Genomic DNA, 72,089 nt, shown 5'->3' on the forward strand with positions numbered 1-72,089 from the left:
GGTGAGAGATTCTGTTGTAGGCCCTGGAGAGATGTCCCCTTCTCTCTGTTCTCTATCTTCTATATGTAGAGAGAAACCGACTTCCAATTGTCCCGTTGGTTCCTCCTCTCTCTAAAGATTTCTTTCCTTCCCGGTCTCGGCTCTTTCCTTCTTTCCTTTCCCGCTCTCTCTCTCTCTACGATTTCTCTTACTCAAAGGATATGGACGAGAGAAAGAAATAGAGAAAGAATTCTCCACTAATCTGGGCGCTTGGGCTGTTTAAAGGACAATGATCAAGTACATCGCAGGAGGATGAGGAGTTTTGCGACGTAGTTTCAGATGGGTCCATGTGGTCGGGAATGCTCACAACCGTTCGATCTGTCCAGCGCGACCGAAAGAACCCGGTATACACCCTTGTTTCCTGAAACTGTCCCGTACTTTATCCGGACCATCAGATCTGATCCCATCTCTTGCGCCACGTGTCTCTAGACGGTATTTGCTTCACTTTAGTCAACTAGCTTTGACCCAAACTTTGACTTAGTCTATTTTGCTTGTCCGGACTCCGATTTGACCTCCGTTTTCATCCACGGGCTCGTCTTGGACTACACTTTCATCCGAGTATCAAAAATAGACCAAACTACTAGAGCACCATCACCACTAAATGACCAAAATGCCCTCAAGTGTGCCTTTCTCCCAATTTTATCTGTTTTCCGCGCTCAATTCTGTAGAAGACACCTGGATAAGAGAAACAAGTAATTCATCAGAGTAACGGCTCGAATTGGATTAACTAGCCCAAGTTAAGAGATTCATATGAGACATTTACATGTCTCATCATCATCTACACCACCTGGAAATTTCTGACCTACATGTTTAAAATGAATGCCCAAGTACTAGTAAGTAAAGTAAAAGAGCAACAGTTGGACTTGTGTTATGAATTGAAGATGACGCGGTAGTAACGATAGATGAAGAACAATTTGCATGATTTGTAACAGTAACTCGTACTTCAATAAGGTGAATATGTTTCGCCAAACAATAATAAAATATTGATTGTAAATGTAAATCAGAATCTACCTTCATAACTTGGTTGTTTATTTCCCAACTCAATCCAAAAAGTGATGGAGTCAAATCATTCCATTATTTGCATAAGAACTCTTTCAATTGGATTATAGTACTATCACTTTCAATCTTCGAACAAGCAAAATTACCCACATGTTGAAATAATTCGAGAACGGTCGGAACCATCAAACTATAACAAAGAAACAAATCAATATAATAAAGAACAACCAACTATTTACAAATCATTGCAAAGCAATGCAAACAATTTGCAATGTCTTGTAAACCACTTCCTAACTCTTGCAAACATAATTAATCTTATAGAACATAATCTAAAAAAACCAAAATCAAATTGTATTTTCAAATAAATTATTATGAATAACTCTATATTATTATTCATAACTCATAATCTATTGTGAAAAATATTTCTTATATTTTGTTGATGAATGAAAATAAACAACTAAGAAGAGATTATACCTTGAAACAATAGATTTTCCTTCCATTATTGTCTATGAGTTCAATAAAGAACAAAACAATATTAAACCCTAGAAAAATCGTCCAATAGTTGATAAAAATGTACTTTCTCTCTCTAGAATTCTTCCCGATAAACTAATTGAAAACCATAAAAATCAACTTCAAACACCAAATCCAAAGATTCAAAAAGCAAAACTTAAAGTAAATTGCTGATTTGATAGAGAAAATCGATCGAAACCCTCGCCCAACCAGCAACTCGTTAAAACTCTCTGACCTTAGAACTAGGAAATCCCAAATCTTAGGTTAAGTTGTAAATGTCCATAAAGACAAAGGTTAATTAAGGTATAAAAAGTGAGGGCCTTCTAAAATTGTCCTTCAAGTCTATTTCTAAAGTTTTATGGTGCCTAGAAAAAGAAAACTTTAATTTGTCTTTTTAACAAAAAAAAAGGTAGGAAATTGGGTCGGAATTTCGTGTAGCTAATTTTCAAGGACTCAGATTTCCAACTCCCAAAATGAGGCTCTGATCGCTATCCCTGAGGTGGAAGAAATCCGCACGGCTATCTTCTCTCTTAAACCGGGATCCGCTCCTAGTCCTGATGGTTATCCTCCCCTCTTCTACCAGGCCAATTAGGACACTGTCAAGGAAGACATAATTCATATGGTTTCTCTCTTCTTTAGAGATGCTACTCTGCCTGAGATGTCTAATCACACTCACATCTGTCTTCTTCCCAAAACCAAAACCCCTCAATCTCCCGCAGATTATAGACCCATAAGTCTGCTCAATACCACTTATAAGATCATCACCAAATTTCTTGCCAATAGGCTCAAGCCTATCTTGACTGGTATCATTTCCCTCTTCCAGGCGGCGTATGTTCCAGGTCGGCAAATTACGGACAACATCATCATTAGCCAAGAGCTTATTCACTCCTATAAGAAAACTAAGGGAGCGGAGAGCTATTTTGGTCTTAAACTCGATATGTCCAAGGCTTTTAACCGTATAGAATAGAACTATCTGGAGAGCGTCATGAAGATGATTGGTTTTACCCCGGATTGGATTAAGCTCATAAATACTTGCCTCACTACCAGCTCCATGGTTGTTCTCATTAATGGGCGCCCTGGCTTAAACTTCGATGTTAGTCGTGGGATCAGACAAGGTGACCCGCTCTCTCCATTCCTATTCGCGATAGCCATGGAAGGTCTCAGTCGGTTGTTAGAGAAAAAAATAGCAATTGCCCCTTCATCGGCTTTCCTATTCCTAATTATGATCTCGATCACTATCAATCATCTTCTTTTCGCGGATGACTGTATCATCTTCGGGCAAAAATTCTCTTGACAACATCTACAATCTTAAGCTTATTCTGAAGGAGTTCAGCGATGCTTCTGCGCAGATGATCAACTACTCTAAATCCAACATATTCTTCTCTAAGAACTCGCACCCAAAGTTTAAACGGATGATCATCCGGGAGCTCAAAGTTCACTATTCTTCTGCGGGTGTCAAATACCTTGACACCAATCTCTTCATCGACCGGAACAAGAAGCAAGCTTTCCAACCTCTTCTAACTCAAATCAAAAACAAACTTGCCAAATGGCAAACTCATCTCCTTTCTCAAGCTGGTCGCTCGGTAGTCCTTTCTACTATCGCAGCGGTCGTTCCTCGATACCAAATGCCGTGTTTTGCCATCCCAAAAGGCATTTGCACTAGCATTGAGTGCCTCCAAAGGACTTTCTGGTGGGGAAAATCCAAAACCTTCCACACTATCAACTGGTCGGCCATCTGTAAGCCTCGTAAACTTGGAGGCCTGAGTTTTCGTCTTCCCCTTCTTGACAACCAGGCTTTTCTCAACAAGATTAAATGGCGCATTATCAACAACCCTCAAGCCATCTGGGTTCAAGTGCTTAAAGGAAAGTACTTCCTCAAGTCTCATAAACCCACTCCTCCTAAAGCTAACCACTCCTGGCCCTGGAAATCCATCACCAAACAGCTCACTCAGATGGAGGGGCTGGTCTTCTAGGATATCAACAAAGGTGAGAAAATTAATATTTGGCAGGACTTCTGGATCCCCAATCACCCCCCACCGATTACTAACCAAAGCGGGTCGAACCTGGAATGGGTAGCTCAACTCATAACTAACAATTCCTAGAATATAAATGCTATAAATAACTGTTTTAACAGTGACGTGTGCAGCTCAATCCTGAGTATTAATCTACAGGGCAACCAAGAGGATAAGCCGACATGGACGCTAACTAAATCAGGTAACTTTTCTATTAAATATATGTACAATTTTCTGAGAACTGGAAGTGCTAACCCTATGCAGGATCAAAACGATTGATTTTTTATTTGGAACATGAATACGATACCTCGTATAAAACTATTTCTATGGAAATGTTGTACGAATAGTTTACTAGTTAAGGATAAAATCAGAAAGTTTATTGGAAACTCTTACTCCTGTATAAATTGTAATGAAAACGAAACATTGGATCCTGTGATGCTTTATTGTACTTTCGCGAAAGCGATATGGTTCCACTTTCAGGTTAGAACGGATCAAATAACCACGACAAACCACTAGATACAACAATGGAAACATTTAGACGAGGAACTCACTAATCTGTACGCCAAAATTCTTTGGTTCATATGGAAAGCTAGATGCGAAAACTGTTTTTCTACAAACAAATAAAATCCGAGACAAATGATAGACATGATCAATAATACCTGCTAGTCCTCGAGCAAACAAAACAAAATAAAAGCCTAACTCACTTTCGGAGGCATCCCGGTTGCATTTAGCGTATGCAACAAGCCTTTAAACCTATAGGTTACCCCTAGAGGACGAGTTCTGTCTCGTGAGTCCATAGATGATACCCACAAACATCGAGTCTCATGAGACACAAGGGTCCAACATCCAAATCATAGATAAACATAGTTCACATAGTAAAGGGTTTAAGCATATCAACACATAATGAATCAAGTAAATAAGTTCTTGTAAAAGCTAAAGGCCCCTTCACAAATGATCTTACCCTAAAGTGCTAGTGTCATACCATAATGAGCAACATCTATGTTCCGAAGTCACAAAACCTTGATTCCTAAGTTAGTACATTTCGCCTCGACTTCGGCCTCACGGACATACACTCCAAATATGAAATCACTCAAGAATGGTTCGCTCGTATGTGTGAGTGTGATCACTAACATGAACTCAACACATAAAAAGGGGTGAGGACAACATTTTGGAACGAATGATCTTCGGAAAGGAATTAGCCACTAAATAGAGTGGGGAAGCTCACTCGCCCTTCTCACCCATTCTACCCTCAAAGAATGCCTTCTAAAGGTTAACGGATACTAGAAATGGATGATGATGGTGGATTCCCGAGAATGTCGAACTCTTCATGATAGAACCTCTTAAGCATTTCCACATTCGTTTCTTGCTTCGAATACTTATTCATGAACATACACACAAACACACATATATACAATCACATCACTCACACAAAAAAGCTAACATGCTCAAACATAACATGAACAACTTTATTCATCATTCATTTTTTTTTCTTTTTGTCTTTATTTCTTTCTTTCTTTTCACTTTTTCACTTTTTTTTTCTCTTTTTTTTTCATAACACAAAATCACATAAAACAAACATAACTCACACAATACTATATTTTTGCAATCAACTTTTTCCATTTCATACTTGCTTTGACATTCTTTATTCTTTTCTTCTCATGTCTTCATTCTCGGGATATAAGATGATGGATGATGATAGAGTATCCGCCTTCCTCTAGTTGACACTCTTATTGGGTTTCATGGACTACAAGGGCAAGGTTAATTCGCTATCCTAATGTCACTCCTAGTGGCTAAGAGAGTTGAGCACACGAGATCAAATGAGCTCTTTTGATAGTTACGAGGTTGAGTAGCTCTTCATTCTACTCGGAGTTAGCGCGGAAGAGTACACTCGAAGGACAATTTAAACTTTGAGCTCTCACATGGGTTAAGTCTCCACTAATGACTACTCTAGGTGTCTTAGAGATGTTTCTTCTTCACTAAGATGTTACTCTCATAGTATAACACAAACACTCAAAGACTCGACTTTCATGCAAAGACCATTAGCAATCACAAAACTCATCAACTCGACATATATGCATCAACATGTTTAAAACTATCACTACAAACACATGCAAATCTACTCAAAATGTTAAAAAAAAATTTCAAATTTTGCCTAATTTGAACCCTTTTGTCTTTGAAACCCATGGTCATGCATTGGTTATGGTCATATCCCGCATCCCCAAACTTAAAACTAACATTGTCCTCAATGTTCTAAGCATACACTCACCAAAAGATAAAGAGGCACATCAATTTAAAGAGAAGAGTGGAAAGATATTACCATAACCGAAGGAGATAAAGGATGATACTACCAAGACTCGTGTATAAAGAGGTTCCAAGTTGATGCCAAGCTCGCGCCATCCCCAAACTTGGAACAAACCACGCCTTAGAAGTAAAACATATAAGAAATGCTCCTAAAATATCCAAAACATAATGAGAATGAAGCACATAAAAGACATGACCATATAAAGTCTACCACTCACGCGGGTATACACGATTGCATTGAGCTATGCAATTAGCCTTTGATTCTCTTGTTTTCACACAAGAGCACGAGTTATGTCTCGCGGAGGGTTTACAGAGATGATATCCACAAACATCAAAGGCCACCTTAGTCGGCCTAACGATCATAAAGTAAAAGACTAAAGGTTTGGGGGTCAACCCAAAGAAAGCTATATACAAATGGTAAAAGTCTCACAAGAATATTAAACGAAAGAAGTGCAAGTGAGACTAAAAGCGAAAAGATACCATCCCCAAACTTAGTGGATGCACGGTCCACTAAGTACGCATAAATGCTAGGGGCGACGACTAAAAATTCGTCAAAAGAATCGACATACAAATGAAGGGCCAGGAAGTCAGTCGAAGGTAAAAAGTCAAACTCATGCTTAGTGGATATAACATCCACTAAGTCCCTAGACATGCTAGGGAAGACGTCCGAAGTGTCCCAAAAAGGGTCAACAACCGAGTCTGAGATCACGTGGAAGGTCGAACTAGACTCTAAGGGTAAGGCAATAGGCTCGGGAACCAAGTCAAGGTCCATAAGTTCCTTAGGTAAATAATCCAACAAGCTATCCGTTATCTCTTCAACTACTATGTTATCGACATCCTTAAAGGCATCGGGAGCCTCAAAGTTAGGCATAACACCTTCCATTCTACATAACCCATCCAAATAATCACAAGTGTTAAAGATTGGAATGTTCAACATTGTGTGATTCCCAAGTTTGCTCGTAGAGCTATCATCCTCAACATCAAAATCTAATGTAGTCGAATCATGGTGAGATAACAATGGTCGAGGGAGTGAGCAATAAGGGTTATCGGACAATTCATGCTCTAAGGGTCTGTCAAGAGCTTCTTCGACATTTAACTTAAGACTAGAGTTAGGTGTATTACCCTCACCATCATTCATAGTCTCTTCTTGAGTTTGGGGTGCGCAAACCCCTTCCTCGTCGACGATAGGCTCTGACTCAAGTCTATCAACAATTTTGAGAAGCCGTTCCGTGATCTCTTGTTATATCTCGATTAAATCTAGTTGGTAGAATTACTGAAACCCCCGACTTTTGATAATGCGTTTACTGAAACCCCCGACTTTTATTAGTAATTACTGAAACCCCCGACTTCCGTTAGACTTAACGGTCATATGCCGTTAGAGGACTTTCATATGCTGTTAGATAATGCGAAATGACCAAAAGGCATTTACTAAAACCAGACTTTTTGAGGGTTCAGAAAAATTGGGGCGCCTTCGACACAAAATCGGGGCGCTTTCAACATAACCTTCTTCTCTCCCACAAAGCCAGAAAACGAACCAGGTAATTCTCTCTCTCTCTAACGAAACTCCATCAAACCAGCCTCTCTCTCCAAGGAAACTCGACAAATAGAACCAGGTATTCTCACTCTTTCCATTCAAACTACCCATATGTAAAGGTAAAATTGTGGAGGTAATATTTTTTTGGTTACCCATGAATGGATGGTGGGAATTTTTGCTCCGTAAGATGAATAAATTGTGTAATATTTTTAGGTTATCAATGAATGGATGGTGGGAATTTTTGGGACTCAGGAGAAATAAATATTCATATATGACATTGGGAGGGAATTGTGGATTTAGGGTTTAACTTGCAATTAGGGTTTTGAATCAAACCTTTTGGATGTTTCAGTCAAAAGACTCAAAAAAGTGATGCCCTAGGATCCCACCACCCTATCTACATCTACATTGTTCACAATAAAACTTGCAAATAATGTATACTGTTTTCAAATTTGATGGTGAAAGTTGAAAAATTGATTTGATTTGCTGTAAAAATTGTACCTGGATGACTTGAAATTGTAATTTGAATACACATTTGATTTTGGGTTTCTCACTCTTCCATCTTGATGATTTAAACATCTTGTTCTACAACATCAATTCAACATTCTTCTCACCTTTGAAACAATTTCAAATCTATCAATACAAGAAACCCCCAAAGTTAAGATCTAATTGTTCACCTCATTAAATTCCTAGTACAAAATATGGGCAAAATCCCAATTTCTAAAAAAAACAGATTTGTAATTGGGTAAACCAAGATTGTTTTTTCTTTGTAACAGCTTCTTTGTTTGGTGAAGATGAGTGAAGCTAATAAAATTAGAGAAACAAAATTGAAGGTAGAATGAGAAACTTCTCATGCAATAAAAGCACTAAAATCCATATCTAGATGTGTATGGATGGTATAAAGTTGTATTAAATGTCTTTTGGTAGTTTGCTTGGTAATAGAGCAACAAGTGTCTGTGTTTTTTTTATAAATGACATTAATGCCCCTTCACCCAAAATTATATTTTTCTTGGGCAACAGTATCTCATTGAAATTTTAAGAATTTAGAATATTATAGTACAAAATTGACTTGATTTGATTGATATTTATTTGATTTGTATGAAATTGACTTGGGTTGTATGATGAAATTGACTTAATTTGTATGAAATTGACTCGGTTTGATTAAAATTTACTTGCTTTCTGTGAAATTGGCTTGATTTGTATGAAATTTACTTGATTTTCTTGATATAATTTCAGACATAGCTTCACGACGACATTATAAGCTCGATAAGCAAAATGTAAGATTGTGATGTAAGTTTATTCATGTGAGAGGGTGTTTATTAACATAGTTGTCTAACAGGAATCCAATTGGGGGTAAGGGTACTCATAAACGAATGGTTGAAACACCTCCACCACTACCAAGTAATCGATTTTGTTCATCTTATCCAATTTCATTATAGTTTTGTTTTATGAGATTGTTTTATTAGATTGTTTGAAAATGATTGTCTTTATCTTGTAATAGGTGAGACTACTACTTTCAGCGACACTACGTTAACAATTGATGACTGTATTGTAGATGATCCTTTTGATCCTATTCCGGTATTTTTTGAAGCTCAAATAGATCCGATAACTGGCAATGTAATGGGATTAGATGATATTTGTCTAGATGAGGAAGATGAAGATAGTTTTTGGAAGCACAATCGATTTTTGGGTGAGGAAGATGAACCAGAACCTGATGTGGATGAGGGAGATGAACCAGAAACTGATGTTGAGTCTGAAGAGGCTATGGAGAACGAGAATCCTCCAACCCAACAACCTCCACCGCATTTTGATCAAGCACAAGAAGATGAAGAGTTTGGCCACTTTGTTCAGGACACAGAGGTGTTGGAAGACTTCGAAATGGAATTCACCGATGAAAGTCATGTTCCCCTTGCATTTAAAAAAGGTATGGTTTTCTCATCTATTGGCGTATTTAGAAAGATAGCTAAAAAATATGCCATCTTAAATAAATTTGAAATGAGACATCCAAGGAATGAAGGTGATAGGATAATGTGTGTTTGTATCGGAAAACCCAAACCTAATCATGAAGTTCATGAAGATAATGATGTAAATCGTTGTCCATGGCATATGTATGCGTCTCCAGTTCGTGGTACAAAAACAATAAAAGTCAGGAGGGTACATGATGTGCATACATGCGGAAAGAGGGTTGGTAAGAAGAATAGTAGTGCCTCTTATGTATTTTGTGCAGATGTCGTAGAAAAACATGCAAGGGAGAACCCGTCTGGGTTTAATTCAGAAGATGTCCAAAATTATGTATGGAAGCATTACAAAGTCAAAATTGATTACATGAAAGGTTATAGAGCTTGGTGTCTTCTTAAAGATAGGATATACGGGAGTTTTGAAGAGTCATTTGCTTTCGTACCGTTGTTGTGTGAAAAAATTCTAGAAACAAATCTTGGTAGTGTTGCACAATATGGTATAGATATGGTAACTAGGCAGTTCGTGTATTATTGCGTGTCATACCAATTTTCACTCAATGGATTCAGGAACTCTTGTAGACCTATAATAGGTCTAGACGGATGTTTTCTGAAAGGTAGGTATGGTGGGACTTCGTTGGTAGCCACCGCATTAGATGCAATGGGGGGTCTGTAACCGTTGGCAATTATGGTTTGTGATGCAGAGAATGAAGGCAACTGGACCATTTTTCTTGAAATACTGAAGCCGCATTTGATGTTGAAGGGAAAAAAATTACATTTATGAGTGATAGAGGAAAAGGTCTTGTAGCAGCAGTAGAGAGAGTGTTTCCCGAGGCTTGTTCAAGATTTTGCTTAAGACACTTGTTTGCAAATTTTAGGAAGTATTTTAAAGATTCTTCCGTGCAGAGCCTTATGTGGAGGGCAGGAGTAGGTCACAAAGAGGTAAACTTCGAAAAGTACATTACCAAGATTCGAGAATTGAACGAAAAAGCATATGACTATTTGATGAAGGAATCGAAGTATACATGGGCTCGAGCATTTTATGACAAAGATTCTGAGTCTGAGCATGCAACAAATGGTATGAGCGAGTCTTTTAATAATTGGGTGAAACTTTTGAGGGACAAACCAATATGTGTGTTATTCATCAAACATAACCAAATGCTTAGGGTTATGCATACAAATAGGAGAGAAAAGAGTAAGTACTGGAGAGATAATTTGTTGGTCCCGAGGATGCAAAAAGAAGTGGAGTTAATGGAATCTTCAGTTGGCATGTACACTGTTGATTGGGCTAACTTGAATGAGTCAGAAGTTAAATTGACTAACTCTGAAAAGTGTTGGACAGCCAATGTAGTCGACATGACTTGCACTTGTGGTCAGTGGCAACTAAGAAAGTTTGTTTGTGTTCACGGTGTATGTGCTGCAATGGATCTGGGTGGTGCAGTATACGAAAAGTATGGTTTCCTACTTACTTATTTATACTTATGTTTATCTTTTATGCTTATTTTATATCTCATATTTGTTTATCATTTATGTAGCATGTGTAGTGCTCTATATAGATGTGGGGCATACAAAGATTCATATGAAGGAAGTGTACATCCAATTGGTGATTCTACTGAGTGGGTAAAGGTATAGTTTAATTTTTAATGTGGTTTTTTAATATCTAATTTGTTGTTTTCAATGACTTTTGTTTTATGTGGGGACCCTTTTATGTGAATGAATGCCTTATATTGTGGTGTTTATTACGTTGTGCCACTATATTTTCTTCCTTTGTAAAGAGATTAGGGATTCTAGTTTCTTATTCTATCCTATTTTGAACATGCAGCCTACCAATGAAACAGTCAATGCACCTCCATTGAAGAGGCAGCCGGGTAGACCAAAGGTGAATAGATATAAGTCTGCTGGAGAACCTAATCGAGCGTCAACAAGCAAACTTAGAAAGTGTTCAAGATGCAAAGAGACTGGTCATAATGTCAGGAGTTGTAAAGGGGGTGCTGTTGGAAGTAACTCAAAAAAGAGTACAACTGCCGTAGTAGGGAATCCTTCACAAGTTGGAGAGTCTGCAACTCCAACTTCATCAGCACATCATACTTTACAATCACGGGAAACAGGTAATCCTAGAGGAACAACACGACCCCGTTCTCTTAATGAATTAGCAGCATTACGTGTAGCAGCAGCAGTATCACGAGCATCAGGTAACACATCATTGTCTAAAACAACTGACAAGGATAAAGGTAAGGCAAAAGCGTCCAGCCATGACGCTTAAGTGTGTTAAACAGACTATAACAGGAGACAGAGGGTTCAACAACTTTACATTTAACTTTTAGTTTTTGTGGAATTGATGGTAGTTTTTGTTGAATGGGTGTTAGTTTTTTATCAGATGGATGTTAGTTTTTAATGAAATTGATGTTACTTTAATAGTCGGAATGGTATGCTGAGGTTGGTGATGAAATATCTTCTTTTTTAATTGAGTCCTTTGACTCCATTCTCTAGCCGTTGCATGGTCATCATTCTTATGGACACTGAAATCTACTAATAGTTGAAATCTACTTTGTATTGAAATCTAGGTTCAAAAAACAATTAGTTTCGGCTTTTGAGTTATTCAATTCCAGGTTTAAGACTAATAGTTCCATCCCTTGTCTTTTACTTAATTTTTCATGTTGTCACTTCCGACACACGCAGGTCCGTGAAGACGAATTCGACTATATGTTGTCTGATATTCTGAAGGAAAATAATGTGAACAACAAGGGTGGTGCCGTGGTGGACAATGCATAGATTTTTATAAACATTAAATTCCATGTCCTAGCTGGTTATGGGGATCACCTCTTTTCACTCTACTTTTATAATTACTAAACATCTCTTCTATCAGTTTTTTTTTTTTTTATAATTACTAAACATTAAATTACAATCAAAATGACCATATAGATAATCCTTTAGGTATTTACAAAAAAGTGTTAATGTATGGATATAGAAACTGAAGCTTATTCTGGTCATTATCTTCGTAATACAATTATGTGACTCTTGCTCGCATAAATCTTATTAACATAACTTATCTCCTTTTTAAAAACTTATCATTTTCCTTGAACCTACAGGCAAAAATATTTTATTATGATTCTATTACTCTTATTACAAAACCATGCAAATAAACTCACATAGCTGCAGCAAAAGTGGCAAAAAGTGGGGGTTTTATGTCATCTTAGCCCTCCATATTGATATTGTCTATTCATTTCAAAAGTCGGGGGTTTCAGTAATCTCAATTAGTAAAGGTGGGGGTTTTAGTAAGGGGACAAGTCTGTTAGAAAAGTCGGGGGTTTTAGTAAACACATCATCAAAAGTCGGGGGTTTTAGTAAGAGGACAAGAAAGTAATATTGAAAATATGACCGTTAAGTCTAACGGAAGTCGGGGGTTTCAGTAATTACTAATAAAAGTCGGGGGTTTCAGTAAACGCATTATCAAAAGTCGGGGGTTTCAGTAATTCTCCCAATCTAGTTTGGTACTCTAAAATTGCTTGAAGAGTGTCTTCAGACATCTCCTCGTAATAAGGCACATGAGTATAACTAGACGAAGACTCTCGTGGAACACGGATCATGGGACAATACTCGGTCAAATGGTTTAAGCTCGCACAAATAGCACAAACCGGGCTAATGGTCTCCATGGTCCTTTCTTCACTACCTTCATGTAGATACCTAGACTCGACACTTTGAGTGGAATCATCGAGTCGGAAATTGTCATCACTTAATGAACTGTTCATATATGCTTGTCGATAGTCACAAAGACTTCGACGTGGTCGATCAATACAAATAGAACCACGGTCCTCATCAAATGACAAATTCATACATGAAGGTGTGGTCATCCCAAATTCTTGTCGATAGTCTCGAAGACTCTTACGGGGTTGATTACCCTCATGCTCATAATCCCTAGAACCATGTCCATGGCGAGTCTGACCGACTCCATACATCCGTCGATATTCACCCATGGTCATCCTAGGTCGGTCAGACTCAACTCGCCTATTCCTATCACTAGTCGTAACATTCCTATATAAATTTGAGTAGTCCTGATGACTTGTAGATGGTCGACTAGTGTTGGAAAGGGTTCGCATAAGGTCATTCTCATCAAATGACCAACTTGCCATGCTCTCACAATGTTCAAGGATAGTAACACACAATCACAAAATGGGGGCTAACACTTAAAGAACTAAACAATCACACACAAGTAAAAAGGATGAGATAGAATGCGATACTATCGAGTGCTCCTCTCGTTTCGTTAGCCTTTCTTCTTAAGCTTCTCGATTCCTTCCTTTTCCTTCGCCTTTATGTCACTTTTGGCTCTTTTCTTGAAACGGTACCTAAAAAGATAAAAAGATAAGAAACTACAAAAACAAATAAAGAAAAAAAAAATGTCTAAGTAAGCAAACAACACTAAACTAATGAACAAAACAACAAACGATATCCTAACTACTAAACCTATCCCCGGCAGCGGCGCCAAAAACTTGATGCACCCGAAAAGGTTGCACACCCAAGCGGAGGTATCAAGTAGTAATCCGGCAAAGCCGGGATCGATCCAAGGATAGGAAGGTAGTTTGGATATCGAAGGGTTTTATCCCTCGGTCTAGATATTAAAAGTTAACTTAGACCAAAAAGGAGAGAAACAAGGATAAATGGGGGGGTATGATAGAATAAGCAATAAAGAAAACAAATAAACCAATTAAACAATATATGTAAACGGGCGAGAGAGATTCGAGAGAAGTGTCGGAGGAAACAAGAGTCGGGAGGCAACAAGAGTCGGGAGATAAATAAGTGAGAGAGGTGTCGAACAGGGAATCCATAATGATAAATCTACAACTATGTATGGTCCGATCTAATGTTCCTAAGTATAATCGATGTTCGACTCCTAAGGTGATGTCCATAAGCACTACGTATATCCGGAGATCATACTTAGTCAAACAAACGTCATAATCAGTTAATCCCGAGTCAACGAAAGTGTTGTCTAGTCGCCTAACTATGTGAAGTGCATGACAAGACACATGAAATTATGACTTAGACTACGATCGATATAGAATACTTCGTTTCGTCTATTAACTATGCGAAGTGCTTGACAAGACACATGAAAATACGATCAAAACGATAATCGAAATAAATGAATATCAATTTATAATCAAAACATCAAATCATATTAAACATAATCACGAATTCATCACATTTCATCTCATATAATCGACACACTAAAGTTAGCTAAACATGGTGATTGAATAAAAAATGGAAAGGAAATGATGAGAGAATCCCCCTTTTTCGATGTGGTTCGAGGCTAAAATCGTCGGAAAATATGAGTCTTTAAGGTGCAGCCGATCTCCCCTTAGCAAATTCTGGGTTCCCCATAGTGACCACCATCATCTTCTCCATTTAGAACACAACCTCCATTAAAGCAACCCTAGCTTTCTCTCTCTAGAAAGTTGTAGCCCAAAATCAAATCAAATCACATGGGAAGCTAGCCAAGGACATGAGAAGTAAAAGCCCCATGGTTTCGGATAAAGAAGGTTGCCGGGAAAATCAGAAAATCCGGCCAAGTTTCCGGCCAAAAATGCATAAAATCCGGCCAACACAAGCTTCTCCCGAGCCGGTAGCTGCTGTCCCGAGCATGTCCGACCTGCAGCCGCGTCCCATGAACAGTCCGAGCTACAGCCGCACGTTCCCGAGCTTGGAACATTGGACCCGAGCTGCTGCCGAGTTCCGGACAGCTGCTGTTCCGGGCGTGCTGTGAATCCCGAGCGGCAGCTTCCTTGCGTCCCAAGCTGCTGCTGCCGGCTGGTGCTGTGGATCCCGAGCAGCTCCCATGTAGTCCGTGAAGTGTGCGCGTCCCTTAGCCTCCCGTGCATCCTTCCCGAGCAGTTGCCGGCCAAGGCTAGGCCGGCCCTAGTGTTGGCCGGCCTATCTTGGCCGCCCACCTCCTTCTTCTCTCCTTTTCTCTCTCTAGCAACTCTTTGAAAATTGAAACCCTAGATCTCCAAGAGCCCTCAAACCCTAGCCTCTTTTTCTCTCTCTTCCTTCTTGCCAAGCTAGAAGATGATGAATAGTTCCTAAACTACTAAAACCCTAGAGTCCATTGACTTAGTCAATCCATTTAGACTTTGTTGACTCTAATCCATAAAGAGAGGGTGCTCATATAATTTCTCCTTGTCATTCTTCTTTGGGCTTGTGTGGGCTTTGGGTTTGGTTTAGAAACCAAGAGAGTGCCTCCATCCTTGTCTCTACATCTTCAAATTCTCACAAAGGACTAGAATACCCTCGGACTTCTTTCTTTCATATCTTCCCCGTCCGAACTCCGAATTGAATACCGTTTTCACCGTCGGACTCGTCATTGACTATACTTGTCATTTGATTTGCTTGAAGTCTTTTTATCTCATTTTCGGCACATGAAATGATAGTGATGATTCGCTCTCTTTATTCCAAATTACATGTTCAACTCCAAAATAGGTACCTAACATGAAAAACACATAAAATTATTATTGATAACACTCGAAAAGGACTAATTAGTCTAAGTTAGGCTCTCCAAATGTGACATTTTCGTGTCACATCAATACCTCAACCACGCCACTAAAGATGGGACTCATTATTACTAATAAAGGCAGGGTAAAAACTAAGCAACAAACATCGAGACCTCCATCGACACCATTCCTTAAGATGAACGTCGACGCCTCACTTTCCACAATCATTGAACCGGCCGGGATAGGATGCATCATTCGTGATGACGAATCAAACTTCATCATAGCAGCAACAACCACAGTTAGATGTCAGAATGCGGAAGAAAGCGAAAGCATGGCTATCCTCTCCAATATATTATGAGAAATATAGTTGAACATATCACATGTACATATAGAGAGTGACAATCGAGCATTAATACTTTTCATCAATGGAAAAAGTGTTGGACTTCACTAGCAATCCAAAAATATTATGCATCAAGTGATGAACCTCAAAGACTAATTCTCAAGCACAATCTTCACCTTTGTTCCTAGAGAATGCAATGCTCAGGCAGATGCTCTTGCTAAATGGGGTCGTAGATACGGGCACAGGAAAATTTGGAATGTTGTACCTTCTTTTATTTTCGCAGTAAGACTTTGTATGCCGTGTTTTTTAATGTTAGTTCCTTTCATCAAAAAAGATTACGCTCGTGCCCCACACCCTCGTATCCTACATTATAACAATTGTAGAATACACGTTCCCTCTCCCCTTTTCACGTGACAATCATCGATTTCTGTCTAAATTTTTGTGTATCATTTCTTCCGGTTCACCTTATTTGTTACTGCAAGTGCCAGCCATCCCTCTACCCGCCTTTTCACGCCTAACGCACCATTAACGACCAGATTTACATCAAATTAATCTTATAAACCCTAATTGATCTCAAGTCGATGAAACTTCCTCTATCTTCAGGTGAAGTACAAATTGAATCTCTTACCCAAATTTCTGTTTCAGATCAGTTATAGAAAGTTGAAGTTTTCTAGTGTTCGTTCTCAGATCCTTCTTCGTAACCTTCTATTTCAGTTTCTTTTACAGATATTCTTCCAAAGTAGTGATATTCACATGGAGGACGCTTACGCTAGATCGGTTACAGAGGTAGATCTCATTCTATATACCTTCCAAATCGTACTTTATGTTTTTATCAGCGACAAGCTGAATCCAATTTTTGATTCTCAAATTTTGGAATTTCTTATGTCTTGTTTGATTGGTAGGTTTTAGAATTTTTTGGAGTTGATCCAACGAAAGGTCTAAGTGATTCTCAGGTATGACATTTTTCAAGCCTTTTGATCTCATTTGAAGTGAACTTCATTCCAACAGTCAATAGCTGTTACTCAGTTTTTTTTTATTGATTTGTGGTTCTTATTATGTAGGTTAAGGAAAATGCAAGATTATATGGAAGTAACGGTACAGTTTTTTTTTCTTTCATACTCAGTGCTTTCTTATTTCATTTGAACTTTGATGTTCTCTGCATGTTAAGCTCACTGTTATAAAACTATTAAAAGTGTTTGAGCTAGTGGAAATATGGAAATACATTATAAATCTCAAATTTTATAAAGGAGCTTTCTGTTAGATTTGTGGTCATCCAACTCAAAACCAGTTGGCAATGAGCGGAGTGGACCTAGTCATTATATTCTTGGTTGCTAGATAGCCCTTCTCCCATCTGGGACTATTCTCACAACTCAGCCTCATTAAACTTTTAAAGTACCACTACGTGAAGGCTCAAAAGCCGTCTTTCACCAAAAAATTGCTATTTAGCTCATTGGACGTATAATGCCATTGCTAGTTGGCAAAACCTATTTTGTACGTGTTTTTAGGCTTTTAGTCTAGGCCTTAGTGACAATGGGTGAAGGAAGTTAATTCCCCCAGCTATAGTGTGGAGCATTTTGAAGGATCGGAACAATAAGATTTTGAAGGACGCTAATGCGAACTCTAGGCTAGATGTGGATGATGTTAAAGCTGTAATTTTTGGTTGGGCCAGAAGACTACCATTATATAGTTTCTTTTCGTCTTAATATTAATTCAAAGTTTCAAAAAAAAAATGGGTGAAGGAAGTTAGGAAGGCATGATGTCAAGTTGGGGAGGAGGAAGAATACTGCCGTATATTGTTTTGGATAGCAAATTTGTAAGATAAGCTGTAACAAGCTTGTCTTTGTCACTACAATTGCAGATTAGATATTAGAATTCTTAAATATTAAACAATGACAATGCTTATGTGTTTTTCATAGACTTCTAGCGTGCTAGTTTTCTTCTAACAAGATTCAACAATTAAAAAGCACTTGTTTATTTTTCTAAGAAGAATCTATACTGACTGAAAGAAACTGTGCAAAGGAAGGCTACTGAATGAGGATAGCCGATAAAGAAACAACATTTCTCAAAGAACCATAAAATTAGAACTTAGTAATCAAAGCTTCCCAATCAATAGTAAAATCAAGACGAGACGCTTCAGAAGCCCAATTCATCTTCTCAAACCAAAGCTCACTTGTTATCTTTAAGTTATGTAATATTTTGAACTTGGATCTGATTCGTTTTTTTTCCTTTTCTCTTGTGCACGCTTCTCAAATCTCAATACCTGCAGTACTGCCACAAGAGAGAAGTAAGTGATTGCTAATTCCCTTCTTTGAGATATTGTTTGATTTTTCTGTTGTGTTTGGGAGAATTGCTTTACAAAAACCTAAAAGTGTACTTGGGAATTGGGATTATTGGTTGTTCGGCCAATGAAAGTCCCAAATTGCTGTGTGCTCTGCATAAAATCTGTTTCCATGTAATTTTTCATTTCCTTTATGAGACTGAACTGGTATTACCTTTTTTAGTTTAATGAAAACAACGTTAAAAAAGGAAAGCCAAGATATAGGTGTACTGCATCAGAATTTATGCCTTGGTTTTGTTGTTTTTTCCTCTCTTTTTATTTAACTCGTAGGTAGCAGAAGGGTAGAAGTGACCGAAGCATTCAAATCCTTTAACTTTATTGTGAAAAAATAATTCGCTATGCCGAATACAAACAAATTCAAAAAATATACTATTACTAGAATCAAATGCTTCGTTCAAAAAAAAAAAGACTCAAATGCCATTATAAATTTATACTACATTAAAATATATGAAATTGAAGCTACACCTTTTTACCACCTCGAGGCACCGCCTTGAATTGTCAGAGCAAACCGCATTGAGGCGGAAAAGCACTCTTTAAAACATTGAATCAAAACATGAATTGAGCTGGGCTTTTGTAGATCAGTTTCATATATTTTAGTGTAGATCAATTTCATATATCCTCCTTCCATTAGCGATTCTCTATCTCTCTCTCTCTCCCCCTCCCATTGTTCTTTATCCATCCATCTTTTTGTGTAAGCAAGCACCTTCATATGAAAAATAGTTTTGTTTATATTTGATGGTTGCACTGAGAAATTGGTCTAAATCTAAGTCTTTTTGTCACTAATAATAGAACACTTGCCCCCTGCCCCAACCCATCCTAGTAGTCTCTATAGGTAATGTTGTGCTTGTGTTAAGAAGGCAATCCTTCGTTTTACTGCAGGTACTCCCTTTTGGAAGCTGGTTTTGAAGCAGTTTGATGATTTGCTTGTTAAAATACTGATAGCTGCTGCAGTTATTTCATTTGTATTGGCTCTAATTGATGGAGAGACAGGCCTAACAGCATTCTTGGAACCTTCTGTAAGAAAACAAAACTGCTGTCTTTTCTTGTTTTATGAAGTTGCTTCGCTTTACAAATGTTACTTTAATTGTCTCGTATAAACTGTATAAAATTAGAAACAGAAAATGAAAGTTAATTCTCTCGCCTGGAAACTGACGTGCACATAAATGCTGCACATATCAATCACTTAATCTGGGTTTTGACATATGGACAGGTCATCTTGCTGATACTGGCAGCAAATGCGGCAGTTGGAGTAATTACGGAGACAAATGCTGAAAAAGCTCTCGAGGCAAGTCCTTATGTTCTCACATAAGTGAACTTGTATATCCCCAGTTGTGGCTAGACATGCTTCACTTCTTTGTTCGTGCAATTCTTATATTAACATGAACATGCTTGTAATGTTCAATAACTGCTTATTCTGTAGTTTTTTTTTTGAATAATTTGAATTAATATAAACGAAAAGGGAGAAACAAACAAGGAAAAGAAAAGCAAAAAAGCAAAGACAAGCCAATTTACATCAAGACGTCCTCCCACTTAGAGATAAAATTGAAACAAGACTTATCCCTAGCCCAAGCTATTTGCCTACTCCAATGAAATAGGATAACAAGTATATCTTCCAGTTCTAAACTAGATCGGCCAAGAGACTCTTTGAAGGTCTGATCATCCTGTCCAAAGGTCCCTCTTGATCCTATTCACAAACAAGCCATTCCATTATTCCAAGGCCTGAGAAATAGACCTTGGACTGCACCACTTACTACCGCAAGAAGAGATGAAGGACCAAAGGGGAGACGCTCTTGGGCAATGAAGGAGCAAATGATCCACCGATCCACCCTCCTCTTTGCAGCGGATGCATCTGTTAGGCCAAAGCATTCCTCTCTTCTGAAGCTGATCGATTGTTGGAAGTTTTCCCAGAACAGCAGCCCAAACCACGAAACTAACTCTAGGAGGCACTTTAGGCGACCACAGCGAGATGAACTTGAAGGAGTAGGTAGAGGGAGCCTGACCCTTAATTCTAGCGTAACACTGGTTAACCGACAAGTGTGCCATAGCCCAAAAAACTTCATGAACTCACCTATCTTTGAGAGGTGTGACTCCATTCTAGCTTTGCTACTAATTAGCTCATGATCTTCCGTTTTATATCTTTTCCTTTAAGGCTCAAAAACAGGAAGATCCTAGAACTAAGACAGGTACCTAGTAACTTCTCTTTTCATATCAGATATTATTACGAGTTACTTTAGGTCCATGAAAGAAAGATAACAGACTTCTCACTCAGAAATTGTCAACCAATTTCTTTATCTATTTGACAATATTCATATCAGCACATATATTACAAACACATGCATAATGATTGTTTGCTGTTTGGATGTTGGCTTATTTAACTGCTGATTAAGAGCTTTGAGCATTTTTATGTAAATAGCAGAGAAAACATGCAATTTTCAGAAAGGATGATCTTTCTCTCCTTTTCGTTCCTAAGAGATCTTATAAACCTTTTGATTTAGCATGCTATATTTCTGTATCTTAGTGTGGTTGACATCATTGTAGGAGCTACGAGCATATCAAGCTGATGTCGCAACCGTGCTAAGAAATGGTAAGCATACTTCCCTTATGTTTGAAAGATGTAGTTTGAAGTTTCTGAGTAGCAGTGATTCTAAATTGTGTATGAAACATGTGTCTTGATCTTTGGGATTGAGGTGCTGCATTTTCTTCCTTCGCGGAGCATAAAAGTATTTTGACTGACATTAGAAACTTAGATCAATGACCAGGGTTTAGAACCTAAAATATGAAGTCTAACTTCATCGGATGCCCAAGGAAGAAAGTCACTAGAAGCACTTGTTCTTTGTCTTGCCGTATAGCGTGTCATCTCTGCGATGCCTTTGTTGATACGCAATAAACTGCAGACAGGAGTAGTAGTGCTCAAACTGATTATGATCTAAGTTGAGTTGATATTGTTATTCATTTTATACAGAAGATTTCTCGGTACTAACGTAACATTTTCTGTTGCTTCACCTGTACCAAATTAGCTTTATGCTGGTAATTATCTAAGCTGCTCGGTGGATAATGTAAGCAGATCCAGAGTAGCTTTTTTAGAATAGAAAATAGGAACTTGGTATTACTCCAATCACCGTCAGCACCTTGATTTCTTGAAATAATACCAAGGGAAAGACTTGAGAGATCTTACACTAGAACATAAACTTCACTATACAGGCTAGACAGTTCCCCTTTTTGTAGTAGCTCATTTACACCCCTTTTCCTTTCTTAGGCAGCTACTAGACACTTCTTCATAACTCTAATACATTTCCTAGACAACTCATTAGTACTTGGTATTTAATACTATTTGACTAATTGGTTTTTCTAGACACTTGAATTAAAACTCATTTTAGAACTAATAATTTTTTTTTGAAACCTTGAATTAATTTTTATTGCAAAAGATGAAAAGTGGACTAGAGGGGACTATGTTACATCATCATAGCCTCCCAATTCAAAAGAAAATCATTATATGATTTCGCCTTAGCCCATTCGATAATCCTGCTCTAGTGCAACAATAGACCTTTTACATCTTCTACTCCTAGAGTACTATTTGGGTTTGAGTCTTTAAAGATCTTACCGCTTCTATTGTTCCATAGGCTCCAAATGGACAGATGATTGCCATGGGTACAATAACTTTTGTCTTCCCCTGGGGACTTTAAGATTTAACTATTGATGTATTGCTCGGTCCACTGAGAATGGTGTGAACCACTGATTTTTTTCGGCTTGCATGAAGTAATTCCATAATGCTCTGGCCACCTAGCAATGTAGAAATAGGCGTTCTGTTGTCTTTTCCTTTTCTTTGCATAGGATGAACCGGCTGGCAGACTGAAGCCCTTACCCCTTGAGCATCTTTGTTGTAGGAATTTTGTTAAGACACGTTACTCAGACGGTGAAGCTTACCGTAGGGGGGCATTGGTTTCTTCCAAATTACTATTTGAGACTGAATGACTAATTGACTACCCGTTAGTTGGGTCCTTTCAACCTCCGGTAACACTGCTTCGCCATAAGGTCTTCCTTCTCTTCTCCTCTTGCTTCCAAACATTGAAGTCTTCTTCATTCATGCTTTTGTCTTCCAAAATATCTGGGATTTATGTGAGGATGGGGATTTCCCAATCGCTGATCTTCCTTCTCAATTAAATAGTCCAAGTCCCATGTTTCAGGCATGGAGTTGTATTCCTGATGGTGGCTCTAAGCTCCAAACGTCGGTAATGGGGACTAGTCGGCAAACTGTGGCGTAGCTACCAGGCGAATGTCATTGGGACCAGTCGGATTTCATCGATTAGTATCCATAATTTATGCTTTAAAGTTACATTGAGTAAATAATTTAAAACAAAATAATAATACGATAATATCATTCAATGGTGCGATTCAACAAGAATTCCTTTTCTTTGGATGTACCTTGAAAATATAAACACACATAAGTATTAAAGAAATATTTAACTTATTAATTTAGTAAGTAAAAGTAAGATTATTAATTAAAATGTAACTTACATGATCAAATACAGAGTGGTGGCTAAGTGGTAGATGGCTGGAAATTTGACTCTCGAGCTACAAGTGTGACACCATTTGTCTTGCCAAAACTAAATGTGTCGCCCATCCCTAAGTTTCCATTTTGTCAGCCTATTAAGGCTTTCAATTTTATTCAGACTTTCTCCCCAAACCTCGCATCCATAAGGGATATTAAATACCATGTTCGACCAACCTCCCTTATCCTCCTCATACTTTTCAGCAATAATCTTGTACTGCAGGTCTGTTTTGCCCTTGTGAATCTCTATATTTATTTTGACAACAATGTTTGGGATTTTGTAATCTCCACTTCACCCTTCCTAAGATCGTGACGTATAATGTTCCAGGCCGCCCAGTGAATTCTCTGCTTATCTTCCTTATCATCCCATAAGAAGTCGCATATCTTTTTGTTTATAAAATTGTGGATACCCCTTGGACTCGATTGAAGACATAGAAAGTAAAGTGCAGAGGCAGAGAGCACCGCCTTGATCAGAGTAAGCTTTGCCCCTCTCAAAAGAGTTGTAGCCTTCCATGATGATAACTTTTGGTTTCAATGAATGGATCATAGTGCTTTGTTCCTGTAACCTTCTCTTAGCCTAGGTAATTGGTTTGGAGCTTTTCCATTTAAAAACTGAAACGCTCTATGTCATCTTAAATGTTCAATTGCTTTTGCTAGTTCGCTACCAGGTAAGTTTAAGATTTGTTGTAGTCCACCTTTTGTCCTGATGCGATCTTATACTAGACGAGTATGTCCTTCAGCTTCCTTAGTTGGATTGGATTTTCCCCCACGAAGAAAAGAATGTCATCTGCATATTGCAAGTGGTTGACTGGAGTGTCATTTGGCTTGCTTTCAATCCCTTGACCCACTCCTTCTCATCTGCCTGTTTCATACAAAGTTTAAGAACTTCAGTCATCAGAAGGAAAAGCAGAGGGGACAAGGGCCCCACCTGTCTATTCTCTGAAATGGTCTGACAGAAATATTGTTTATGAGAACGGAGAATGATGCTGAGGATATGCAGCCACACACCCATGACCTCCATTTGTACCCAAAGCCCATCTTCTCTACTATTTGGTACAACAATCCCAACTTACCCTGTCATAAGCTTTCTCCAAGTCGGTTTTGACAAATAAACCTGTTTCTCCTTCCTACTTGAACAATCAACTCATTGGCTATTCAGACTCTATGGAGGATCTGTCTGCCCCCTACGGAAGCTCCTTGGAAGGGGGATAGAACTAGGGAGTAATACGATGAATGCTTGATTCACTCTCTAGTCTATCGAGGTTGTAGCTAGGAATTCCTCCACCATGCCCATAAAGTCTCGTTTGATGATATACCGATATCTTTTTGAAAAATAAGATTGGAAATCCGTCTAGTCGAGGTGCTTTATCCTTGGCAAGCCCTTCTATTGGCCTTAAAACCTCCTCCTTTAAGTATCCCATCTCTAGGAAGGTGGAGGTTCCAGTTGCCTGTTACATGTTTTTGATTCCTAATGCTAACACTAGCCTAGATGTGGACGATGTAAAAGCTGTAATCTATGGGTGGGCTAGATGCCTACCCAAGTACAATCAACCTTCTTTCATAGATATAGTTAGAAATTGGGAGGCGTGGATGTCGCGAGAGATCCATTAGCCGCCCCCCGCCGCTTGTATAGTTCTTTTTCTCAATATTAACTCAAAGTTTCAAAAAAAAAAATGTTTTCAATTCCTAGACGCTACTGATTCGGTTCTTCGCGTAGTTCGATGAAGTACTTGATAGCTATTCGCTGGATATCTTCTTCTTCTTCGAGGCTTGGCCATCTTTCAATATTGTGCTAATCTTGTTTGTTCTTGCTCTGCATTTGATTATCTTATTGCAAGTAGGCCGAGTTTCTATTTCCTGCTTCCAACCATTGCATTCTAGATTTTGTGTCGAAGACTAATTTCCTCCAGGTTTAGCATCATTTTTAATTCTAGTTTCTTCTCTTTCGTTGCTAAGAAGTCTGGTGGGTCTAGTGGATTTTATTTCTCCTCCTTGTCCTGTTTGCTTATTTAATCTTGTATTGATCTGATCTTCTAATTAAAAGTCGAAACAACGAAATTTTTCTCTTGTTTATCCTTTAATTGTTGAAGCTTGCACCCGAGTCTCCTCTTATTTGGACCTTCTAGATTCGTCTCTTCCACCATTCTTTGGTTTTATCCTTGAACGCCGCATAGGTCAAGAATTTTGAAAGTTGTCTACGAAACACTTAAGACTTCAGATTATTAAAACCAAGTAAAAGAGAAGTATGATATGTTATCTCTATATAAGTTTGGACGATTTCCAAATAATGAACGCCTTTCACGCATCAAGGCATACTCAAGGCACCGCTCGCATCTTAGGAGCCTACCACCTTTCACTTAAGAGTTTATACTATGGTAGTAAAGTAGAAAAACTTGTTATGCCATGTTTTTACATAACTGATGTCATTTTCTTTACGAATTTCTTTTTTCGTATTTTACGCCTCAAGGCAAGCCTTGAGGCACCGCCTCGCCTTGTGGGAGCAAACTGCCATGAGGCGTAAAAATGTATTTTAAAACCCTGCCATGGCGTACCTTAGATTGTTGAGATTTAGTGTGTCCTCATCTTTCTATTTTTCTCTCCTTTTCTCCTGTCTTTCGACAGAGAGGGTAAGAAGTTCCCTAAGCTCGTTATACCATCCTTGGGAAGGTTTACAGTCTAACCCTATAATATCTCTTCTCGGAGATTTGTAAATCGTCCTCCTTGGAGAACGACCAGTAGAAATTTTGACCTAGGTCAAGCGGAGGTCAGATTTGATTCTGACCGGATCTCAGGACAATTTTGTTCACGGTGTCAGTCCTTCTCTCTGCTAAGGTTAAAAGGGGAGCTAAATGCTGATTTCAGAACTAAGAAACACTCATATTAATTGATTTGCATCACTGTAACAACTGTAAGCAGTTACTGTATCTGTCGATTTTTTTTTTTTTTTATTTTGTTTTATTGTTGTCACATGGAATTATCCATGCAGGTTGCTTCTCAATCCTACCTGCAACAGACCTTGTACCTGGGGATATAGTTGAAGTTGGAGGTATGCTACTCACTATAGATTAAGAGTCTTCATTTAGTGCTCCTGCTAAATTACTGCATTAGATGATCTTGATTGACATTTTTTGCGGTTTATCTTTTTGTGGAATAGTTGGATGTAAAATACCTGCTGATATGAGAATGACAGACATGCTAAGCAATCAACTTCGTGTTGATCAAGCAATCCTTACAGGTATCTTATTTCTTATTATATACCTGCATTGAAATAGTTTGCTTTCTGTAACTCTGTAAGTGTCAGTTAGGAGATTATTATTCAGTTATTGATTTTGAAATTTCATGTGCAAGACAATCTGTGGGTGCCTGCGTGGTTACTGTTTTTTTAATTTTCTGATGCGAAATAATCCATTTTTCTGTTAGTGGCTGATCTTAATACGGATAACGTGTATTTCAACTGTTTCCTTGCAAGTCAATTTCAATTTTAGAAAGCTGATATTAGAGGTTGGGATTCAATAGGTTGAACTGCTTTATCAATACAGAGATTGAGGAGTTTGAACTTCGAGTTGACTATGGTTGGTTTTGATAAAATGGGTTTAAGACGTATTTAGTATTGCTGGATCCCCTGGGAGGGTCGGCTAGGTTTGGTCTTCACTATCAGTTTTGTTCTCAGCAACTAACTATAAACACCGAGTTTTTTTACCTATTAATATCTTAAGCTCCTCCGGAGAATCTGGAAATAAGTTTACAGATTGCTTTCAGCTTGTAACTATGACTTCACGAGCATTACATCATAATATATTAACATGATCATGGAATCATGCTCAATTTTGTGTGTTGAACATGTGTTGGGGGTGCATGTGCTTGCATAACAGACTTGCCCTTATGCAATCAGATGCTGACAAGTAACTAAAACTGAAAATCTGGTGGACCATACTTGAAGGGGATGACTAAGCCAAAACTACTAATTGTTTGTCTCTCGAAGCAGCTTTAGATGAAATTCAGAATGACCAAAACTTGGATCACAGCCATCGGGAAATAAATAATAGGTCTTTAATGAAGAACTTAACAAAATTTAGTTAAAGTGTTAAACTATATACCATCAAAGGTAAATGCATCCATCATCATCAGGAAGGAAATGTAGGGATGGGATACGGTATCTGCCGGTAGGTTTTAAACCATTACTGGGTCGTGGGTCGCAGAGCTTCAGTTGAAGTCATATCCATTCTTTGGATATATAAAATATAATATATATAATGTATATTTAACATATATATATATTTAGTGTATATATAGTAATGCATACATATCACTACTCCTGTATGTAGTTCTGTCTTTATGTGTTTGCTTTGTATCTCCGAAAATTTGGGAAATGTGTGCAGTTTATCACTCTTTATATTGTTACTTAAGACCTCACTAAGGTCATTCATTTGTTGGTCCTCTCTTTGGTGACACCATAACTGAATTACATCTAATTGTTTAATATTAGGTGAGAGCTGCTCTGTGGCAAAAGATCTTGAATCGACCATAGCAACAAAAGCAGTATACCAGGATAAGAAAAACATTCTATTTTCGGTAAATATTGAAGAACACTTGTAGATATGTATTATGTTATATTATGTACCCTGGAGATGAAAAACAAATATGTCAGAGGCAGCATTGTGTTAATTTCCATTTTACACTCCGCACATGGCTGCTTGAAAAGAAATTCCAAGGGGAGGAGAGAAAAAAGATATATCGAGGGGAGGAGCAGAATAGCTGCACTCCGGTATAAGTTGGAAATATTTGCTGATGGGGTTTTACTTTCGTGAAATTGGATTGAACTGCGGACTAGATTTAACCATTTTACAAGAAATGGGATTTCCTGCTAAACCATGGGTGCTGCAGACTCTAAAAGTACACAAACATGCTATCTTTACGAGGGTAGCAACTATTTTCGAAAATTCTGTAGCTACAATTATTTTCTTAATCACATAGCCATGCCTTAATCTTAATCAAGTTGATTAGGTCCTACTATATATTGGGATAATTCCTTTAGTATCTTACAGTAGGTTATGAGCTTGTCAATAGTAACCTCTAGATGCAGACTTTCAAGTTCTACAATCTTTAATTGAATCTTTTTCATTTACCTTATCACCATTTTCTGTAATGCATATATTCCACCTTCTGCTAACTGCCAGGGTACAGTAGTAGTTGCTGGTAGAGCGAGAGCTGTTGTTGTTGGAGTTGGCTCGAACACAGCAATGGGTGGCATACGTGATGCAATGTTGAGAACTGAAGATGTAAGAACAATACTACTTCCATGTGCCTACGTTGCGTCTATTTTCTTTTGTTTTCCTGCTAACTTGTCAATTGTTCTGTCATTCGGTGTTTCGTAATGACTCCAACTCAGTTTCACCTCATGGAAACTAGTACTACTCCAAGATATCGAATGACTCTTTCTACAGTTTTTTCCTGAATTAGGATATTTATACGAACAATTAGACAAGACATTTACTCTGCATGAAAAGTAATATATATTCATTCAAATTTTCAAAAAAGTAATATATGTTTGATGATTATCTTCCTTCAACTGTATATGGGATAAGCTGTTTCTCAAATTTCATCAAGATTAATCTTAGTATATAATTTTCTTTAATGCAGGAAGCGACCCCATTGAAAAAGAAGCTTGACGAATTTGGTACTTTTCTGGCAAAGGTGATTCTCCTTGTCTACCTTGATATTTTTAAGTTCATGCTAAACTATGCTAAATCGTAATATCTCTGCGTTTCTTGTGAGTCTTTGGTAACTGAAATCTATAAAAGGCGCATAAGATGCACATCGAGACATACACCTTAAGGCAAAATAAAGTTGTACGCATCGGCGTCAGAACTTACGTCTCCGTGCAGTAGTAACTTTCTTTGTTTTTCTTTAACTTCTAGAGGTAGTCGTCCAAAGGGTAGAAGTGACCAAAAGCATTCATATCCTGTAACTTTAGTATTAAAGAATTAATTTTCTGTAGTACTACAAACAAATTCAATAAAATATACTGTTCTTTAATGCCTCGAGGCACCGCCTCGCATTGTCAAAGAAAACCGCATCGAGGCGTAAACACCCTTTTTTGAACTTGCAAATGGTTGGTTGGACTTTGGAGTGGGAGGCAAATGGTATACCATACATTTCATTGTCAATTTGGAGTCAGTTGGAGAACCTGACAATTTTGTACAAACTATGTTTGAAGGAACAAAAAACGGCCCACTTCGTGAAGTCCGCACTTGGTACTATGCATTCGTGGAGTCAATCATATTTACTTTTTCTCAAGAAGTGGTTGTAATGATAGCTTATCTCTAAAAGATACAGCATTTTCACTTGTCAGCTCCCAAGTGTAATGCGAGCACTTTACACATACTCTTATTTTGCTTTTATTAACATATACACGTATAGTTCGAAAACTGATTAATAACTTCAGTATTTACTTTTTCTCGTACTAGAAGGATTTATCGTGCTATCTTTCAGGTCATTGCTGGAATTTGTGTCCTTGTATGGATTGTAAACATCGGGCATTTCCGTGATCCTGCTCACGGTGGCTTCATGCGTGGTGCAATTCATTACTTTAAGGTATTCTGTTGCTGATCACATTTTGTCTTGCTAATGCTTTTCTATAAGGCTTGTTTAGCATTTCTTCCATTAGTTTCTTTGACATACTTTAGCTCCGTATCATTCCGGAGTGAACCCAGACAGAGTCACCCTTTGTGATTGAACAAGAGAAAGAGTATTATCTTAATATTTGAAATATAAACAAAACTGAGAAGCTAAAACAAAAAGCTAAAGTGTCACAATTTACCAATATAGCCTCCCAATTTAGAGGGGCCTGTACGATACCATCAGCTTCGAATTCCTCTTATCCTAAAAGTAGATTACCGTAAGAATCACCGCTTTATATTTTCAATGTCTACCCTTTCCCTGAAGATCTTTCTATAGGCCTCTTGTAAATCCCTATCTAACAGGGGTTCAAATTCCAAAGCTTTTAGCCGTCCTTTGGGGTACGAATACACCTCACTGTTCTTTTTTGTTTTTGAATATAAGTGAGTTGATTTTCACTTCCAATTTTGAAACAAGAGCACGCATAAATGGTTTTATTTAAGTATACTTTTTCATCTTAATACAACAACTTCGAGTCAAGATCTTTTAAGTTCAACTGTTACGGACACTAAATCGCACCTACACATAGAAATGCAAGATTTCATACAAAATCGTTCATATTTCGACATAATTAATATAAGTCTAAATTATAGCAGAAAATGATGGAAGAGAGATGAGAAAAAACGGGGCAAATGAAACCCCCCGAGATGAACATGAAATTTTTGAATAAAAACATTACCATTATAACATTATTATTTGCTGTTTTCTTCTTCTTCTCATGTTTATTTCCAAATCTTCTTCTAGTAGTAGTGAGAGTTTAGAGAGAGAGAGAACTGAGTTTGAGATAAAACAAGAGATAGAAAATCTGACGCTCTTGTTGTCTCTTAATCTCTCTAAATCTAGATTCACGCTCTCTCTCTTTCTTAAATGAAAGCCTCTAAGAGCATCTTCAGTGTTAAACTAAAAAAAAGAAGTCTAATTTTCGTATGTGTTAAGTCTTAGTTGAGATTCTCTTTCCTAGATGCCACTACTAAGATCCTCAATTCAAAAGACATCTCCAGTCAAACACTCTAAAAACTCAAAAACTACCTAGGTGGCATCTCCTAGATGGGTAGTTTTCTTTTTAATATAGAAAATGTTAATGTGGACAATTGAGGTCCTCAAGAGGAATCTCAAATATTGAGTTTCATCTTGGGACATCTTAAAATTAAATGCTCCCGCATCATCTTAAGACCTAAACTGAGTTTTGCATTGGAGATAGTTTTTCTTAAAACTCAAAAAATCCTAGTTGGCACTTACAGTTTTCATATCGACTCTTAATAAGTTAACTCTTTCTCTCTCTATTTTGAGAAAGTGGAGGAATCCTCTGTGCACCCAATATGCAGTTGCAGTCAAAACATTCATTAGCTACGATGATAAAATTGGGCAGTTGTCTTTGGCAAAGGTTGAACGTTGAAGTATAAATTTTAATATTTGAATCTGATAATGCATTTGGTTGAAATATTCTAACATTTTCTACTCAGCGCTTGAGAAAAGCTTCTAGTTTTCATTTCCATTACTCATCAATCATCATTAGAGAAAAGTAGCATGTTTCTTATGCTTCAGTATTGTTTAGTAATCTTGTATCAAAGAATTGCATCATATTCATATCACTTGCAACCGTATATAGTTCCTAAATGTGTAGCTATTTCCACACTGACCGAAGTTCCATTTCCAAGATAGTAGTAATATAGACCAAATTTGAAGTTTAATACCTTGCTCAAAACTTACCGATGCAAAGCAGAAATTGGTTTTTATTTCAACTTCTCATTTCCTTTCTAATCTGTGAATGTCCATGTTTACCAACTGGACCTTTATATTTGTTTAGAACATATATGTGTGTATGCACGTGTGTCGACCAGTTAATGGGATTATTACGTAAGGATATCGTCTCTTGTGTAGTTTGGTAATTTAATTCACTGTAGTTTCTTTTTGGTCACCATTCCCTTATTTAACTGATTATTTATTTTCCATACTGGTTTTTGTTACTTGATCTCATTTCATGTCACTGCCTAGATTGCAGTTGCTCTTGCTGTCGCCGCAATTCCCGAAGGGCTTCCAGCTGTTGTTACGACGTGAGTGCTTTGAATGTTCTCTTCATTATGTCATTTGAAAGCATTACACCATACACAAGACTATATGTTTATGCTATTAAGTTTTTGCACCTCAATCGAGTGATACCCATAATGGTTGTGTTTTCTGACTTGTCACATTTTCAGAGAACTGTTATGCCACACCGATATATTTTGAGAGTGCTATTACAAAGTATCGACCAAGTGATTAGTTATTATTATCAGGGTTGGTGAGCGATAGGCCCAAAATAAAAAAATATAATGGGTTTAAGGTCCAAACATAATAAAAAATAGGTAATGAATCCATCTTTTTGAATTTTTGGTTTTTCGACATGCAAATACACAAATGAATCAGTAACATGTTAAAGTGAAGGTGTAGATATGGGCAAGAACATGTTTGTTTTCTCACGCAACACAAACTAAGTTGCATGAAATTAAACAATAGAAGACTTAGGGTTATTTATGTTTTGTTTAATGCAGTATGATTATGGTGTCATGCAAAAAATTATTTGTTTGGTGAATCCCAATGTACAGTCCCATGCAAAAAATAATTTGTTTGGTGAATTTCAAAATGTTACAAATTTTGGACTTTTTGAGGATGTTTTGTTAATATTGGACTTATGGTGCTATTAAGGCCCATTTTTTGGGCCTTAGACCAAACATTTCTTATAAATACTACGCACGGCAAATATGAACATCCATGTAATTTTTTGTAGTGCTTTCTATTATAAAGGATAGCTAAACAAATTTATTGCCATGCCATTTAGCATTTTCTGGCGAATCTGCTTAGGCTTTTGTTCCCTTTCTCTGGTTAGGTGTTTGGCTCTTGGGACAAAAAGAATGGCTCGCTTGAATGCTATAGTAAGATCTTTGCCTTCTGTAGAGACCTTAGGATGCACAACTGTAATCTGCAGTGACAAAACTGGGACCCTCACTACCAACATGATGTCCGTTTCGAAGGTAATAATGTGACGTATCGATTTGTAGCTAATATTGCGAATCATGATCTATGCTTATACTATCACTATCTAGATATGTGTGCTTCATTCCGTGCACCGTGGCCCTGTTACTGCTGAATTTGGTATTAGTGGGACAACATATGCACCAGAAGGCGCAATTTTTGACAACGCGGGAATACAGGTAATATTATTGCTTGTTTGGGCTACTTGTTTCTTATATTCATCTGAAATAGTGAAGAGTGAAAAACTTTTGAAATGAAATGAACAACTGCCGTTCTGTACTACCACTTCTGTTAACAGTTTGCATGTTAGGTCAAAGTTCCTGATTGAAACAAGAAAAGTCTTATCATCGTGGCTTAATTGTATATTCAGTCTATGAGAACTAATTACTTGTATGAAGTTACTCATTTAGGGATAGTGATCATCATAAAGATCAGTCTTTTATGCATTTCCTATTTGCACTATCCATATGTATTCTATGCTAACTTTTTGAACTATAGACCTTTTCCAAGAAACTAGCTCGAAGAATGAACGTAAACAAAATGATCTGGTCTCCGCATTTGAGGCAGTCCTTTAAGGGGCCTTGAAGTCCTATTGTTTCGACACTTAAGTTCTTGCTTTTGTCTTCCTCTCCCGTTTTCCTATTATTGTTACTTCTTTTGAGTCGTGGCTGCCATGAAAATAAACTCGTATCTGCTGTTGCAGTCTATAACTACACTTGTACTCATCAGATAAATTACGTATCAAATATTTTACAGTTAGCAGTTCCATTTTATAATCATATTTTATGTCGAAACTTTGTTAAACTCCACTCATTAAACATATTATCTGCTTCACTGTTTAAATTACATTCTTTTTCAATATCCATACAATTTACTTTTTTAGTATCCTAATAGGTGATACAACAGAAAGGAGCTCTGTGTATCGACTAGGTTTCACCTCATCGAAGTAATTGTAGTAAAAAAAGAGAACTATGGCATATTAATGTCATCTCAAGAGTCCTGGTTATTGAAGTGGCATTCGGACATGTGATTATCTCTCTGATTTTAATTGCAGTATTTTGACTCGTGAAAAGTAGTTACATAAAGTACATTTCCATAATATAGTCGTAATAATTCCGGAAGTTCTTTCCAGATTTTACATCAGATTTGCTAATTTCCTACAAATTTGGTTTTTATAGCTCGACATCCCAGCTCAGTTCCCTTGCCTTCTCCACATAGCAATGTGTTCAGCTCTTTGCAACGAATCTACCTTACAGTATAACCCAGATAAGGGTAACTATGAAAAGATTGGTGAGTCAACTGAAGTAGCTCTCCGGGTACTAGCAGAAAAGGTTAGTTTCAGATGTTGTAACTCTAATGTAGGCGTCTATCAGAACGTGTGTAAGGTTTTCGTATTGTATACAAGGTTGACTAAAATGTTAATTCAATTATCTCTAATTAGGTCGGGCTTCCTGGTTATGATTCTATGCCGTCATCTCTACACATGCTGAGTAAGCACGAACGTGCATCTTACTGCAATCGTTACTGGGAGAATCAATTTAAAAAGGTATGATTCTCACTTTTCACTTAACTAAGATTTTGTTTCTTTCTCCTCCTTGTTCTAATATATTGATGCAAAGTAAAAACGTTCTCGTTTTTCGCTTGACTAAGATTTGCCTCCTGGCTATCAAGATAAAAAAAGTGAGTTTGACTAGCTGATAAAAAATGTAAATTACTAAATGAATTTGAAATCGGAAAGTCTGAGAAGTTTTGTTTGTCCCGGATTTGGTGTGTTGGCAGACTTCTAAAAGACCCAATTTCTTACATTTTCTAGGGAATACACACTGCCAGCTGTTTCTTAATTGTTCTATAATTATCATGCAACTGAATATTTATATGATGCAGCAGTTGCAAAATATATTTGTTATGCCATTAATTCTACATTTCTATTATATAATTTCATGATAGATATTGTTAGCGAAGACTCACATCGTGTGGCACTAGTATTATACTAATGGATTCTTCCATTATTCAATTCACAATGGAGGTTGACAATTTTAAGTCAATAATAATGTTCCGCTAGTTTCTGCTTTTAAGACTTGCTTAGTCTGACAACCTTATAGCTCGATAATTTCCTACCCTTTATTTGTTAATCACATTTAATTTTTATTAGGGTTTCATATTCTATTTGCTTGTCAAATAAGAAAGGAGAATATCAGATTGTTTTTCTATCATAGATATCCTCAATATAGTTGGCATTCCAAGAAATTTTCAACTAGTAGAGTTCCTCATCTAAATACATTTGAAAGATGTTGAGTTAGTTCGTTTCATTGACATGATTTGGTGCCAATTATGGTTATACATCCACATCTACGTGTTTATTCTTTCGGCCAGTTAAATGTAGGGATGGATTTCTTGTAAAAGTGCGTTTCTTGCAATAATTTCAAGAACAGCACAAATGGTTAAACATTTTTCGAGTTTGCGGTAAATGGAGGCAACAGTGTTTCGCGTTGCTTCATCCTTTTAGAAACATGTAAAATTTTGTACGAAAATTATGAACTCAAGATACCTGAAAAGGTAAATTAGGTTTTTTGTTTTTCAACATACAATTATATCTTTGCTTCAGATCTCATTCTTTTGCAGGTTTCTGTTTTGGAGTTCTCTCGTGACCGCAAAATGATGAGTGTTCTTTGCAGCCTAAAGCAACAAACTATTTTGTTTTCAAAAGGTGCTCCTGAGAGTATAATTTCAAGATGCACTAGTATTCTGTGCAATGATGATGGCTCTACAGTTCCACTAACCACAAATGTACGGGACGAACTGGAGTCCAGGTTCCACAGGTTATCTTTATGTCTTTCGATTGCTATTGACATCCTTATTTCTCTCCCTTTTGTTTTGTCTAGTGAAGTAGAAGATGTAGCTTATAAGTTGTACCATAAAGCCATAGACCAGTAAGTCGACGAAAAAATGGTTATGGATTTTTGGTGTTGTTGGTTGCATTCCTTTGCTATTTTCTTTAACAACAAAAAAGTGTCACACTTTCTATTGCAAATTCATCACAACCAGTATTTGTGAGTTTCAGCTTGAGCTGTGTGAGATGAAATCCTGGAGGAGCTATTGTAATGTCACCTCACGTGCATTGCTGTTCATAATTCTTGAAAAAACATTCCTTTCTTATTTTCGAATTATATGTTTTACTGTTTTCACCTACTCAATTTGATGTTATGATATTTCAGATTTGCACAGAAAGAAACCCTAAGATGCTTGGCTCTAGCTATGAAACGAACTCCCTTTGGTCAACAGACTCTTTCACTTGATGATGAAAAGGAGCTAACATTCATTGGATTGGTAGGTGATCTTCAAAATGGATTAACATAACTTAACATTACTGAACTTTTGGGTTATTATGTCAACAGAGCCAATTTTGATAACATCAAGTCACCATTCTTACACCTACTTAGTTTTGGGCTAAGAGGCAGAATTGGCATCTAACTTTATCTTGTAGAGATCTCACACTTAATTGGGAGGCAACTTTTTTCATTTTGTAACCTCTAGCTTTTCAGCTCTGTAGATAAGTCTTCTCGTAAACAACCTTTGTTACATCAATATAAAATTCTTGTCTTTGTTAAAAAAGTAACAACATTACTAACTTAACAAGCTTATAAGTTTTACCATGTACCATCTACCATGTAGGTAGCTCACTTTTGGATTTCACCATAGACAATTGCTTTTGTTGGGTGGATTCAGTTTTCTATGTATTTCTATAATCTATGTTACTGTTGTCAGAATCTGGCAAGTGGCCAGTCTGCTACTTGAGAATAGCGTTCTATAAATTTTACACGGTGCAGCATATAGGAACTGAAAACCTCACACGACTATTTATTGAATAGGAAATGGATCATAAACCTGTCTGGTCTTCTGTCAGCGACTAAAGTGAATATCAATAATTTCCTGTAGTAGTCATAGTTGGAATTCACCTCGTTTACGAATTTCTTTTCTTTGTCAGTTGGTTGAGGTATTAGTTCTGAAATGATGGTCTTGTGGCTTCGATATTACTTATGTAGCTTCTTAAGGATTTGATACACTTGACCACACGTCATCCTGGAACACAGTCTGAAAGTTGATTGTGATTTTGACATGCGGAGTCTATTTATCCATTTCCTTTCAAACTGAAGTACCTTTTTATTTGTAAGGTTGGAATGCTTGACCCTCCGAGAGATGAAGTAAGAAATGCTATGCTTTCATGTCTAACGGCGGGAATACGGGTTATTGTTGTCACTGGTGACAACAAGGTAGAAAACCACTACATCCTCTTACTTTCTTGTTTATTTTGTGGACCACTCCTTACTTATATATTCTGCTTTCCGACATGATAACTCCAGTCTACAGCAGAATCTTTATGCCGTCAAATAGGGGCCTTTGATCACTTGCAAGATTTTGGGGGACGCTCATATACGGCATCTGAGTTTGAAGAGCTCTCGCCCTTGCAGCAAACTTTGGCTTTACAGCGCATGGTCTTATTCACTAGGTATTTTAGATGTCAGATGTAAAAGATATTTTTTGAAGAGAAAGAAATTAATAATAAAAAGTTTTAAGGAATTCTGTTTTCTCTTGAAACATTAAAGTAATAATTTATTTGATACCTACCTCTTCACATGCATCTCAATTTTTTCCGTTTACAGATTTTTGTGACTTATGCAATTTATCCCCGTATTGTAGGGTTGAACCATCTCACAAAAAGATGCTGGTTGAAGCCCTGCAGCACCAAAATGAAGTGGTAAGTTTCCAAGTACTCATCTGTCTGATGTCATATGTGTGCTGATGGAAAATGGAGTCCCGAGTTCTGTTTATTTCGTTTTAGTTAGTGTACTCTGGTAAGACGTCATCGACATGTTACTACATAATTGAGGAAATACAGCTACTGTCTTCACCACCTCCATGCTGTAAACAAATTCCACGGATCACAATTGTTTGGCCATTGAAGCTTTCAGATTCTGTTGTCAGGTCTAGAAATTACAGTTGGCCAAAGGTCCTTATTCTTACTGCAAATTCCATTTCTTATGAACTATCTACTGGTGGAAAGCTGCATAATGCTTCCATATTAGGTCAGTTTTGGCAACTGTATGATATACTCGTGCACTTCTATATCTACAGAGTTTGTAGATAGAGGTAATATTTCACAGTTAAATCTACTTTGTATGATGCAGTGAGTTTCAGTTGTCTGTTGAAACTCCTTAGTTAAATTATTTATATATTACCTTCTTGTTGCATCTTCTACATTATCCTTTTACTTTGGAAAATAAAATTCAAAATGTTTATGCTTAAGGTTGCAATGACTGGTGATGGTGTCAATGATGCACCGGCACTGAAGAAGGCAGATATTGGGATTGCCATGGGATCAGGGACAGCAGTTGCAAAGGTATGCCCTTTCATTTGTCTCTCTCTCTCTACATTATCATGAATCTAATTTATGTTACTTGATACACGAACTGATTTTTGTAAAAAGTGATTGTTATCTTACAGAGTGCTTCAGACATGGTGTTGGCAGATGATAATTTTGCTTCAGTTGTCGCGGTAAATATGATCCAACTTATAATGCATTGGTTTTTCATCATTTTCATGCAGTGTACTAAGAAATTACACCTAAAGTTTGATAGAAGACCCCTAGAATGGTTTGGTACACATTACGGGTAACAGCCTATCTTCCAAATAAAAATGTTCCCTGTTTTTGCCTAGAACAAGTACACATCATCGCCATGTGTTGAAGATTACACTTTGTTTATAGTTGCATGCGACATGAATATGTAAGAATCCGGAGTATGTTTATTAGAAGAATGACCATTTTCTTTGCATGCGACATGAATATTTCCATCCTAACCGAAACTCGATTTATAAAGTTCTTCAGGTTAGGAATTCATGAAAATCAAAATCTAATGCCTTGTCCTTACATCATATAATTTGGCATCATGTCCATTTATTTATCATGATTTTGATGATGTCCAAATGTAGCTTAGTGCAGGCTGTTGCAGAAGGAAGGGCCATATATAATAACACTAAACAGTTTATTCGGTACATGATATCGTCAAACATTGGTGAAGTAGTTTGTATTTTTGTTGCTGCTGTACTCGGAATACCAGAAACTCTTGTCCCTGTAAGTATTATTCAGTTGTCATTACCTTCTAGAGAAATTGCAATTTACAAATTTGCTGCTCTTTACTTTGACACTGTAAAAGTGCATATTCTCTCCACTAAGCCAATACCTCACACTTCCATGTAATTTAGTTCATATGTTAGAGATTCAAACGTTCTAATTCATATAGAGTAGAACATGAAGCATTTGGTGGAAAATTTTTGTCAAGAAAAGTTCAGATATGTAATTCACATAAACATATAGATTTATAAGACTGCAAGTCAAAGGACGTTTCGGGATAAAGACTAAACCCGTAAGGCTTCTTGGCAAGTGTTGTGAACTTGATGGGGTGGAAGCAACATGACCATACAAATAACAAAGTAGGACCCACTCTCAGATTATTGTTACTTCCCTTAGTCGGAACTTTCTAGAACGAACGGAAAGACATATAATCGTATATAGCAGGATAGCTGCATCCTGACCAACTTATTTTACTCCATGCATCGTACCTTTCACTATACTGCTCATGCTTAAGCTGTAACTTAAAACAATAGGCACTTTCTATATTATTGACCTTTTTACCTTCAGGTGCAACTACTTTGGGTTAATCTGGTTACTGATGGATTGCCTGCCACTGCTATTGGCTTCAATAAGCAAGACTCGGATGTGATGAAATCTAAACCTCGTAAGGTATTTTTTTAACATGTCATGGTCTTAGCGATGTTCTCAATACCTTTCTTATTTCTTTTACTAGTATTATCTCACGTTACTTGGCAGTTTCATTGGTGTTTATTTTGCAATTATAATACCTTTCTTATTTCTATTACTGGTTAGAAACTTAAAACGCAAACACTGATTTAATTTTCGCATGAAATTCCTTTTATTTTTTTCCCCTTGTTTCGTCTTCTTTTTCTTGTTAACTTTATGTATTATTATGTTCTTTTATGCAGGTCAATGAAGCTGTTGTAAGTGGGTGGTTATTTTTCCGTTATTTGGTAATTGGAGGTAGGCGGCAGATTGAATCTCAAATTACTAGTTCAGTGATAATTTGCTCTCTATGTGGTTCATTTCCTTTTTTTTAACTGAAAATTCAAATGAATTGTATTGAGAAAAACAGGAAACAAGGATACCTAGGTTTTATGAACAACCTAGGATATTAAAAAACAAAAATTACAATGTTGCTACAATGGCATCCCAATTATACATACAACAAAAAAAATTATACATACAATTGATTTCCTCGCATTCCCTGACTTGGCACTAGTAAACTATATAAATACATATGTACCTGTTATTCTATCAGATAAAAGAAGCTCTCACTATGCACTTTTAATCAACGTTGCTTACAAGATGGCCTGAAGAGAGTATAATATTCTGAACTGAGAAATTTGCTGTTGTCCGGTACCTGAAATAAATAGCTAACAAATGGACTGGCTTCACCTCTAAGTTTCCGTTAAATCCAGTTAAACTATAGATGCTATTGGATGAATGGTATTTATCTCTCCTCGCTTTGGCGGCTTCAAGGGCACGCCATCGTATCATTGCAAATGAAATTTTCTTGATAAACCGTGTTGCATGTCGAATCCAGTTTAACCTTATTGCCACATGTTTGATTTTGAATTCTATCGATGAACCTGGGTGTGTTTCCTGTGCTCTACAAATAACTAAATTTTTATTTTACTATTGCAGCTTATGTTGGCCTTGCAACAGTTGCTGGATTCATTTGGTGGTTTGTTTATGCCGAGAGTGGTCCCAAGTTATCATATTATGAATTGGTGAATTGCTATACATAATTGTTTTTGTTTAATTTCATGCTAGCGAGAGTGAGAATTTATGTTGGGTTAGGTAGTATTTACTCAAAGCATGCTATCCTATTATATTGAATGTATTCTCCCTTGAGATTTTACCTCCATTGAGTTGCGGTAGCGTGACGTTAACACCAGTACGGGTGTTGGGGGTATCCATATTACATAGATCGTCATGCAATTGGCTTCATTCATTTATTGACGATTGCTTGGTCGACTGCTCGATCTTTCTTCATTTAATAGGCCAGTAGAAAATGCTTTCCAAATTCTTGACTCACTCGGTAAACAATCTCTACTGTTTGCTGTAATCTCAGATTAGTTTTGATACTTGTTCAACGAGGGAGACAACATATTCATGCGATATATTTGTTGATCGGCATCCTTCTACAGTATCAATGACTGTCTTGGTCGTTGTGGAGATGTTCAACGCTTTGAATAACCTTAGCGAAAATCAATCTCTTCTGTAAGTACTTAAGTTCATATGACGCTCCATTATTGTGTAAGAAAATGTATGATTTTAAAGTATGTAAATGGTCTCTGGTAACTCTACTTGTTACCTGACATACTCTTTCTCATTTATGGTATTATTCGAATTGGTCCCGGATTCATTATACCTATCACAAATAACTCTACTAGATGATAAGGGAACCTTTACTTTCTTGGGTTTTTTCCTCTATTGTTACACCAAATGAAGTCTAGGAGGATCAATCTATCACCCATGGCACAGAAAAATGAGTATTAGTTTATTTTTATTAGGATATTTTGGCGTTCTCCCAGTCAAATTTGTGGAGCAGTATGGTATTATCTGAAGACCCACACCAAAGAAGTTGAGACTATGTACATCTCTTTTCTCTGGTGGTATTGAACCTTGATATGGGTCCTTTAATTACAACTGAATATATTTCTACTCTATGTTAAACCAGCTACATGAAATTTAGCAGTACTAAAAATGACAGAGCTTCCTATTTTGCTCCAAGGTTACTAGCTCTCTTTTGATAGCAGTTTGCGGAGGTGCCAAAACTATGTTAAAGCAGATTTATTATATTTTTTGAGGTCTTTTTATTCGAAAGACTACCTTTTATAGGTTTCAGGAAACGGTGGCTTCCCATACACTATTTGTTTATGTTCTTTCTTTACGATGCCAGCTTTACATTATATACTGACTCATTCTTTCTATTTTACATATGGCAGTGTAATTTTTCCTTGGAGTAATTTGTGGCTTGTTGGATCTATTGTCCTAACTATGATCCTTCACGTGCTAATCTTGTACATCCACCCGCTTTCAGTTCTTTTTTCTGTAAGTATCTACCACTTGTATTCATTATCAAGTGTTTCAATGAGGATAAATTTATATTAGGACCAAATTTATTATAACTTCTCTTTTGCAGGTGACACCATTGTCATGGGCTGATTGGGCTGTCGTGCTATATCTTTCTTTTCCTGTTAGTATTTCGTCTTTTCATCTTAACTCTTGGTTTACTAATTATTTAGTAACATCTAGCATTTCATTTAAAAGTTTAAGATTGATCAACAGATATTACTTTGTTAAATTGAAGCAAGTTTATTGAGCTCGTCGCAGATCTTTGTTTTTCCCTGCATAAGTAGTCGCCTAGTCAGTTGTTTTTAACAAGATTTAGATCTCCAATGCCCCATTCAGATTATCATAAATGATTCCCACATCTGACAACACTACCCCATTTCTTGTTAACTCGTTAATTTTTGGCAGTAATCGTGGAATATGTTGAGATTGTCACATGACAAGGTGACCCCATGATTCCATTTAGTTGCGTTGTGCGTTTTTGGTGAGAACTACACGATTTTAGCTCATATCCAGATGCTGTTTGAAACCCATGCCTGGGAAGACCCTTTTAATACAGAATGTGTTCACATCTTTTTTTTTTTTACAAATCTCTACAAATTGATCATTTTAATGTGATACAAATCTTTTGATGCTCTCAGACGGCTTTCACTGCCCCTTTTGCCTCATATGTACCTTTCTGCAATTTTATCCTTATGTTTTCCTGGTCTCACTTTGTTTTTCTGTTGAATAGGTAATTATAATTGACGAGATACTGAAGTTTTTCTCAAGAAATTCCAGAGGTAATGTTTCTCTATAGTACTTGAGTTTATCTTAGACAACTTTCTCGATTTATAGTTCGTCTACTATATGCACATGCATGTAGTATCGAGATTTCTCCAACCTGTAAAGAAATCAGTATGTTGATTGATCTCATAATGTAATTACTACCGTTGACCACTCTGTCATCTATTCTCCATACCTCAGGCCCAAACACTTCGGGCCCATGCGCTTGAGGCCCATATGGTATACGGTTCATTTTTACGGCATACGGTTGCATCTCTTTAGTCGTGTCTGCCTTTTCTTCTTGAGCATTGGTTTGCTTGTAAGACTGTTGATATGCCCAAAACCATATTTCACTTTTGGTCCTTTTAATAATTATATGAAATTTAAGCAGTTGGAACGGGATCGTCTAGCCCACCTTCCCAATCCGCCACCATCCCAGTCCACCATAACGGGATCGGTTCGGGATCATCTGTGGATCGATCACCCTCCAAACTATGCATACATAATTATAGACATATTTGTACATTCTCTCTCTCTCTACCCGGATTCTAATACGGTGGATCAGGCAATCCCAACTGCGTATATATGAGTACCTAGAACTAGAGTAACAGCACACGGCGAGTGCTGACCATTTAATTTCAAATCATGTACACAGCTGCTATTCACATTTATATAGTTTTTTAGTTGCGTTTGAATATGTTATTTTGTTTGAACTTTGTTTTTCCTGTGGAGATATAGGTACGAGATTCAATCTCAGATTCATGAGGAGACCTGATTTACTTCCAAAGAGGGAAGTTCGTGACAAGTAATGGTTGGTGCCCTGAACCAAACTAGGCATATACACCAAGGACTCGATGGTTGAAGTTTTCATCCTTTAGTTCGACTCCCGAGGAAACTCAGTTCGATTGAGAATAGAGTTCTGGTTGTACACTCTTAATCTAAATCCTGCAATATATAGAGCTACCATTAGTAGCATCAGTATGGGCAACAGAAGCAGAGTTTATTTTGCAACAAATAGGGAACGAGGGCTCTTCTCGAAGTGAGAGCACTTCGGATTTATTTAAACATTACTATGATCGGTAGTTAATCAAAATGAGGATATAGGCAATGTATGAATGATTTTGTTGTTTTTACTGTATTTTTGTTGTTCTTAGCTTAACCAAATATATATTGAAAGGAGAAGTTTTAGACATCAAAAGTTCAAGGAGAAAATCTAAACTAACAATCCGTTTTTAATTCCAAGGTACAATTTGTTAAGAACCCAATCGGCCACTACTACTAGTAGGATGGTACTGTTGTTTTCATTGTTCGTGTATTAAGTTGCAATATTTGTTGTGCTTACAGCGAAAAGGAAAAAAGAATGTAACTTTTAGATGTTCTGACCTCAAAACCTTAATTAGTTACCAGAAGGGCTTTGATTCTCTATTTAATTTTGGAAAAATTGATCAAAACTCTTTGAAGTTGATTTTCCTTTTGAAAATCAATTCAACTCTTTTTTTGGACTTCACCTTAGTAAGGTTTTCATGGGCTTAGAGAGGTTTGCACAAGACTAGGCAGGAAAGTTATGCATGAGTTCATACTTATCTGCATTAGCAGAACTTTGGACAGAGAGTCGAAGGTTCTATGACTCGTTTGTTTTTAATGACCAATAGGACCGCGTGAATTCAAAATAATTCGGCCTTAAAAAGATAAAAAATCATTTATCACAATGTATTTTGGAAAACATTTGAAGTGAGAATTTGTACATGAAATTTTTCCTCGCATTTTTTGAACCAAAATCAGCGATATTCGTAATTAATCTTGTCCAAGAATCCACTTTCAATATTAGCAAAGCTAATCCATTCTGCATGTTCTGCGACATGCTCGATCTCGAGTATGACTTCTAAACTTTAACCTTGAGAAACTCCTCTCCGTTGATGCAACTGTGACTGGTACAGTCAATAAAATTCTACGACCAATGTTATTAGTTGAGAAACAATTCATCTTCTTCAAAAAATTAAACATCATTAGCTTTGGCAATTCTTTTGGTAAATAGTTTGTAAGAATTTCAACTCCACAAGAAAGTCATTTGCTTCACCATCAAAATTTTGTCCTTTCCTCAAACTATTTCAAAGATTTTGGCGATAAGCTTTTAATTCATCAACATTATACCTGCTTAACTTTTTCGGTCTCAACAAAAAGCTAAAATTTTCCCATATTCTTGATATTGTACAAATCTTTTTTCCAACGAACCAATAGCTTGATCTACTAATAAGATGAAACAATGAAGTCTAAAATTTTTCTCACCTGATTGCGAAACTAATTATAATGATCTATCACATGTCTTGTCAAAATGTCTTTGTCTGCAAACATTTGGTTACCTTATTAACTGCTACTAATAACTTGTACCAAATAGTAAGACTTAGTAAATTCAGAATCATCAAATTGAAATCTTACTATTAATGTTGCTTCATTCTTTATTTTAGGTTCATTGCCACTTTCTGCTAGTTGAAGTAAAGCTTCTCTGATTTGTAGAGGTTGCGTTATGATTGTCTTAATAATATCAACACGATTCTCCCAACGTGTAGTCGACAATGATTTGAGAGTAACCCCTTTCAGATTATCTTTTAAAATTTGTCAATGCTTTACTGAATCTGCAAACAGAGAATAAATTGGTTGCATTACTGCAAATAAATCGTGTGCTTTACCATGACAATTATCTATATCGCACAGAGTTAAGTTCAAACTATGACAGCCACATGCAATGTAGAATGCTCACTCAGGGTCGTATGGTGGGGGGTGCGAGTCGTGCGCCCGCACAGCCCCCCACCACAAGGGCTCCTTAGGTGTCGTTTGGCAACACTAAAATAAGTGACTTTTTTGCTTATTTAAGTAGAAAAGTAAAAAAGTTACTTGTAACGTGAAAATTTATGACTTCACTTAAGTTAAAATTTGACTTTCTTTTGAAGTTAAATTTTTTAGCTTTTGACTTTAAAGTAAAGTAACTTATGTACAAGTACAAGACACATAAATTTTACTTGACGAATTTTTTTTGTTCGTTTACTTCCGCTCCACCACCATAACTAAACTTCTACCATTCCATTGTACCTCCGCCACCACCGCAACAACATATGCACCTCCCCCGCCACCGTACCTCAACCACCACCACCACACCTTAACCACCACCTTCGCACCTCCACCTCCACCACCACCTCTACCACCATACCTCCATCACTAACACCACTATCACACACCTCCACCACACCACCACCGCCACCATACTTCCACCACACCGTACTTCCCCCACCATCACCATCATCATACCTACACCACTACCACCACCATAGCTCTACCACCACCAGCGCAATTGCCACAATCATTCCTCTACGACCACCATCATACCTCAACCACCACCAAACCCCATAACCATACCTTCAAGGCACCGCCACCACCACTAATATCACTACCACTTCGTATACAAGAGTAATCGTGGAAATCATAAATAGATTCATTAAATTCAAGTATCTCTATGAGTAAAAGAAAAATAAAATTATCAAAACTAAATTGGGTTACCAAAATTACTTTTTGACTTTTTTACTCATAAGTAACATTTTTGCCAAATATACTTTTGAAATTTTTTACTGTTTTAAAGCAAAAGAACTTCTACTACAAGCAAAAGCACTTATACTTTTGGTTGCCAAACGACACCTTAATGTCATATTACTTAAATGAAAATAGTAGCCCATAAATTATTTCTTAAACTAAGATATATAGGAGGAGGTGGAATCCATGGTTATTGAATTTGGGTTATTAAAGGTATAAATAATGTAAAATGTTTGTCGGCCCTCTTTTATAAGTGGTTTAACTTAGGCGGTTATCGTCAGGGCCGTGTGGTGGGGGGTGCGGGCAGGGCGCCCGCACTGGGCCCTCCACCACCAAGGGGCCCACTTTCCGAAAAGACTAAACATGGTATATAGGTGTGGATGGCTAGAGATAGATTTAAAGCATGCTAGCTCCGCTGGTAAACTCTGCAAGTTAAACTCTGCAAGTTTCACACAAGTGATACAGGTTCGAGCCTCACCACCATCAAAGGTGGTTTAATTTTTTTTATTTTTATGAGGTTAAGAGTAATATCATTAAATCAACCTCTGTTATTGCTACGTTGCACTTTTTTTTTGTCATTTTAGGTGCATTTTTTAATCTTCTAAAGTGATTTTAAGAAATAGTGGAGTTTTTTGTAAAATTTCAACTATATATATATGTGTGTGTGTGTGTTTGTGAAAATCATGATACGAAAGATTCCATGTTCGAAAAATCACCTTTATATTCTAAATTTTACATTGTAATAAGATATTATTTTGTTTCTATCGTTTTAAGGTTGATATGCTTGCTAAAATCCTTCGTTCACACCTAGTCATGTTTGATAAGTTGGAAACTCAGTATTCAATATGGTTTTATGTTAAGATCCAAACATTCTATGAAAATTTAGAATTTCATTATGTTAAATGTAGTTATAAGTATAATTTAAGATAGAATAATATATGTATTTTTTGTTCACAAATCACAAGTGATAGTGGATCTTTAGACTAGATCTCTTATAAAATGATATTAAAAAAGTAATTTTTTTTCCTACGATTATTTTCTTCAAAATACATTTGGATTCTTTTGTAGTTTTCATCTATCTACTACGCAACTATCTTGAATTTTGCTCACAATTTTTTATTGTACGACAAGCCGAGAACCAAATTTCGCACGGGGCCCCGAAATTCTCAGGCACGGCCCTGGTTATCGTGCTTATCACATCTTCATGATGTATCAATCCCCTGTAACGCCTAAAGTAGAATGTAGTCGATTTCTCAAAAAACAAAAAGAGTAAATGAAACAGCTCAGCGGGTAAGCTCATAAGCATGTGCTGGAAACCTATGGTCACGGGTTCGAATCCTCCTTGTTGCAGATTTAATTGTTTTTTGGTACTTTCAGTTTGTAGCAGTAAGACTTTCAAATTACTAACAATAATAAATATCAAGATTAAATTTTGTGTTTGCAAAATTAAACTTTCGTTTGTCGTTGCTTATTCGATAATTTTTACAATAAAAAGTAAACAATAATTGCAAATTTGACGACCTTTTCAATTTTCCCAATTGATGTGTGCCTATTGTAAAAATTCTAGAAAAAAAAAATCATCTCTAACTTGTAAATTTTATAGGATTTATGTGAATGAGGAAGTTATATGAATATAAAGTTAATAAAAAATTAAATAAAATAGTGACTTAGGATTTATATTATTTTTATAGTTAAATAATCCGGAGTTATTCATTATTTACTACTATGTAAGAACAATTTTTTTAACGGATTGTTGTATGAAGGGCCCTCTTAAAACTTGGCGCTGGGCCTCTAAAATCTAAGGCACGGCCATGTGCTAGCGGATTTATATCTAAAAGTCTTCTTTAAACACATTGTTTTTACCCTTTCACATTAGATCCATTGTCATACTCTTGACCTCGCAAATCATCAATCTCAAGATCAAGACTCCTTGATGTTGATTGTAACTCTTCAAAGAGTCCAGATCCAGATGTATCATTAAAAATTAAAAGTTGTACAAAGTATTCTTGTAATTTTACTGGGCTAGCGGACATATCAACACACCTCAAAACCAAAATCACTTGTTCTTGGTGATTCATGTAAGGAGTGAAATCAAGTCTAACGAAAAAGCGTTTAGCTTCTCTAATATTTATTAGGATTGTATTTCTAACTTCAGAAGATAATAGCCCTATCAGCTCATTATGAATAACTTTACTAAGATAATGATATTGGACCTCATTGTTTTGAATTTGATGAAGATGTTCTTTCATTAATGGATCATGTTCTGCCATCATCTCAACAAGACCCACAAAATTTTCGTTGCTTTATTGACCAATCTTATGGTTGGTTCTACGAAATGCGAGATTATATTTTGAAACATATGTAACTCTTGAAATCAATTTTCATAATAATAATCTCCTATGTTCTTTTTCTTTCTTGTATAGCTTGATCAACTGTGTGAAATCTAAGTTGTGGTTCAATCCAGGTCTCCATGTTAGCTATGTGATCACTGTCAAGTCCATGTTCTTTAAGTCTATCTCAAAGATGTTTCTAATCTCCATAGTCGTCACTTGCTAACTGATTTTTTTACGTTTTTTCCTTAAATAATTTGCAACAAAAGCAAAATACTTTATCAATATCCTTTGAGTACACAAGTCAAACTCTAATGTTCTTCTCCATTCATTAAGTGTCCAGTCTGAGCCGTGGCTGAGAACTTGAGGGCCTTGTGCGAAATTTCACTGTGGGCCTTTCATACAGTTGAAAAAATTATGAGCAAAAAATTGAACCAAATGCAAGATTATTTATCAATTGGTGATGAAATGGTTCCAAATGTATTTTGAAAAAGATAGTCAAGGGAGAATTTTTTCGTTTTAAAATTTCATTTATTTTAGAAATAGAGTCTAAGAACCCAAAATCACTTGTGAGCAAGAAGATCTGTTTAATCTATCTTAGATTAAAAATTTATAACTACAAATAACATAATGAAGTTTTAAATTTTCATGAAATGTTTGGATCTCGATATAAAATTATATTAAATATTCAACTTCCAACTTATCAAAATATGACTATGGGCCGATCAAAGACTTTTAGTGAGCACGATTAACTTAAAAATGAAATAGATGCACCCAAATAACAAATTGGTTAAAATGAAAGTGTAAGTGTGACGAAGCATAAAGAAGGATTGGTTTAGCAGTAATACTCTCAACCTCACACAACTATAAAAAAGAAAAGGAAATGAGGAAGCGGGATTTATACCCGAGTCCCTAGCTTGGAAACGCACAAACCTATTCTAGTAGAGCTAATTGACTTTTCAAATTTAACTATGCATCGTGACTTATATATATATAACTAAAATGTCATCTTCTTAATAAATGGACTTATCTGTGGAAGGGGGCATGGCGTCCGCCCTGCTGTTGGGTTTTGTGCGTATCTAATACAACTAATTACTAGTGTTCTAAGCGGAATCTCAAACATCTATATGTTAACACTAGATTACCAGGATCGATATGCAAGAACTAACCAATGAACTAGAAGATGAATAAATACCTTTATCGCGTTTTTCCCTCGAACCTTTCCAATCGCGTGTGAAGATCCAGTGCTTCAAGTGTAGCTCCTTTACTTGAGACACCGAGTAGGTTAACTTGATCTCCCTTCCTTAATGTCTGCTAGGACTTAATGGAAGGTTAAGAAGAACCCTTCTTCTTGACTATATTGATAGAACGGGAGCTTTTTCTCTACAATCCTCTCTCTCCATTAGCTGTATATTGAGAGAGAAAGAAAGATGTATATTTTTCTCTCTGAGAAAAATCCACACCTTTTTTGTTCTCTACAAGACCCTTATATAGAGAAACCCTAATTAGGATCATAATCAAATTAGGTTTCTATTTTCTGGGTCACAGAAAAGATAATACCCAAAATACCCTTTTCGGGTATTTTAGGGTTTCTCCCTTAATGTGGCCTGCAAAAGCAGCCCACTATGGGCTTGGCTTGGCCGACCCACTTACCCTGGTCGGCCATCACATGGCCGGCCCTTAGAGCCTTGCTCCGGGCACCCCTTTTTGGCCCAATTATTTCTATCTTGTTCCGAATCGCCATTCGAACCTTTTCGGCCTATTTAGTTGGATATAATCCATCTTAAGCCTAGTCCCGTCTATTCAAATCTCTCAGATCAAGTTACCACTCTTATGTGTAACCCGTTGTAGGATCCGGTCTATGTTAGCTGCGAATCACCGAAGTGATCCGACGATCGTAAGCGGCTTCTAGCAAAGTATTACGACCCCTAATTGGACCGGACTGGATGATCTTCAGGATGAGTTCATCGTTATCCTAGCTGACAAATTGATCGCATTGCCACCTTAGTCGAAGGACACTCCTTCGGAACGACATCTCCTTCAGACCGAATGGATATATCCTTCAGTCTCCCACTTATACTTAGAACGAGTACAATGTTTGATTCCCATGTCACTCAGTATCTCATCTGATACGTCATACCTTTCAGCATCCTAAACAACACTTTGCTTCTGCTCCCTCTTGGATCTTTCTCCTTTTAGTCAAGTAAGTAATTCCCTTGAGCTCCCACTGAGCTGCACATCCGGTCTTAAACACCTGACGAAGGGAGTCTATGATACTTGCTAGATTAACTAAGTTTAACAAAGCTACAAGAATCGGAATTCCCAATTCCGTTTTCTTTTGTCTTCCAGGTACTTAGGGTAGTTTCCTTGAATGGCCTAGCCATTGCTTTAAAAACCTTTACGTCGACCCTTCAACCTTTTGAATCATAAGAACTCTTCTTATATTCCTTTCGTAACAGAATCTTAATAACATGCTTCATAGATTCAATGTTCCTTAATGTTCTTTTCAGGACGACTTTCTTAGAGGTGCCAACCTCTCCACTCACGACATCTAGTGGAACTTTTCCTCAAGTTGTCGAATGGTTGTGTAACATCCATATCATTAATCTCCCCGAGAGAGAACAATTTTATGGATGTTCACAAAAGACTTTTGGATAATCACATCCTCAGTCGTTTGAAGAAGCAATGATCGAACATTAGGAATGGGATGTTCTCGGACGTTTTCTTTGTTTCGAATTCGAGAACGTTTCTCGTATTCTTTTCCAATCACGAAAATAACTTTCGTTTAATTCCTTCTTAAGGAATGAATGAAGGTTGGAAAACTATTTTCTAATAGTCATATTTACAATACATTAAAAAAAATCCTAAAACTTATTATCATTGCAAAAACAATTTTTTGCCATATTATTCAAAATCGTCCCCGGTTGAATAATGCGATTCCAAGACCCCATTGCTACGAAGTTAAGCGTACTTTGGCAATGCCCTTAACTCCGCTCTCCTGGGTGAGTAAACTCTTTACTGGTCAGACTCCTATGACTCTTTCTTGATGATTAACACTTATGTGTTCAATTCATCCTTTTGCCTCGAAATCTAAAACCCTTTTGCTGACTCATTGAAAATAACCATTTAGATGCGTAGACCTCTTCATAGATCTACCCGTATTGTCCCGAGGTAATAGATATGGCACCCTGCTTTGGCATGACCCACCATCAATGAACAAGGACGCAACAGGTGTCTTAATCTGGGTAGGCTTTACTCAAAATTCTTTTTGGGGACTTTTACGTTTTTATCATGCACGCATTACTGTGAACTCTAACATAATCATACACGGCACAAAACGTAAATAAATAAGTAAATGCGCGCGAGAAAATAAATCAAGCAGACATGATCCTAGTATGGCCCCTAACCTAAAAGATCTAATCTTCTTAGGTATTTTGCTTGTTTCGCCTCCGTTCGCATGGATCTCCATCCCCGAACCTCCATTGAATTCTCTCACTCGAACTACGATCTCATTCTTTGGCTCTTCAATGGACTCTATTGGACCCTTAACTCTAATTGCAAGACTCAACAATACGCAGATCGTATAAACTTGAAATTAAAATAATTAATTACATCGGGCACCCATCCGTGCTTAAAAAATAAGAATAGAACAATTCTATGGCCATACTAGAACCCGCATTCACATTCATACATACATAATAATATGACATTCATAAAACACCAAAGTATGTATGAGATTCACTTCCTAAGGTCGAATCTAGGTCTTCTATGTTCTAAATAGCTATTCGGGAGATACTACCGACATCTCTATGTCAAACATGCCTAAAGTCTAGTTTTCGTAAAATTCGGACTAACGACTCGTTTTGGTTTTATCCTAAAGGATTTTGAAATCGTTTTGGAAAAACTCCGTTTTGGGCTTTCGGATGGCCCGTCACTATCGGAAAAAAAAAAATTTTGCATGTGAAACCGAGAGAAAGATGAAGAAAAAGTCGAAAAACTCCCACTCGAGTCAAGGCCCATAAGAGCCCGAGTCAAACTCCAAAGACACAAGTCAACACCTTGGTCAAGGCTCATTGACAAGTCTCGAGCAAGCCCAAGTCAAGTCACGGTCAAGGGCCTAACACTAGCCGGACCGGAATGACATGTTCCAAACATGTCGGGTCACTTGGTTGGTCGCGTCCCAGCCCTAGGTTGGACGCGTTCCAAGGCTACAGGAGTGACCTAGACGCGTCTTAGTGCTTCAGACGCGTTCTAGGACGCGTCTGACCAAAATCCGATCCTATGCCATCTCGGACTAGCAAGTCCGAGATGCTAGGTATATGTCCAGACGCGTCTGGTGCCTAGGTCGGGTCCTATTCCGTCTCGGACTCTAAGTCTGAGTCGATTAGGCACTTCCTAAACGCGTCATAGATGCGTCTGGTTTCTGGACGCTTCCTAGTCCGACTCGGACAAGAAGTCTGAGTCGGCTAAGGACTCCCCAGACGCGTCCCAGATGCTTCTGGTTTTTGGAAGCTGCTAAAACCCTCTCGGACTTTAAGTCCGAGACGGATTAAGGTTTCGTGGTCGCGTCCAAGACGCGACCTGGAGTCCCGATCCGGTCTTTTCGGACTCCCAGTCCGAGAAGCTCTCGGATTGCACCCGAAAAGCTTCTGTCGGAGCCAGACACGTCCTGGTTGGACATGAAGCATTCCGACCTGACTTTATGAATTTCTTTTGTGTTTTGTTTCTCTTCTAGCTGCTGTTTAGATGTTTTCAAACCATCTAAACAGTGATTTTTGAAGCTTTAAATCAAAAATCAAAACCCTATTTCTTTGTTTTTGAAAACTATTTTCGAAAAACCGATAAACTAAGGTTTTATGCATTGAAACTATTTCAATTACTATCCGATTAGGTTCAAATATAATTTAAACTAATCAATTTCATGTCTAAATCTCAATTCAAACATAAAATTATCTAATCAATCAAGTTCGAATCTAATTCGTCTAGTCAGAATTAGTTTAATGCAACCGGCTCGTGATGCCACTATTGGGTTTTGTGTGTATCTAATACAACTAATTACTAATGTTCTAAGCGGAATCTCAAACATCTATACGTTAACACTAAATTACCAGGATCGATATGCAAGAACTAACCAATGAACTAGAAGAGGAATAAATACCTTTATCGCATTTTTCCTTCGAACCTTCCCAATCGCGTGTGAAGATCCAGAGCTTCAAGTGTAGCTCCTCTACTTGAGACACCGAGTAGGTTAACTTGATCTCCCTTCCTTAATGTCTGAAGAACCCTTCTTCTTGACTAGATTGATAGAACGGAAGCTTTTTCTCTACAATCCTTTCTCTTAGGAGCTGTATATTGAGAGAGAGCTCTGAGAAAAATCCCCACCTTTTCTAGTTCTCTACAAGACCCTTATATAGAGAAACTTTAATTAGGATCATAATCAAATTAGGTTTCTATTTTCTGGATCACAGAAAAGATAATACCCAAAATACCTTTTTCGGGTATTTCAGGGTTTCTCCCTTAATGTGGTCGGCCAAAGCAACCCACTATGGGCTTGGCTTGGCCGGCCCACTTACCCGGCCCTTAGAGCCTTGCTCCGGGCATAACTTTTTGGCCTGGTTCTTTCTATCTTGTTTCGAATCGCCATTCGATCCCTTTCGGCCTATTTAGTTGGATATAATCCATCTTTAGCCTAGTCCCGTCTAGTCAAATCTCTCTGATCAAGTTACCACTCTTATGTGTAACCCGTGTAGGATCCGGTCTATGTTAGTCGCGAATCACCGAAGTGATCCAATGATCGTAAGCTGCTTCTAGCAAAGCATTACGCCCCCTAATTGGACCGGACTGGATGATCTTTAGGATGAGTTCATCGTTATCCTAGCTAACAAATTGATCGCATTTCCACCTTGGTCGAAGGACACTCCTTCGGAAGGATATCTCCTTCAGACCGAACGGATATATCCTTCACCTGCCCCCCCCCCTCCTAAGACACGACCCTGTGTCCAGTATAAAATCTGAAGAAAACGTCTATTTTTCTAATCTTTGGGATCCTTCTTTATTGATAGGTATCTAGTCAGACCTTTTTCAACTGATATATCTCTATTTTCTATCTAAGGAAGAAGAACATGAAAATAAAATGAAACTCCGATACTTGTATTATTTTAATCGTCGTTGTTGCGTGGTATATGTTGGGGATTGCATGTATCTAATACATATCTAACTAGTGTTCGTAGCGGAATCTCAAACATCTAATGTTTAACACTAAGTTATCCAGGATCTATACATGAACTAACTATGAACTAGAAGGGAGAAGAATACCTTTAATCGCTTTCCCACGAACTAAATTCCGACCAGTATTCGGAAGATAAAGAGCTTCAAGTGTAGCTCCTCTACTTGAGACACCGAATTGTATAACTCGAACTCCCTTCTTTCAGTCAGCTAGGACCTTCTTGAAGGTTGAGATGAAGAACTGCTTATTCTAGACTTGATAGATAGAATGGGAACTTTTTGTCTAAAATCCTCTCTCTCCAATAGTTGTCTGAAGAGAGTGATTTTATTCTAAGAAATTTCCACACCTTTTCTGAACTCATAGCTGGTCCTTATATAAGCATTACCTTAGTAGAGTTCTACTTAAATAAGGAATCCTAAAAGTCCCTTCAGAAAAGATAAGCGTAAGTTAGAGTTTAAATCTAACTAGGATTCCCTAAATTAGGACTAAACCCTAATTAGGGTTTCCCTTAGTGTGGCCAGCCACAACAGCCTTTAATGGACTTGTTTTGGCCGCCCACACCCCACATATGGCCGGCTAGGGTTCTCCCTTTAAGGGAGTCCCTTGTTGGCCCAAAAAGTTGGTTTTTGCCCTTTTCGAGCTTCCCTTTCGAGCTCGATTCTTTTCTATTTAAGTATTATCAGACTGGATCATATCCATCTATATACTAGTTCCCATCAGTTTATTTTCACTGTTCAAGTTACCATTCTTATGTGTAACCCGTTGTAGGATCCAGTCTATGTTAGCCGCGGATAACGGAAGTGATCCAACAATCGTAAGCGGCTTCTAGCTAAGCATTACGACTCCTAATTGAAACAGATGGATTGATCTTCCAATAAAGTCATCATTATCCTATGAGCCAAATCGTACGCATTGCCATCTTGGTCGAAGGACATTCCTTCGGAAGGATATACCTTCAGACTCCAAGGACATATATCCTTCAATATATAGATTTGTACAGGATCGGTTAATAGAGTTTTGGTGGTTCGGTTGGAAACTATAGTTGTTAGTCATGTATTTAAGTTGGTTTTAGGTTCCGCTTCGTAATATTAATGTGTGTATACGAATGTACGGTTTGCATGACAAGTTTCGCAGGTTTAACCGGTTCGATTTACAGAGCTGACTCTACTGGATTTTAGTCTCGTCTGTGAATTGTAGGGACGTGTTCGTGCCAATTTATGAGGCACGTGTCGTCACAACAATAGATTTACAATATCAATTTGAAATAAAGAAAATCTCAAAAGAAGAATTCTAAATAAATGAAGGTACCCCTTAAAATCTCCATATCACTCTCTAAAAAGCATTATGTTTCTTTCTCTACTACTTTTCTCGTTATCAACTTAGTTGGAGTGGTTATTGGTATTTCAAATGTCGTTAGCAGTAGTGGATATCAATCATGGGGTACTTCATTCGGAAAACTCTTCTTCACCTTCTGGGTTATTGATCATCTTTATCCCTTCCTCGAGGGTCTCATTTTCCATCAAGATTGAACACCCACCTGAGTTATCGTTTGGTTGGTTCTTTTGGTGTCCATAATTGGGACCAAAATGACAAGCAGGTGGTAAAAAATAGGGACCAAAAAAAAAAACTAACCCATCAAATCATCATTGTCCTACTTGAGGAGAGATAAACTTTTGTTTTTTTAGCAGGACAAATTTTATTTCAATTTTTTTGAAAACATTCACATAATCTAAATAAGTACAAAATCCGCGATCATCCCAAGTCATGTGTCGGCTAACGCTTCTAAAGGTCAGACCTTCCCTGGATGGGTCGGGTCTGCCCTAGATAGTACATATTATCATGATATTATTGTTATTAGCTTTTAGTTATTTTAATATTTATTGTCATTAGTACTTTTATCATTGTCATTATTGGTACTCCCTTCGTCCCGCTATGTTTGGGTGTTATTCTTTTTATGGTTGTTATCCTAGGGGGCATGAAAGCCCATCTATTCCACGTCTACTTTATCTATTGCCTAAATTACATGGGATAAATTGATGATAAACTGTTTCCTTTGAGACTTGATCCCAAGACCTCATGGGCTTAAGAGGCAGTGTCCACCCACTGCACTAAAGGGCGGTAGACACTACCCTTTATATTCACAATAAAAAATACTATTTTTTTTTTTGAAAAATAACTTCATTAATCTGCCGAAGGGCTATTGTGACTTACAATTAAGTTAATGTACTAACAAAATACATAGACCATATATGGATTTAAAGCAAAGATTTAAACGTCCGTTGTTGCGGTATTCACCAAAACGACCACCTCGTTCGCTATGGAGTTGGGGTCCGGTGGAACAGAGTGGACAGTAAACATGTCTAAGAGTGCCAGTTGTTCCAGTATCTTATCCACCGTTGATTTGATTCTCCAATGGATTTGAGAGCTACCTTCTAATATGGCTGACGTCAAGATTGAAGAATCCCCTTCTATATAAACCCGACCAAACCTTAGGGAAGCCGATGTTTCACAACCGAAAAGCAGAGATCGCGCCTCTGAATCCAACGCCAATTTAGGTTAATAGACTTCCCCTCTTTGAAGATGATAGCTCCACTTGCATGTCTAAACATAATACACACCGAAGCTCAATTTCTACCAAAATCCCTATCATAGTTTAACCTAATCATGTCTTCTGGGATCTGCTCCAATGGTGGGGTGTTGTTCGAAGTTGAAGAAGAAGATGGATCTGGGTTAAACCTGGTTTTCGGAACAGCTTTGATGATAACACCAGACACATATATCCTACTTCTGTTGAAGTGAACTGAATTCTTTTCTTTCCAGTAAAAGCATAAGACGTAAAAGTAGAAACATACCTTCGTCTGATTTTCTTTACTTGTATTTGTGAGTTTCTTAATCAATATAACCGGATCTTCTTCTTGTGTGTGTTGTTCATGAGTTTGAGCTAAAGACCACAGTTCCTTGAATATGCTACACTCACCGAAGAGATGGTTCGTCGATTCAACTCCCTCGTTGCACATTAAGCCTCTAACAATGTTGGATAAAACAGGTAACCTATTATTCATTAATTTCTAGATGAACAACAACTTTTTTGGTTCCACATTCTGTATTTTACAAAACTTGGACAATGGAAAGTCTGGAGGAACTCTAGGGTTCAAGTGGTTGGATGAAATTTCTTGAAAGTATGATTTAGAAGAGAAATCCTCATTCACTGTTGGCCTCCAAATGAGCCGGTCTATAATATTCCTTCTAGATGACTTGATATGTTTGATGGCATTCACCGTACTTAGATCAAAGTATCTATTTATTATATCATTTTTCCATACTGAATGTTGATGATCAATTTGAAGGATATAGTCCTTCGGTCTAAAGGAGATGTCCACCCGAAGGAGTGTCCTTTGACCAAGATGGCAATACGTACAATTTGTCAGTTCGGATAACGATGACTTTATCCAGAAGATCATCTAGTCCGGTCCAATTAGGGATCATAATGCTTAGCTAGAAGCCGCTTACGATCGTCAGATCACTTCGGTAATCCGCGGCTAACATAGAACGAGTCCTACAACGAGTTACACCAAAGAGTGGTAGCTTGATCAGAGAGAGTTGACTCACGGGAGCTTTCCTATAGATGGATATGATCCAGTCTGATAGTGCCAAAAGATAGAAAGAATCGGGCTCGAAAGAGAAGCCCGAAAAGTGGTAAAACCCACTTATAGGGTGTCCTGACCAAGCCCGATAAGGGAATGGTCAGGACCGACCATATAAGGTGGATGGGCTGGCCAGGGTAAGCCCACTAATGGTCTTAAGTGGGCGGCCACACCATGTTAAGGGGCAAACCCTAATTTCCCTTAAAAGGGTATTAAAGGAAATTCGGGCGTTTATTTTTTGTGGGACTCTTATTGAAACCTATTTTGAGTGAGACTCCTATTAGAGTTTCTCTATATAAGGGTCATTAGAGTTTAGAAAAGGTTGTTGGATTTTTCTCAAGAGAAAACAACTTCTCTCTCACAATATACAGCTAAGTGGAGAGAGAGAGAGAGTTTTAGAGAAAAAGTTCTCAATCTATCTAATTAGTCAAAAGAAGAATGGTTCTTCTTCTCAACCTTCAATGGAGTCCTAGCTGACATACAAAGAAGGAAGATCAAGTTATTCACTCGGGTGTCTCAAGTAGAGGAGCTACAATGAAGCTCTCATCTTCGGGATAAAAGAGTTGGAATCTAATTGGAGGAAAGCGAATCCAAGTATTCCCTTTATGTTTCTAGTTCATTATTAGTTCTTGCATGCGATGCTGAATAACTAGTGTTAATCATATGATGATTGAGATTCCGCTTACAATATTAGTTAGATGATTAGTGTATTAGATACATACAAACCCCAACACAATTAAGTCTGAATCTCAGTAGATATTTGTAGGTAGTTGTTCGATGAACCGAGGTCTGAAGTCATAAAGTTCGGGTATCCAGAGGTCTACTGAAACTTTTAGTGAAGATTCGTCGCCTACTAACCAGAAGCACAGGCTCTGCAACACATCTTTGATCTCCATTAGTCCATTTCAAAGTGGAGTAGCATTTCTCTTTTTAGATTCATTCCAGAATGTTGGCCCAAGTAGAATTATGGTTTGTGAGCAGTCTCCAGGCTAACTCAGCCACCAGAGACATATTGGCCTTAGAAAGAGATCTAATGCCTAAACCTCCCAATTCTTTAGGTTTCTGGAGTAAGTTCCAGGGAAGGAAAGGCATCATGATCCCACCAGAAATCTCTTTCCATCTTCTCTAGCTGGTTGATGGTGCCTTGGGGCAAAATAGACAGACCCATAAAATAGGTACATATGGGGCTTAATGTTTTTTTGACGAGTAAGGTGTGCCCCGCATGTGATATTAGTTTGTTCTTCCAACCTGCAAGTTTATTTTGAAATTTCTTTGCTAAAAAGTAATGTGATCTGATCCGAGTTTTGGGTTTGAAGATCAAGGATCCCTAATATTTCTCAGTTTTCTCCATCAGAGGGGCCTCAAGTGCATGTACAAACGAGTTCTTTACTTCTAAAGGTACACCCGAGATGAATATGATAGATGACTTAGCGTAGTTGACCTGCTGATGAGAAGGCCGTATATATATCCATAAGAAACTGAATAGCTTGTCGATTTTTATCAGAGGCCTCATGCACCCATGATGATGAGGTCATCTGCGAAAAGTAAATGGGTAACTCTCGGCACTTCACTATTAACCCGGTAGCCATCATAGAGTGCCTCACTTTCAAATTTTCTCAAACAAAAGTGATAAACTTTGGATTACCAATATAAATAGATAAGGTGATAGGGGACACCCCCTGCCTGAGGCCTCTAGAGGAGTTAAAATTGTCGTATGCTTTTCCATTAACCAGAACACTGAAAGTTGGTGAAGTAGCGCAACACATAATCAAGTTAAGAAAATTACCATGAAGACCCATAGAAATCAGTACCTACTTGAGGAATCCCCAATCCACTCTGGAGGTGTAAAGACTGCTAAACAATGACAATGTTGTCTACGATTTGGCGGTGAGGTACAAAAGCATTCTGTAGTTGACTAATACAATCGTCTAAATAAGGTCAGAGCCTATTTACAATGATCTTAGTCATGAATTCATAAAGCGTGTTGCAGTAGGGTAATCAGACGATAGTCGGAAGCCTTCGATGAGTGCCCGGTTTTGGGGATCAACACTAAGTTGGTTGTGTTAAGTTCTCGAGGGAAGTGGCCCTGTCTGAAAGCATCCTGGATAACTTGATGGTATCAGGGCCAATTATATTCTACCCATTTTGGTAAAACATGCATGGAAGCCCTTCCGGTCCTAGGCTTTTTAGTGGTCTCGTATGGAAAATGACCTGTTTGATCTCCTCAACCGTTGGTATCCCCGAAATGGCTTGTAAAATGTCTAATGGATATCGCCTAGAAGCTGATAACACATCTGGTGGTATGACTTCAATCTGTTCGGCTCGAAATAGATTCTGAAAGTGAGCAACCAATACATATGTTATATCTTGTTCAGCTGTTAGACGGTTGGTTGATTCGGTAAGAAGATACTGAATATGATTTTTCCGTCGTCTATTTGAAATTACCACATGATAAGCTTTTGTGTTCCTGTCCCCATTGAGAGCCCAGAATTGACGAGTACGTTGTTCCAATCTCGTTATATGGATTTCCTCTAGGTGCAATGGATCTCCCAAATTCTGGGCTCCTGATGGATCGAACACTATATAATCGGGCTCTTATTTTGGGTGCAATAGATCTCCCAAATTCTGGGCTCCTGATGGATCGAACACTATGGATCGAACACGAAATTGCCATCAAAAAGTTTCCCAGAAAAGCGAAAATTTCTGAAAAACTAGCTGACACACCAGGCTGTCAGACAGTGTACTCCCCACATATTTACAACATTGCCACCGAAAAATTTCCGGAAAACACGAAATTTTTTGAAAAATAGTCTGACGCACTGACATCAAACCTTGTACTTTCCCACAAAATTACAGAATTGCCATTACAAAATTACCAACTTGCCATTTTCGTTTTTTTTTCATATTTATTTTTTTTTTATTTTCTCCCACACATATTTCTCTCTCTAATCTCAACAAATTTCTCTCTCCAATCTCAACAAATTTCCTTCTTTTTTCCAGATTTATTTTTTATCTCTTTAAAATTAAATTTTTCTTATTTTTGATAGTTTTCCATTGATTTGTTTTCATATATTCTGTGTACTCGGAATTTGGTTATGCACTAGAAATTTTTGTACTGGGAAATTTTCTTGTTTTCTGGAAATTGTCTTGTACACCAAAAATTGTTCAGTTTACTGGGAATCTGGTTATGTAATAGACATTTTTATACTAGGGAATTTTCTTGTGTACTAGAAATTGTTTTGTTTACTGGAAATTTGGTTATGTACTAGACATTTTTGTACTGGAAAATTTTCTTGTTTTCTGGAAATTGTCTTGTGTACCGGAAATTGTTCAGTTTACTGGGAATCTGGTTATGTACTAGACATTTTTATACTGGGGAATTTTCTTGTGTACTGGAAATTGTTTTGTTTACTGGAAATATGGCTCTGTACTAGACATTTTTGTAGTGGAAATTTTCTTGTGTACCGGAAATTGTTCTGTGTACTGGTCAACTTTAAACCAATTTCTTTTTTTTGTAACCAAATCTTTCCAAAATGTGAAACAAAATAAGAATGTGAAACAAATCTTTCCAAAACGTGAAACAAAATAAGAATGATGAAGAAGATCTTGGATGTACTGGTCAACTTTAAACCAAATATTTCCAAAATGTGAAACAAAATAAGAATGATGAAGAAGATATTGGATGTATAAATCTGGAAAGATCTAGAAACAAAATAAATTAAAAAAAAAGATAGAGATGAAGAAATAAATAAATCGATTGAAAGAGATGAAGAAGATAAATAAGAACATAAAACTTAAAGAGAGAAAGAACTGAAAACTTTGATGTTTTTAGAGATTGAAAGTGATGAAGAAATAAATAAATCGATTGAAAGAGATGAAGGAGATAAATAAGACCATAAAACTTTTAGAGAGAGAAAGAACTGGAAACTTTGATGTTTTTAGAGATTGAAAAAGATGGAGAAGATAAAATGTGAAGCAAAATAAGAATGATGAAGAAGATTTTTGGATTTATAAATAGGAACAAAGAAGGAATTGAAATAGAATACAATGGGCGGGATCCAAAAAAAAATGACGTTGCCAAAAATGGCGCCATTTTTGAAATTTCGAAAAATCTGAATGTCTTTCTGTTGTGACGTCATGTACGGGAAACTAATTAATTCGCTGACTCGCGTCAGATTGTCAGAAAACTGGAAAATATCCCGTCCAAGGGCAAGAAGGGGAGGAAAAAAAAATAAAACCAGGAAATAGTACTGTTTTCTGACATTTGGACCTGCTTCACATTTTTGACCAAAAATGGATTGGGCTCTCATTTACCCCCCAAAATTTGGATCTCTCACTCATTTTTTCTTTGTTTTTCTTCTTCATCATCACCGTCTTCACGAGGATTGCACACCTTACAACCTTTGACGGCTGCAACTTTTCCGACAACCATCTCCTTCCCCAGCAACCACTACCACCCCCACATTCATCTTCTTGGTCACACTTTCTATTCCACCATATTCCCTCTTTTTCACATTTTCTTTACTGATTCAGTGAAATCAAAAGAGAGATATTTATGGGGTTTCCTTGTGATTGTCTGAATCAAGTTTCAATAATAATAATTTGTATCAAGGAAGGAGAGACAGAGAGGGATGTTGTATGTTGATGGTGGTGAAGATGAAGAGAAAGGATAATTGGACATTTGCGTCCATCATTATCCCTCATCACCATCATCTCAGAGAGATGAGTTTGAATTTTCTTATTGGATTTGATCCAATGTCGGGATTTTTGTAAACCTTATTCTTGCTGGCACCACAATCTTCCATTTTGGTCGGATTATCTCGTGATTCTTTCTAAACTTGGCCATTCAAATCTTTTCCGTTCTCAAGTTTGATTGTGAGTATTCAGTGAATCAACTGACTGAGGGGTTTGATTGTAGGTATTAAGAGGATCTTGATTTAAAGCTTATTTAGTTGTTCTAGGTTGAGAGATAATTGAGTTTCATTTTGGGGGCAATATGAATTTAAATCATCTTCCTCTTTAGTTTCTTAAGAAATCACATTTGAGGGTTACAAAAATTTATATCGATGGAGAAGATGAATATGGTGTGGGTGGAGGAAGAAGGAAAAGAAGGTGTCTAGAGTTTATGGAAGAAAAAAATGGGGAGTAGTTAAAAATAAAAGCTCTAATTTTTAGAGGGCATAAGTGAAATATATTAGAATAATGTCCCCTAAAAATTGTTGTCCATATAAGATTTCTAATTTTTTATTTGTCCGTATAAAATTGTTGTCCAGATATGATATTTGATTGTTCATATATTGGTGACCAAAATCTTGCTAAAAATGATCTAATAGTGCCCCATAATCTTGGTGGTTAACCAAGATAGCCTCAAAAATTGTCATGACTGCGTCTAACCGTATTATGGACCTCTGTCTTTAGAAGTATCATACAATGATCGCTATTATAGCGAGGGAGATGAAAAACACCAGCGTTAGGGAACTTATCTAACCAAGTAGCTGGGGCAAGAACTCTGTTTAGGCATTCTCGTGTTAAAATTTGAGGCCCTTTGTTGTTCGACCATGTATAAGCAGGACTATTCAAACCAAGTCGATTAATCCGGCATTTACAATGAAGTAATTGAAATAATTGGCAAAAAGGAGATATATCAAGGTCTCCAAATTTCTCTGACTGTGAAGAGATGGCATTTAGATCCGCAATAAGTGTGGGAAATAGATCCAAGCAGATTTTGTATATTAAACCAAAATGACAGTCTATCTAAAACTCTTGGAGGACCATAAATACAGCGAGGGTGCCACGAAGGGACATCGAAGTCATCAAGAAGAGACAAGTGAATTAAATTAGGACCCTGCTACACAATATCCATATGAAATTCATCTGTCCAAAATAATGCTAGACCCCCACCACGACCAACAGAAGGGATAATAATTTTCTTAGAAAGACCAAATTTATTTAAATTAAATATAGTTGCATCAGCCTGTAATCTAGTTTTGGATAGAAATTAGATACAAGACTTAACACACCGGAGGAACTAGAACAGGGTATGACTTGTTGAGGAGTTCTCCAATCCTCGAAAATTCCAAGAAAGGACTAACATCGGTCTTGCGGCTCTTTGGGAGCAGCCACCACGACCCGATCTTTACCTTTAACGTCATTAGCATTACGACGATAGATTTTAGCACTGTGGGTATCAGCCGAAGTCTAACCCCTAAGAACACGTTTGAGGTTTTGTTTGGAATTATCACCTTGGTTTGAACTCTGGTCAGCATTTGATCGTATTTATTCCCTTCCCCCTGAATGTTGTCATGCCCCTGTTGGAATAATGGTCGGTTTAATCGACGAATCTTAACTAGAGTTTCATCGTCAATATGAGAAGTCCCTTGTTGTCCATCCTTCACGGAATCTTTGTGTAGTCTCGAATTGGAGAATTCAGATAGGGGGTTTGATTAACCTGATTGGTGGTTATATTGACTGTAGGTGGTTGCCTTGTGTGTTGACTGTAACCGCTCGATTCGCTCCGATCTTGTGTGCCGCGGCCGAGAAGGCATCATCCGACAAAGCCCGCGTCGGCCATAATCGATGCCTATTGGTTCCATTCTGATCCCAAGATGAGAGAACTTCAAAATAATAAGGATATATAGGTTGAACACGCATCCTTACCTGTTCCTGTTGGATTGGTCATAAATTTGAGTTCATGAAATCTAAGAGTTTCAAAGGACGTCGACAAAAGTTAATCGAGTGACCCAGAAATCCACTAAAGAAGCAAAAACGTCTACTTTTCTCAAAACGCAAATTCACTAGTATCGAGAGTCCTGCCGAAGTCTTAACTTTTACTACTTTGGACAAAGGTTGTAAAAGGGAGATCTCCACTTTTGTTCGGCCAAATGTAGTCCATTTGGATGTCTCCTCCTGGGTGACAGGAACAAAAGAACCCAGACCATGAGCAAGTAGATTAATGGTTTTGACATTCAGTGAGTTGTACGGAAGATCATTGAATTGAATGTTGAACCCTGCTTTGTGAAACTGGTGTTTTAGTGCTGCTTTATCGGCGACACATTTTTCCACTAAAAAAATAGCTTCTCTGATGATCCATGGTGCCTTGGAGACCACCATACCCGCTTCCCCTGTAGTTCCGAACTTCGCCAAGAATATATCAGCAGTGACATCACTTAGATCATAAGAGAATGGGAGGTTCCACACTCCTTTCAGTTTTTTGTACAGAAGATATAAGAGCATCTCCAAACGTGCTATATTTCTTCATAAATAGAGATTTCGGAGCTCCAAAGGCTCCTCTACTTCTCTATAATGTAGAGAATGGTGAATAGTGAAGGCTCACTATTCACTTCTTTATATTATAGAGCTGATTTGACATAATAGATTTTTGGTCCTTGGTTGCCATAAAATTTATACTTGAGTCCTTAATATCTTTTATGAATTGACACTTGTGTCCTATTACTTTTGTATTCTAGTAAACTAATAATACTATTTAATTAATTATATAATTATAAATGGCCATAATTAAAATTTTATTAATAAACATAAAATACGTAACAAAATACAAAATTGGTAGATACGGAAGTGGTGGATACGGAGGTGGGTATGGAGGTGTAGACGAAGGTGGGTATGGAGGTGTAGACGGAGGCGAATCTAGAAGTGGAGGCGAAGGTGGAGACTTACCGGAGTACAAACTAATTTTACCGGAGTAGTTACATAACAATATTAGTTTATATTTTCGTAATTTGTAGTAATGTACGCATTGTAATATCTCTAAGATTTGTAGTAACGTACGCATTGTAATATCTCTAATATTATATGTATTTTTTAATATAATGTTTTTATATGTAATCTATATTAATTATATTTAATTTATCAAATTTTAGATGTTATAAGTAATATAAATAATAAGTTATAAATTTAAAACTAATAAAACAACAAAGATGCCATATAGAGACTTGAATAGTGTTTTGCGTTTGGAGTGAAACTTTATTTAAGGAGTGAAAATATAGAGATTATGCCAATATAGAGGTTGGACGTTTGGAGATGCTCTAAGGAATAGGTTTTGTAGGATGGAACCTTGATAACATAATGATGTCTATGGTCAGTCCATGTACAATTTGAATAGTAGGTTCTTCAGTGGAAGTGGGGCAAGTTGTGCTAGGAAACCAGTGTAACCAGTGGGTAAATCCGAAGAACCATCTGCCATTGTTGTATTAGGATGGATAAAGTAATTGTAGAAATAGAATGAGAGATTTTAGATCCTAAAGATCAAATATATGTCCTGGAGACAAACAACAACGGTCCAACTGACCACTAAAGCCACCACAGGACCACCACAGGACCACCGAGAGAGGTAGTTAGCGGCCAAAGAAACTAAACTAGCTAGAACCGAGTAAGTTTGAAATGGAACCTAGTGAGTTTTAAATGTTATTTCCAACGTTATTTTCAATGATATGGATAGTGTAAGCTTTACTTGAACTCAGAATTTTATTTCCAATCTTTATCTTTCATCATTTTACAATCTCTTATTTATAGAAAAGAAATAACAAACAATAACAGAAAATATGATATCAAGAAAGTTAGTTACTAAACCTAACTAACATTTCTTTTACAGGTAATTCTGTTGGGAGTGCCTTTAGCAGAAGCAATAGAGTTGGAGCTGACTGTTGACTTGAGCAGAAGACCAAGACCTATTGACTCTTGACCGAGACTACACCAAGACTTATTGACTCTTGACCGAGACTTTTGTTGACTGTATAAGTACCAATGTAAAACCTAATCTCTTTACTTTCTCTCTTGTAAACCCTAGTTCTCACAGCCCCCCTCAAACCGATGAGGAAGAGAGACGATGGATCATCAGTTTGTGTCGAAGATTTTGAAATATCAAGTGGTAAACCCTTAGTGAAGATGTCTGCAAGCTGTTCTTTCGTTGGAACATGATGAACAGTGATGGTTCCTTCTAAAACGAGATCACGAACATAGTGAAAATCCACCTCGATGTGCTTTGTTCGTGCATGAAAGACCGGATTTGATGCTAGATATTTCGCACTAAGGTTATCACAGTACAAATCGAAGGGTTTTTGCAACTTACAGTGGAGTTCCTCCATCAGGTATGATATCCAGACTACCTCTGTTGCCATATTCGATAATGCTTTGTATTCAGCTTCAGTGGATGACCTAGCCACTGTGGCTTGTTTCTTAGAACTCCATGATACTAGATTCGATCCTAAGAAAATACAATACCCTCCAGTAGATTTGCGAGAATCTGGACAACCTGCCCAATCTGAGTCTGAGTAGGTAGTAAGAGTTGATAGACTACTTGAAGTGAGTCTAATACCAGAACCCATAGTCCCTTTGAGATATCTTAATATCTTTTTGACCACCATTAAATGAGTTGAGGTTGGTTGATGCATAAACTGAGCTCTATAATTTACAGCAAAGGATATATCTGGTCTTGTTAATGTCAGATATTGTAGAGCTCCTACAAGGCTTCTGTACTCTATTGGATTAGCAAGTATATCCCCATCATTGATAGAAACTCTTTTACCACTGCTCACAGGAACCTTTGAAGGTTTAGAATCAAGTAGATTTGCCTTGTTTAGTAATTGAAGTGTATACTTGTTTTGTGATAGAACCATAGCAGTAGAATTTGGTTCATACTTGACTTCAATACCCAGAAAGTAGGCTAAGGGACCCAATTCCTTCATTTTGAACTTACTGCTCATATCACTAATAAGAGTAGATAGTTGAGCTTCTGAATCTCCAGTCAGAATAATATCATCAACATACAATAAGAGAATCATAGTTGATGAAGATGAATGCAATACAAACATTGATTGATCACACCTGCTCTTATGAAACCCATAATCATATAAAAAGTTGGCAAATTTTGTGAACCAGGCCCTTGGTGCCTGCTTAAGACCATAAAGAGCTTTATGTAAAGCACAGACATGAGTTTCCTTTCCTTTTTGTATAAACCTTGGTGGTTGGATCATATAAACTGCCTCAGATAAAGTCCCATGCAAGAAGGCATTAGAGACATCCAACTGTTTGATATGCCAAGACCTAGTAATGGCAATAGAGAGAACTATTCTGATGGTGTTTGCTTTGACAACAGGACTAAAGGTTTCATCATAGTCCACCCCCTCTTTTTGATGAAAACCTTTAGCTACTAATCTTGCTTTATATCTCTCTATGGTTCCATCACTTTTCTGTTTTAATTTGTACACCCACTTGCACCCAAGTACATTCATAGTACTATGAAATGGTACTAGAGACCATGTTTCATTATTCTGAAGAGCTGTAAACTCCTCATTCATAGCCTGAACCCGTTCACTGTGTTTTGCTGCCTCTTTATAAGATGTGGGTTCAGTGGGCAATTGAATATGGATAAGTAGGCTACATTTAGACTGTGAGGTGATGAAAAATGAGCAACAAAGTCAGCTGGAAGCTGTTTTTGTTTTATAATACCATTTCTAGCTCTAGTAGTAATAGACTCTGTCTGATCATGGTGTATAGGAACTATTGAGGCTGCTGGTGTACTAGTAGGATTACTAGAAATGCCCTCCTCATGTGAAGCCAGACACCTAGACACTGAATTAGTTGGTGAGCTGGTGATTACACTATATGTCCCTAATTCAGTAGGATGAGAATGAGAACTGTCTACTGCTGGAAAAGGCAATGATATAGACTGCTCATTTGTCTGATCACTACCAGACTGTTCTTGAGTGATGTTGGCATAAGGAAAATGGCCTTCATCAAAAGTGACATGTCTGGAAATATAAATTCTCTTAGATACTGAATCATAACACTTATAACCCTTGTGCTCATTGCTATATCCTAAAAATATGCACTGAATACTCTTAGGACTGAGTTTGTCCTTTCTCAATTCTCCTAAATGTGGATAGCAAGCACACCCAAAGGTTTTGAGTGTAGTATAGTCAGGAGAAACATGAAAGAGGGTTTCAAAAGGTGTAGAACCTTGCAGTGTTGGAGTGGGTAATCTATTTATGATATAAACAGCTGTATTGAAAGCATCAAACCATAGGAATTTAGGTAATGAACAATGAAAAGAAATTGTGTTACCTAATTCAGTGATATGCCTATGCTTTCTCTCAGCCTTGCCATTTTGCAGAGGTGTATAAGGGCAGGAACATCTGAATAAAATCCCATTTGTATCTAAAAAGGTCCTGAAAACACCTTGCTTGAGTTCTGGAGCTCCATCAGATTGAAAATAAACAATCTTCTCTTTTAGTAAGTTTTCACATGTAGCTTTGAAATGAGTGAAGCACTTCAGACTATCAGATCTTACTTTCATAGGATAGATCCAACTGAATTTACTGAAATCATCCAGAAAAAGGATGTAATACCTAGCACCATTAGGTGTAGGTGTAGGAGCAGGGCCCCAAATATCACAATGGACTAGATATAAGGCAGTATTGGTAGTGGTGGAAGAGTTAGCAAATGGTAAACATTTGCTTTTGCCTAACTCACATGATTTGCAAAACTTTTGGGCATTAATATTTGATACTGCTATCTTATTTTCAGAATGTAACTGTTTTATAACACCATGATGAGAATGCCCTAGTCTAGCATGCCAAGTATCATAGGAAGACACTGTTTGAGATACATTAGCTTCAATGTTTCTATGTTGTAGAGAATTAGCATGTACTTCTATTGGATAAAGATTATTCTTGACAGGACCTTCAGCTAAGACCTTCTTTGACCATATATCCTTTATATTGTATCCCCAAGGTAAAAATTCAACAGAACAAGAATTGTCCTTGGTAAACTTTGAAATAGAAAGAAGGTTTCTCTTTAAGTGGGGAACACATAATACCTTATTTAGATTGAAATCATGATTAGATGTTGATAATGTTGAAGAACCTGTACTAGTGATTGATAGAAACTTTCCACTTCCTACCATCACAGCCTCTGTACCTTGATAAGGGGTAATAGCTCTTAAGTTGTCTGGAGAGTGAGTCATATGACTGCTGGCTCCAGTATCTGCTAACCAAGACTTGTCCTTGTTTCCCTCAATGACAGAGTTAGAAGCCATATAACATGTATCACTTTCTAAAGAGGGAAAAAGTTCACTTGATAAGCAATCTAGAAATATATCAGCATCATCATCAATATCATTGTGACTCATAATAGCAGTGTGACACTCATGAAACTCATCTTCATTAGAATCCTCATAGACATAGTCATATAGAACAACATTATTACACTCTAAAAGGGTTTCATCTTCATAAAGATATGATTTTGACTCAATTGGTGATGTTTTTGAATCTGTCCCTTGTTCTTCTACTTGAGGTTTGGAGTCTGTAAAATAACCTGAGTGAGGTTTGTTTGGTTTGTATCTGAAATAGCACACTCCAGCTGAATGACCCCATCTCTTACATATTCCACAGGGTATAGTAGAAAAATCAAACTCATCTGCCTTTTGATTCTTGTGTTTAATCTCTATATTGGTAGAATTTTGAGAATTTGATGTTGACCCATCTTTTCTATATGACTGATTTCTATAATAGGATGGAGAAGGCTTGTTATATTGATTTGAATTTGTTCTCTTAACATAATATACTTCTTCATCTTGCTGTTTAGATAACAACCATTGTTCATGCATAACAAGTCTTGACTTTAGTTGTGCTAAGGTAAGATGTTCATTATTAGCTCTTAAAGCAATAGTGAACTGATCATAATCAGAATTTAGACCTTGAATAGCAATCCTAACTATTTCAGTATCACTAATCCTATCATGAACAGAGATAAGAGAATCTGCTAGCATCTTTAATTCTCTTAAGTACTCAGTTATAGAAGCAGTACCCTTTTTGATAGATTGTATTTTCTTCCTAAGTTGGTCTTTCCTTGATTCAAGACCTTCATTATAGGTAAGATTTATACAGTCCCAAATTTCTTTAGCAGAATTCAGACCATAAGTGTCATAATAGACAGATTTAGAGAGAGTACTTTTAAGATAGGATTTTACAAAACTCTCTTTACTTCTCCATATTTGGAAGTCAGGGTTAACTTGTTCAACCCCATGAATGATCTTGAGTTGTGGTGGAATATCAATAGACCCATTGACAAACCCTAAAAGATCATATGTGCTCAAAAGTGTTTCCACTTGGTCTTTCCACATCAAGAAATTGGTGTCATCAAGTTTCTCAGTTATAAAACTAGTAACAGCAGAGATTGGTGGGAGATTACCTATATTAGAAGCTGCCATGATAGTTGCAGACAGAAAAATGCTGGTGGATTGCTCGAAAAATTAGTAAGTAACTTCTTAAAACCTAAAAAACTCTTGTATTGTTTCAATGTTTGATCAATTTGTTGAATGAAGATGATCAATCTTCTGAATTTTAACTCTCTTTCTTCTGGATTTTAACTCTCTTCTGAATTTTAACTCTCTTTCTTCTGGATTTTAACTCTCTTTTGGATTTTAATGAATTTTGCGAGATGATGATGCTTGATTGTTGTTGGAGTTCATAGAAAAAGCCCTAATATCTTGGATCTAAGCTGAATCTGATACCATGTAAGCTTTACTTGAACTCAGAATTTTATTTCCAATCTT

At 37.2% G+C, this 72,089-nt stretch overlaps 2 protein-coding genes and 1 long non-coding RNA gene across 4 annotated transcripts; all 3 read left to right on the forward strand.

The window, feature by feature from the left end:
- Positions 1-8,989: 8,989 nt before the first annotated feature.
- Positions 8,990-11,810, forward strand: LOC147538080 (uncharacterized). The gene is made up of 4 exons (XM_086643792.1): positions 8,990-9,313; positions 10,251-10,795; positions 10,880-10,970; positions 11,167-11,810. Exons 1-4 carry the CDS (start codon positions 9,035-9,037, stop codon positions 11,605-11,607), a joined length of 1,356 nt encoding a protein of 451 aa, XP_086499918.1. The 5' UTR covers positions 8,990-9,034; the 3' UTR covers positions 11,608-11,810.
- Positions 11,811-16,361: 4,551 nt separating this feature from the next.
- Positions 16,362-43,949, forward strand: ECA3 (endoplasmic reticulum-type calcium-transporting ATPase 3). 2 transcript variants are annotated; one of them, XM_086640334.1, is made up of 35 exons: positions 16,362-16,766; positions 16,878-16,949; positions 17,066-17,116; positions 17,225-17,258; positions 18,430-18,447; positions 19,381-19,517; positions 19,712-19,786; positions 21,040-21,085; positions 26,037-26,096; positions 26,205-26,285; positions 27,537-27,622; positions 28,228-28,329; positions 28,691-28,744; positions 29,543-29,644; positions 31,724-31,782; positions 32,595-32,739; positions 32,812-32,919; positions 33,919-34,071; positions 34,182-34,286; positions 35,363-35,559; positions 35,956-36,067; positions 36,913-37,011; positions 37,102-37,247; positions 37,439-37,496; positions 38,046-38,138; positions 38,243-38,293; positions 38,739-38,870; positions 39,438-39,539; positions 39,800-39,854; positions 40,539-40,624; positions 40,969-41,117; positions 41,846-41,951; positions 42,043-42,096; positions 42,706-42,754; positions 43,476-43,949. In XM_086640334.1, exons 2-35 carry the CDS (start codon positions 16,917-16,919, stop codon positions 43,544-43,546), a joined length of 3,009 nt encoding a protein of 1,002 aa, XP_086496460.1. In that variant the 5' UTR covers positions 16,362-16,766; positions 16,878-16,916; the 3' UTR covers positions 43,547-43,949. The 2 variants fall into 2 exon arrangements, with proteins under 2 accessions (XP_086496460.1, XP_086496459.1); XM_086640333.1 differs by having other exon boundaries at positions 16,491-16,766; positions 16,890-16,949.
- Positions 22,386-23,525, forward strand: LOC147538082 (uncharacterized). Its single transcript, XR_015225185.1, has 4 exons — positions 22,386-22,533; positions 22,686-22,807; positions 23,031-23,273; positions 23,379-23,525. It is a non-coding gene; the product is annotated as an uncharacterized LOC147538082 (long non-coding RNA).
- Positions 43,950-72,089: the final 28,140 nt, after the last annotated feature.

The sequence above is a fragment of the Eschscholzia californica genome, unplaced genomic scaffold, assembly GCF_041429995.1.
Source record: "Eschscholzia californica isolate CP2 unplaced genomic scaffold, dmEscCali1.0.p SCAF_5, whole genome shotgun sequence".
In the NCBI taxonomy this organism is placed as follows: domain Eukaryota; kingdom Viridiplantae; phylum Streptophyta; class Magnoliopsida; order Ranunculales; family Papaveraceae; genus Eschscholzia; species Eschscholzia californica.

Bases quoted from the DNA above. Each gene is read 5' to 3' on its own strand.
- ECA3 (XM_086640334.1), top strand. From the start codon at position 16,917: ATGGAGGACGCTTACGCTAGATCGGTTACAGAG. The intron at 28,745-29,542 runs GTGATTCTCCTT...GCTATCTTTCAG, and splicing joins TTGGTACTTTTCTGGCAAAG to GTCATTGCTGGAATTTGTGT. The intron at 41,952-42,042 runs GTAAGTATCTAC...TCTCTTTTGCAG, and splicing joins CGCTTTCAGTTCTTTTTTCT to GTGACACCATTGTCATGGGC.
- LOC147538080 (XM_086643792.1), top strand. From the start codon at position 9,035: ATGAGGAAGATGAAGATAGTTTTTGGAAGCACAATCGATTTTTGGGTG. The intron at 9,314-10,250 runs GTATGGTTTTCT...TCTTCCGTGCAG, and splicing joins TCCCCTTGCATTTAAAAAAG to AGCCTTATGTGGAGGGCAGG. The intron at 10,796-10,879 runs GTATGGTTTCCT...TCATTTATGTAG, and splicing joins GGTGGTGCAGTATACGAAAA to CATGTGTAGTGCTCTATATA.